Source organism: Biomphalaria glabrata, chromosome 1 (genome assembly GCF_947242115.1).
Source record: "Biomphalaria glabrata chromosome 1, xgBioGlab47.1, whole genome shotgun sequence".
Taxonomy (NCBI): domain Eukaryota; kingdom Metazoa; phylum Mollusca; class Gastropoda; family Planorbidae; genus Biomphalaria; species Biomphalaria glabrata.
This window is the reverse complement of record NC_074711.1, coordinates 59,615,253-59,686,329: the sequence shown is the minus strand read 5'-3', so window position 1 is coordinate 59,686,329 and position 71,077 is coordinate 59,615,253. Positions and strand designations below refer to the sequence as shown.

Here is a 71,077-nt window from a genome sequence, read left to right as displayed (position 1 = left end):
TCCACACTTAAAAAAAAACTTTGCAGCTAAGTTTTAACATTATTTTGGTACACATACATATGTGAACAAGTATTTTTCTTGTGGAAAATAAACAAGTGTAATCACAGGTCGATGGTGAATGATTATAATTTGACAGCAGTCATAAGTATAACAACTAGAAAGCTAGTTCCACAATTCAGGAACATTACGCACGAGTGTAAATAGTTAAATTCCTCACATTAAGTACAACTGTACATTTGTGGAGAAATGTTGTAATATGAAAAGACAATAGCAAATTTTAAAAAAATCGTTAAATTGGTTTCAGAAATTGCTAACTCTAGTAATTCCTCAATTTGGAATGTGAAAAAAGGAGAAGTGAATGTATAATACAGTATAAATATGAATTAAAAGACATTATACAGTTAACTAGCATATTTTTCTAAGTTGTAAGTATACACACACGCACACATATATATATATATATATATATATATATGCGGCCCCCCATTCCCAAAATTTTGTTAATGCGGCCCTCGATACAAAAAGGTTGCCCACCCCTGGTGTAGAACCAAGCACAAAAGGGAGTGGAGACGACTTAGGTCCAGTAACATACGGACATTACAGCGATAAGAAATGCCGGTCGAATGGACAGTGCCCACGTTGGTCTGCCTCTTTATGCGCGGACACAAGGTGCTATCCAGGGGGAAGGGTCACGTGGATATCGGGGTGGCCGGTGTTTCCTGAAAAGGTATCCACTCCACTACATATATATATGCATCTTCCAAATGTAATGGTCCAGCCCACTTTCCTCTTTCTTGTCGGATTCCAATCAAGTGTCTGCATTGCAACATTGGTAGCTGGTTTTCTTAGGGTGTGACCTGTGCAGTTCCACTTTGGCTTTTTGAAATCATGGGCTATGGGCTTTTGTCTAGTTCTCTCCCACTAATTGACAGTAGTTATCTTTTCCGGCCACCTAATTCCTAATATCCGGCGTAGGCATTTGTTAACAAAAGTCTGTGGAGTTTTTTTATATTTGATTTAGTGACTCTCCGTGTATTATTATTGTCCTCTATTATTGTCTAGCGGTCCGTCAATCAATCAATCAATCACCAACACAAATATCAAGGGCGAAACCATTCATCTCAGTTTACTCCTGTTTTTACTTGACAATGGTTGGCCACCTACCATTGTGTAGTACTTGGCATGATGAGACATCGAACAACAGCTTAAAGAAATTGGTGAATTTTGTTGAAATTCCGTAATGATTCAAATTATGTCTCAGTCAATACTATTGGGTACTTAACAGGTGCTGGTATTATCTGAAGATCTAAAATCTAAATATGAAAAAAAAATGTCTTCGTATTTGAGGGGATTTTCGTTTAGGCAAAAAAAAAATAGTTTTAACCTGTATTCTTAGCGGCCCACGAAAGGGGAATAGACGATATTAGTTTTGTGTGTTCTGTCTGTCTGTTTGTCCGTCCATCCGTCCCGTTTAGATCTCGTAAAATAAAAAACAAAGATATGGGAAATACGGCATCTTGATATTTTAGACCTTTCAAAGTTCTGATGCAAAGTCTACTTTTTTCTTTTCTAAATGGGAGTTGAGTCATCTCTGTCCCACAGACCACTGATATTTACAAAAAAAATAAAATGTTTACATTTTTTTAAAAGAAATTTTTTTTTTAGTAATGCATACAAGTGGAACTCAATTTAAAACAACAATTAATAAGCAGTGTTTGATACTATAGACGTGAACTACAGAGTCATACTATATAAACGAAATACTTTACTAAAGGGAAAGGTTTTATTTATTGAGAATTTAAATAAGACAATAATCCTTTACGAAATATCACATCAATTAGATCATCATTCAATAACATCTGTTAGGCCACAGGTTCACATTTAACTTCGCCTTCACCTTCTTCTATTCCCTTTATCTGTTGGACCGTTGGGGCACCACACAAGATCTGTGCACCAACTTTCTCTATTCCTGTCTGTCCTTGGCATTTGATACCTTTTCATTCACTGACAGGCATGTCAATTCTTTGATGTTGTCTTTCCATCGCTTTCTCAGACTTCCTCTTCTTCTTCTTCCTTGTACTGTTCCTTGAAGGAAGGTCTTTGCGAGCCCTGAGGACCTTGTGATGTGGCCATAGAGTTGTTTTTTTAACTGTGGTTAGCAGGTCACGTGGAGTCCAATTGATGCATTAATCCTGTTTCTAATCTCTTGATTCTAGATTCGGTCTTTGTAAATGATACTTAGGATTTAATTAAATCTTCATATCCATCAGTTCATTGAATGCATATGAATATTAACAATACACTAATAATAGCATCAATAAATCTTTGTATTCTGTGATAACAAGTCGTTAGTCGAACAATACATCTGTATCGCTAACACTTTCGACACAAGCACGTCTCTTCTTTTTTGTATCATTTTGTTGTTGTTGATAGTTTGTAGTTCATAGTTCCTGATATTCTTTCTAGTTCAAGTAAAAATCAAGTTTTAAGACTGCTACATTATGTAAATCTATATCATATATTCCTTTTGGCTACTATGGAGAAGAAAAGTTTTCTTTAGAGTTAAACCCCCATATAACCAGACGATTTTACGTTTAAAACCCCACATCCAGAGAGTTTTGAGTTAAAAAAAAAACATCTTCAAAATAAAACTAAAGCAAAATACAGTCCGTAATCTATGAGCGTAGCAAATGGGAGGCGTGGTCGAGAATGCTTGAACTTGGCTTGGCTTGGCTTCCTATGGAGGGGGCTCGAGGTTCGACACCCGACTCGGGCAGAGTTGTGTTTACTGAGCGCCTAAAGGTAGCATGGGAAACTTTCTCCTAGATACCCCTCCCCCCACTGGTCCACAAATGAGACAGGACCATATCGCTCTGAGCATGTTATAAGCATGAAAGTAGCGCTATATAAAAGCTATAATAATAATATATAAAAGCTATAATAATAATTGGTTAGAGATTACAAGCCTCCTACAAAGGGATGGCTGCCTGGTCATGCGGTTTGCGCGTTGGACTGTCGTTCAGATTTATCGATGGTCCCGGGTTCAAACCCTGCCCACTCCCATCCCCCGTCGTCCTTAGGGAGGTTTGGACTAGGAAGTAATTATCTTCAACTCTGAAGGAACATCCGAAACATGTAAAACAAACAAACAAACAATGGTTTTGAGTATAATTTTAACGTTAAAATATAACATTTTTAATAAAACATCTAGTAGAGTTTAAAACACCCTATTAATAAAAACTAATGAAAATTATAGTCTTTAAATTCCATGAATGTAGGTTACAGACCCTTTCAAAAAAATACATGAACAAATTCCAAGAGCCAAGGGAGGGGTTAATCTAAACCCCCTTCTAATAAAAAGAAAAATAATGCTCCAATCACTAAGTTCCATGAGTGTAGCCAAAAGGGAATTAGTACGCTCCTATAATACACTAAAGTAAAATTAAAGTTTCTGTTTTCTATCAGATTCTGTGCTTCGTTAGTAAGGCGCAGTGAATAACTGATTTGATGTTTGACCTAAAACATTTTAATAGAGATTTAGCAGGATAATGAGCTGTAGAAACCTCAAAATATGCGTTTTTTTATTCGAATCCCCCCAAAAATAGGTTTTACACAGGTTTTACATTGACACATGAAAATATAAAATATAGTCATTCATTTCATTAGTTAATAAAAATAACCTTCATATTATGCTCTAAACAATTGTGCTCTAAAATCTAAACTATAATTACTCTATTAGAAATAAAAACTTAAAACTCTTTCCAACAATTTTGTTTTACTTTCTCTAATTACATTCTTGACCAGATTTTACGCTCATGATTTTAATTCTACATATGTACTATTATTTATTTTCAGATCTTTCTTTAGTCGCAAACACCTATTTTGTGCAATCTGGTGAAACCAAAACTTTAACGATTAACTGCACCTGGGAAACTCAATCTGATGAATCGTATAAATTGGCTAAAATCAGCCTAATTCAGACACCCTCTGGTAAAGAAAACACACAAGTCAGATTGGCATCTATTGACAAATCTAACAATAAATTAATCATGCTTACTGACAAAGCTGTTGGACAAGGCTATCTTAATACTGGCATTAAATCTTTCTTAAGTTTGAAGTGGTATTATCCACTCAGTGAAGTAGCTGGTGAGTACACGTGTGAGGCAGTTGGAGAGGACGACTATAGTGTTACCGATAAAAAAACAATTGATGTCACTGGTTTCAGCGAAAGTGCGCTAAGAAATATGCTACTTTCTGTTGAAAAACTTGAAGCGAAAAAAAAAAGAATCTGTCTCGATGCAATCAGACGTCGATACGCTGAAAAATGCTTTACTTAATACCAATGTTTTGCTGAATAGTACTATTCAAGAATTTGAAACTTTGAAATCAAGAATTAATGTATCAAAACACTCTTATTTTAAAATTTCTGATGTTTATAACGGCAAGCGTTATTATTTATCGCAATATGAGCGGATCGCTAACATGGCAGCAAGTATGGCTACCTGTATTCTGTACGGGGGCTATCTGGCAGAAATTGATGATGGAGACGAATTTTCGTTCATTAAAGGTTTCGTCCGAAAATCTAGAGGTATTCGTTTGATCCTTGTCGGTGGCAATGATGAAGAAACTGAAGGAACCTGGATGTTTGAACATAGCAAAAAAAAAGTGGATAACTTTTTTATCCAATCTGATAGAAAATCAAGAGATTACAATTGTCTTTTTTTATTTGATAAACAAAGATGGTATGCAACAGACCATTCCTACTATCTTAATAATGAGGATTGGATAACTAGGTTCCTTTATGAAATTCCCGAAAACAAATGAAACACTAGTAGTAGTAAAACAATCAATGTAATGTACACTGAAAACACTAACAAACATATGTTTTTATACAGCTTTCTCTTTTTCTCTTTCTTTATCTATCTATCTATCTAATTATATATATATATATTATAAAGTAGAATGTGAGGTGTATGTATGTATGTTACTTATAGACATCAAAACCGCTTGACCAATCTTGATAAAACTAGGCAAGAATGTTCCTTGGGTACTAACTTAGACCGCAGTGTATGTATTGTAGCCCTAAAACAAACTTAAGACCCTCAAAAAAAATGTTCTCCGGCTCTATTCAAGCTATAGTATTGTTGTAACCCTGCCCTGCACCAGTGCTTGAGGTGCGCACTAGCGCACTAGTGAACGTAAACAGGAAGACACTAGGAGAGAGATAATAACATTGCATCAGGGATTGTGAAGAGTCTGAATGTTTGGAAACTAAGAAGCCAGCTTTTGGTGCTGCCTGAAGGTTGTAGAAGGGACCTGGAGCGAAGCGGGGAAGGCTGTCGTTGGTCCACATTCGGGTTGCTGTCTAAAGGACTGGTAAATTAGCAGAAAGACTCTGAGGAAGCTGAAGGATGCTATGTGTTTGTCCTAGTGAATAAACACCTGTATTTATTTCCTGTTACACTGTGTTGAGTTGCATGCCTATTCGTTGAGTGCCTAACCTAGAGTTATAGCAGTATTTATGGATCTAGGCTTTGTTTACAATGTTGACATAGAAAAGATCGAAAGGATTTAGACCTAGATCTAATTTTAAGAAAAATACATTTTGCGCAGATGAAAGTACAAAAGAAGATCCATTGATTTATTATAAAATAAAATTAACCTTCAATTTTGTGTTTCAAAAGCTTTTTTTACATAAATTAGTTCCTGATATCTGTGACTACAGATTTCCTGGCGAACATTCTTTCATTAGACAATACCAATTGGTTACACATTAACACATCTCTCTACTGAGTCTATTCCTAGGTCTAGGATAAAACTTCTTTTCGCAAAGATAGTTTTGTGCTTTAACACATAAACATACTAATTATTGTCCATTTATTTGATATTTTAATCAATTTAACATTCAAATTTGTTTTTCTAAAGCATTTTTAATACATTCGTTCACTATTCGCTAAAGTTGCGTAGCAGTGTTGAGATAGGCCTATATTCATTCATCTCAAATTTTAATCAAATATATGTAGGCCTAAAAGCAAAAGTTTTAATTTGATTTCATAGCTTCATTCACACTATTTTTACATTGACACATTCGCTTTACTTAGTACATTATTATTTCGTTTAATTGTTTACAAAACACTCTCAGTGACTATATCAACAGTAATGCGCAAATAAAGACCCGCGGGTCGCGGGTAACATATGTCTAGTATATATATATATATATATTAATATATATATATATATATATATATATATATATATATTGTTACGAATCTCACTATCCAGGCTCTCTGCAAACTGCACCATACACCACCAACTTAAAGAACTTGACAAGTCAGGGCTCCAAAATAACGTAAAGGTTTAATGTCCATAAATAACAGCCAATACTGTACAATTGGCAGCACGTAGAACAGTACAAATAGCTCTGCGATAACAAATATCTCTCCGATAACACCGTTCCGCCGTATCAAGTCTTGCACTGGCCTCTCCGTCTCGTTCCGGGCTTGCACTGGGTTCAACAGTTCAGGACTGACTTCACACACTTGGGCTCGTTGTGTCGGACTCGATCACAGACCAAGATCAAGACGCCGTTCGTCTCAACTGTACTTGACAGTACTCCGCACTGAACCGTCGCAATGTTCCGTACAGAACCACACCGTTGAACTGTGCTGTAGTCGACCGTGCTCTGAACTCCTGTCGTAAACCCGCTTTCTGAACCCGTCTTGACTGCGTCACCTCCGCTCTTATATAGGGTCCCTACTGGCCTTCTAAAACCGGACAGAACGCCGCTTGACGTTTCTAGGTGGTCAGATGACTACAACTCTCGTGACGCTCCTGAGCTCTGTTCACGACGTCGATCCTTCCCGGACCGCCGTCGATCCTTCCCGAACCGCCGTGTTGACACTCGTCTCGGCTGACAGTCGTAACTCGTCACGGTTGACCGCTCGTCTAGCGCTGGCCTGGGGCGATTTGCGTCGGCTGACTACACTCACACCACTACCCTCTCTGTGCCACCCCCAAGTTTATAACACTGCCCCTCCTTAGATCTGTCCGTTCCGGACAGAATCAACATCATGGCATTGGCTGTGAAGTTTCATCGCTGTAGGTGGGGGTCGATCGGTGGCAGTTGGCTTGCCTCTTGAGCTTGATGGAGCCATCCATGTTGCAGTCAGCTTCCTTCTTCTCCTCCAGTTGGCCTTCACCTGTTTGCCTCGCCGTCGTGCTTTCATCGCCATCCACGTTGAATTCAGAAAACGTTTCTTCTTCTCCTCCAGTTAGCCTTCATCTGGTTGCATCGACGTCGTTGTCGCATCGTCATCCATGTTGCACTCAACAAAAGTAGCCTTCTTCTTCTTCTTCTCCGCCAGTTGGTCTTCATGTGGCTGCAGTTATTTCTTGGTAGCATCACCCTGCCCGTTGGACTAAGCAAACGCCGCCTTCTTCTTTTCCTCCAGTTGATCGTCCTCTTGTTGCAGTGACGTTGTAGTTGCATCGCTCTCTTGTCGTTTGGTACTGAGGGCAGCCACTCGACACATGGAGAGGTATAGGATGTAAGGGCAGGGATTACCAAGATTGTTGGCAAAAGAGGTGGCTTCATAGGGCTTTGCGAAGAAGGACTGTTATGGGCTTCAAATCCACAGGACAGGGAATTGTGGAACATGTCATCATCTTCAGCCTTGTCTGGAGGGCATGCTCGTGGGGCAGGTTGGCAACACTCCTCGTGCAAAGGTCCCTCGTCTTCGGCTTCAGGCTCCATTCGGCTTTCCTCACCACCATCAGGACCTCTCTCTCTCGTCTCAGTATCGGGCCCATCACTTGTTGGTTTCAGACCTTGTCGATGACTTTCGTCTCTCAAATGTCCATCAATGTCAACGTCAGACTGCCTTGGATTCTCTTTACCACCATCAGGACTTTCCTCTCCAGTCTTGGCAGCTGGACCAACGTCTGTTAGGTTCGGACCTGGCTGGTATCTCTCGGCTTGCATATGTCTCTCAACGGCTTCGTCAGGTTTCAATGGGTCCTCATTATCACCACCAAGGCTTCTCTCGCTGAGCTTAGCATCTGGACGAACGTCTGTAGGGTCCAAGCCTCGCTGGTAGCTTTCATCATGTAAACGTCCCTCAGCAACAGGCTTGTAGGCAGAATCAGCGTTCTCTTGATCTGTTTTGCTGTTTAAGATGCTTATATCAGGTAAAGCGTCAGCACAAGATTCGTTCGAACTATGTGCAGCTTCCATTGTCTCTTCATCTGTCTCTTTCGGCTCCACAGGTCTGTACTCCCTGTTTTCGGATTGACAGGCAGCACCACATTCATCAGCATTGCCGTTGTCACTGCATATTTCTTCAAAGCTTTGTTCATTGTTTAACGATGGCGCAGCTCCTTTATCTTTCATTTCTCCTTGGTCGTACGGGGTTTCTTCCAACACGTCCATCGTCTTCACCACGGGGCTCGTGATTTCCTTCACCGAAATATACATCTTTTCAAGCTTGGTACAGGTCTCTTCGTTGGACTTCATCCATGTCGTATTCATAGCCCGCAACTCTTCCTTCCAGTCATCTAGCTGTTTGTGCAAGAGCTCTCCTAAAGTTGGTTTAATTTCAAACAGATATGTGTCCGGATCTTCCCTTTCTTCCACAATGTCTTCTCGGAGGCGTGCTTGTAAGGTTTCCTTCTTTCCGCCATTCTTCAGCCCTCGTTCACGCAGTTCTCGCCTCAGTTCTATAACTTCAAGTTCGTACAGCAGTTTCAGACGAGCCATAGTAGATCCGATCCAATCCGATTCCGATCCGATCCCACTTCTGACACCAGTTGTTACGAATCTAACTATCCAGGCTCTCTGCAAACTGCACCATACACCACCAACTTAAAGAACTTGACAAGTCAGGTGGAGTGATCGTTAAATGAACTTGTGTGTTACCCTTGCTTGTAATCGTGCTAGTATTTGTAATCGTGTTCGCATTATCGTAGTCTGTGAATCGTGACCAGTCTATACTGTGTTATTGTGTGTATGATCCATGGGCGTAGCCAGGGGGGGGTTCTTGGGGTTCAAACCCCCCCCGAAATGAAATCCCCCCCCCTGGGGGGGGGGGAGTCGGAATTTAGTGACTGATTTTTTGCTTTGATTTTGTTTATTTTAGGTGAGATTTTAATACTAAACCATCACTTGCCCTAGCACAACGAAAGGGGTTTTGAGTTTAAAAACCCCTACCAGGGGGGTTCGAGTTTAAAACCCCTACCAGAGCGGTTCGAGTTTAAAAACCCCTACTAGGGGTTTTGAGTTTAAAACCCCCTACCAGGGGTTTTGAGTTTTAAACCCCCTACCTGGGGTTTTTGCAGTTAACTCCCCCTCTTCTATAAAACAAAACAAAAAAAAAATGCAAAAGAAAATCCCCTAATTCCAAGAGCACAGTTAAGGAAGATTTTGATTTTAAAACCCCGTCTAAAATTTACGATAAACCCCTTCTTTAATATAAAAAAAAAGCTAATTACGCACTTAAAATGTTATGAGCGTAGCTAAATGGGTTTTGACTCAGTTTTGAGTTTAAACCCCTCTTCAGTGGGGTTTGAAGGTAAAAAATACCTCTTTAATAATAAAAAAAAAGCAAATTATACACTAAAAATGTTATGAGTGTAGTCTATGGGGTTTTGAGTTTAAACTCCCCTCCAGTAGAGTTTGAAGCTAAAAAGTACCTACCTCTTCAATATAAATAAAAGAAAATTACTCACTCTAAAATCTATGAGTGTAGTCAAAGGGGTTTTTGAGTTAAACCCCCCGCCATCTTCAGTGTAAGAAAAAAAGCAAATTACGCACTCAAAATGCTATGAGCGTTGCCAATTGGGGTTTTGAGTTTAAACCCCCATTCAGAGGGGTTTGGTGCTAAAAATACATCTTCAATATAAAAAAAAAGCAAATTACACACTAAAATTATTTGAGCGCAGCCAAGCCAATCGGGGGTTTTGAGTTTCTTCTGCAGATGGCTTTTTTTTTTTTAAGTTTAAAACCCCTCCAGATGGTTTTGAGTCTAAGATCCCCTTACAGAGCATTTTGAGGTGGAAAACCCCCAACAGAAGATTTTGACGATAAAACTTCTCTTTTCGATATAAAATCTAAAGCAAACTACAGTCACTTAATTCCAAGAGCGTATTCAAGAGAGGTTACACATTTTTACCAGTGGCAGGGCTCCATTAATAAACTGCAGTGAATAGTCATCTACCGAAATCGAAAAACACTAAATGTAGCTCAACAAAGATGGCTAAGACAGATTTTAGGAGTCAGTTATAGAGATCGGGTCTAAATCAAGGAAATCCTATGCCGAACTGGGAGTCGACCCCTTAGTAAGATTGTGAGAGAACGACGCATGAGGTTTGCAGGACATGTTCTCCGACAAAATGAAGAGAAAAGTTGCAATGATATCCTATTACAACTTGACGCCACTCATTCATGGAGGTCCTCATGGTAGGTGGGAAGAGGCTTCAAACATTACCAGTGACAGATTTTTATGGAAACTGCTTGATGGCAAATGCTCCGAACGGCGTGGGAGGGTCTAAGTCAGTAAGAATAGCACATTAGGTTTTTGAAATAAAACTTTTTAATAGCATTAAAATGGACTGTAGATACCTCAGAATATGCATTTTGTTGGCTTTCAATACCAGAAATAGTGCTTGGCGGCGGGGCTTCGCCCCGCGCTGGGGAGCTACTGGCGCTCCCCCAGACCCCCTTGCTATTAATGGAGGGGAGTCCACAATTTTATGGAAACAGCTAGATGGCCAATGCACCGAACGACGAGGGAGGGTCTAAGTCAGTAAGAATAACACATTAGGTTTTTGAAATAGAACTTTTTAATAGCAGGAAAATGCACTGTAGATACCTCAGAATATGCATTTTGTTGGTTTTAAATATCAGAAATAGTGCTTGGCGGCGGGGCTTCGCCCCGCGCTGGGGAGCTCCTAGCGCTCCCCCAGACCCCTTTGCTGGTAATGTCGGGGAATCTACAATTTTTTCACTAACTCATGGAAGAACCTATTCTAGGGCACAATAAACGTCTTCCGAAAGAATGAAGGGTCAGAATGTAATAAAGATTATGTACACACACACACACACATAAATACATATAATTTGTTTTTCGCGGGGGGGGGGGGGGGGGGGGGTCGGGGGGGGGGGAGAAAAAAATTCACCCCCCCAAACCCCCCCCCCGAAAAAAAATCCTGGCTACGCCCATGTGTGTATCAGTCGTGTTTTATTGAAATAAAGCCTTGTTTCTAAGGTTATGAATTGACTTAGTATATTACAATTTATTTCAATATAACCATTCTTAAATGGACAAGTTTTTGCGTCCCAATAGACTGGATGCTGATCCTAGTTCAACTAATGCTTCAGTTACATGGAAACATTGGATTTCTTGTTTTGACAGATTCGCAACGAAGGTAGGGGCTAGTGAAAGCGAACAGTTTGACCTGCTATGCAACTTTGTGTCTCCATCCTTATATCAGTATATTTCTACCTGTTCTAAATACTCAGAAGCAAAATCTATTCTTGAGAATTTATTTGTGAAGGCCCCTAATGAAACATTGGCCAGACATTTGCTTGCAACTTGCAAACAAGAAGTCGATCAAAGTCTTGATCAATTTGTACACAAGCTGAGAGTGATGGCCAGAGAGTGTCAGTTCCGAGCTGTCAGTGCTGACAAAAATGAAGAGGACGCCATTCGCGATGCCTTTGTTAGCGGCATGCGTTCGAGTGTAATTAGACAGAGGCTACTTGAGAAAAGATCCCTTGACTTGAAAATGGCTTTAGATATTGCCAAGACTCTCGACATGGCCCAAAAAGAATCCAGTTCGTTTAGTACTCCGTCTCAATTGGTAGGGTCATCTCTTTCGTCATCGGCAATCTCAACCGAAGAAATGGTGGACTCAGAAACAATCGCAACAGTGAATACTAAATGTTTCTTTTGCGGAGGTAGTCGACATCTCAGAGCGAAATGCCCTGCCAAAGACTGCATGTGTCATTCGTGCGGGAAAAATGGACATTTTTCGAAGGTTTGCAGGTCTCGCAACACTCCTATAACCAAAACAAAAGTCAAAACATCTCCTAGCCACGAGATTAAAAGACAATCTTGTAAAGATTGTAGCTGCATTAAGGACTCTACACATCTAACATCACTAATTGCTACTTCGTCTGTACCTGGCTTAACTAAATCAACAGTACACATCTCTGTAAATGGCGTGAACCTAAAAGCCCTAATTGATACAGGTAGCGGGGAAAGCTACATTTCTTCAAACATACCAAGAGAGTACGATTGGTCAGTGACACGTTCAAAGCACAAAATTTCTATGGCGTCATCTGAACTGTCAAGCGTCACAAGAGGCCACACGTTTGCATCGCTAAAATACAAAGGGGAAGTTTACAATCAATTCAAACTTTCGTTACTAGATGAACTTTGCACTGATGTAGTGCTTGGGTTAGATTTCCTCGCATTACACAAAGAACTGATAATTCCATTCAACGGTGGTCGACCTGCATTTCATGTCTGCTCGCTCAATGCTGTTAAGGTAGAGGCACCACAATTGTTTGCAAATGTATCCCCTGATTGCAGACCTATTGCTACTAAATCTCGTCGTTACTCCTTCCAAGACACACAATTTATTAAAGCTGAAGTTGAGAAATTGATACGAAACGGTATCATGGAACCTTCCAAATCACCTTGGAGAGCTCAAGTCCTTGTCACGACCAATGAGCGGCACAAAAAGCGAATGGTCGTTGATTATAGCCAAACTATAAATAGATTTACTTACCTGGACGCTTACCCCATGCCTAGAGTGGATGAAGTGGTGGAGAAAATTTCCAGGTATGAAATCTTTAGCACATTGGATCTGGAGAGTGCTTATCACCAAATACCTATCCAACAGAGCGAAAAGAAATACACAGCCTTCGAAGCTTGTGGTAAACTCTACCAGTTTTGCAGAATACCCTTTGGGGTCACTAACGGTGTAGCTTGCTTCCAGAAAACCATAGACACTATTATAGAAAAAGAAAAGTTGTCTGACACGTTTGCCTATGTCGACAATGTAACAATATGTGGTACAGATGTAGACTCCCATAACAAAAATCTGTTGCATTTTCAGAAGGTAGCTCTGGAATACGGAATAACTTTCAACGAAAGTAAAAGTGTATTTGCTACTAAGAAGGTAAAGCTGCTTGGATATGAAATATCCAAAGGGCATTTGAAGCCGGACCCTGATAGATTTCAAGCTCTGCGAGATTTGCCACCTCCAAAAGATCTGAAGTCTCAGAAAAGGATTGTAGGACTTTTGGCATATTATGCTCACTGGATACCAAATTTCTCCGACAAAATGTATCCTATAATGAAAAATCAAATTTTTCCTGTACCTACAGAAGTAAAAACAGCGTTGGAAGACTTGAAAGAAGAATTGCAGAAAGCAGCAATTTTCACCATAAAGTATGATCATCCTCTAATTGTGGAAACTGACGCTTCTGACATCGCAGTAGCTGCCACTTTAAATCAGGAGGGAAGACCTATTGCATTCTTCTCTAGAACTCTTTCACCTACTGAAAGGCATCAATCTGCCATAGAGAAAGAAGCCACTGCAATAATTGAAGCCATACGCAAATGGAAGCATTATTTGTGTGGCAATCATTTTACCCTTATTACGGACCAGCGGTCTATTTCATACATATTTAAAGACACTCATGACAAGAAAATTAAAAACGATAAGATACAAAGGTGGAAATTGGAACTAGCAAGCTTCAAGTTTGATATACAGTATAGACCTGGGAACGCCAACACAGCAGCAGACACCTTGTCTAGAAAGCACTGTGCAACCATGACGAAACAAAGTAGCCTGAAGACGTACCATGACTACCTGTGTCATCCAGGTGTCACTAGACTTCTACATTATGTCAGGTCAAAGAACTTACCCTTCTCGGTTGAAGAGGTCAGACAGACCATTCAACAATGCAGAACCTGCAATAGAATTAAACCGCAATTCTATAAGGAATTTGCAGGTACGCTCATCAAGGCCACACAGCCGTTTGAAAGAATAAGTGTTGACTTTAAAGGTCCTTTGCCATCAGCTACTCGCAACAAGTATTTGTTAACAATGATTGACGAATATTCGCGGTTTCCATTCGCTTTTCCCTGTCCTGATATGACATCTAAGACAGTAATAAAGTGCTTCGACCAGTTATTTTTCCTCTTTGGAACACCCAGTTACATCCACTCTGATCGTGGCACATCATTTATGTCCACAGAAACTACAGAATATCTACATTCTAAGGGCATAGCCACTAGCAGGACAACGCCCTATAATGCCAAAGGAAATGGGCAAATAGAAAAGCTGAATAAAACATTGTGGCAGGCTATTTTATTAGCATTGGACTCAGGGAAGTTGGAACTATCACAGTGGGAATCTGTGTTGCCCCAGGCACTTCACTCAATTCGATCATTACTGTGTACTTCTACTAATGAAACTCCACACGAACGGATCTTCAAATTCAACAGAAGATCGCCAACGGGAACATCCTTGCCTACTTGGCTACAGAACCCAGGCAAAGTATTACTAAAATCCCCTGTAAGATCTTCAAAATTTGACCCATTGGTACAATAGGTTGAACTTATTAGCTGCAACTCACAGTACGCCCATATACGATTTCCAAACGGCCGGGAGGAGACAGTGTCGCTTAGGCACCTGGCGCCAAAGGAAAGTTCCACGAACGACTATTTCGAACCAGAGAACGGTATTCTGCCTCAAGAGGTCGGTGACTCTTTGGATCTCTCACCAGGGAGTCGCTACGTGCCTGAAACTATCAGTAATTCACAGAGTCCCACCCCAATGATGTACAACCAGCCAGACGTCATCAGTGACTCACAGGGGAGCCACCCAATGCCAGAGGCCAATATTGACTCGAGTCCCGTACAGGACAGTTACGACTTGCAAGAAGAAAAGTCTACGCCAGAGATACCTCCGGATCCTTCCCTTCATACGCATGGTTATAACCTAAGACCCAGAAAGAAATAAAGGAGGGGTGAATGGAGTGATCGTTAAATGAACTTGTGTGTTACCCGTGCTTGTAATCGTGCTAGTATTTGTAATCGTGTTCGCATTATCGTAGTCTGTGAATCGTGACCAGTCTGTACTGTGTTATTGTGTGTATCAGTCGTGTTTTATTGAAATAAAGCCTTGTTTCTAAGGTTATGAATTGACTTAGTATATTACATCAGGGCTCCAAAATAACGTAAAGGTTTAATGTCCATAAATAACAGCCAATACTGTACAATTGGCAGCACGTAGAACAGTACAAATAGCTCTGCGATAACAAATATCTCTCCGATAACACCGTTCCGCCGTATCAAGTCTTGCACTGGCCTCTCCGTCTCGTTCCGGGCTTGCACTGGGTTCAACAGTTCAGGACTGACTTCACACACTTGGGCTCGTTGTGTCGGACTCATCACAGACCAAGATCAAGACGCCGTTCGTCTCAACTGTACTTGACAGTACTCCGCACTGAACCGTCGCAATGCTCCGTACAGAACCACACCGTTGAACTGTGCTGTAGTCGACCGTGTTCTGAACTCCTGTCGTGAACCCGCTTTCTGAACCCGTCTTGACTGCGTCACCTCCGCTCTTATATAGGGTCCCTACTGGCCTTCTCGAACCGGACAGAACGCCGCTCGACGTTTCTAGGTGGTCAGATGACTACAACTCTCGTGACGCTCCTGAGCTCTGTTCACGACGTCGATCCTTCCCGGACCGCCGTCGATCCTTCCCGAACCGCCGTGTTGACACTCGTCTCGGCTGACAGTCGTAACTCGTCACGGTTGACCACTCGTCTAGCGCTGGCCTGGGGCGATTTGCGTCGGCTGACTACACTCATACCACTACCCCTCTCTGTGCCACCACCAAGATTATAACACTATATATATATATATATATATATATATATATATATATATACAGCTTTCTCTTTTTCTCTTTCTTTATATATATGTATATCTATCTATCTATCCAGGGGCGGACTGGCTATACGGGCAAACGGGCAAATGCCCGGTGGGCCGGTACAAAATGGGCCGGTCTGATCGCGACCAAATATTTTTTTTTCCAATGTAGACAACTTTAAAAAAAAAATGACAGCAGCAAGACACGGATGCCCGAACACGTTTTTTTTTACAATTATTATTATTATTACACTTAATTTTGTTTGATATTCAATAAAAATATTTTTTAAACTGTACACTATACTCTGTACGTATTATCATTTGCAAAACGTTAGACAGTACTTTTTCCTAAGCACGAGCGGCATGGACTTCAACACTGCTTGGATGTCTTCGAGGTTGTGTTTGGCCTAATCATTTTGCTGATCAGCATGAACATTTGATTACACTCCCATTTGTTTTTTGCTCCTTCCCTTCCCCGTCTTTTGGTGGTTTAATTGATAATGTTAACGAAAAAGAGGGATGAGAGAGGTTAAGTTATAAAACATTGATATAACGCAGAAAAAAAATAGGGGCGACAATTAGCTTTTTAAAAGATACAATGGATACCAGCACATATAGAACTAGAAGGAAATGAGAAGGTGACTCACTTGCCAACAGTGGGAGAACAAACTCACAATTAAATATTGTACTGTATCCAGAAGAAATGAAGAAACTAATAGTGAATAAAATAAACGAAAAATGGACAATCTTTCACCCTAATCATTAGGAAGAAGATCCTTTTTATAAGTTGTCCCGACAAGATCAACGTTTAATCTTTCAGCTCAAGACAAGACACAACAGAATGAGACAACATATATACCGGAAGCTCAAAATGAGATCCAGTGAAATCTGCCCATGTGGAGTGTCACCATAGAATGCTGACCATGCCCTTCAAAACTATTCTCTTTACAGTGACCCACGTACAAGACACTGGCCTCAAAACACCCGCAATAGAAAGAAAACTATACGGAGAGTTACCTGATTTGGAAACCACTGCGCAGTTTATCTCATGTATTGGTCTAGTCATCTGAACACTCCAACATAACAATGAGAATGAGGAAAACGAAGAAGCTCTTTAACAATACTTAATTGGAATGGACGTTAGCACACAACCGTGAAATTGCAAACCACCCAACTTATTCACAGCTCAATATGGGTCTAGAGATCTACCTTCTGCGCTTTATACTGAAAAAGCAAGTTTTATTTTTGTTTATTTTTAGTACCATGGATCTAAAAATACTACACTTAAGGTGAATTATGTGATGCTTAGGTTACAGTTGGAGGGACAAATGTCTATAATGTCATTGGAATTTGGTGATGCTTAGGTTACAGTTGGAGTGACAAATGTCTATAATGTCATTGGAATGAGGTGATGCTTAGGTTACAGTTGGAGTGACAAATGTCTATAATGTCATTGGAATGAGGTGATGCTTAGGTTACAGTTGGAAGAACAAATGTCTATAATGTCATTGGATATTGGTGATGCTTAGGTTACAGTCGGAGTGACAAATGTCTATAATGTCATTGGAATGAGGTGATGCTTAGGTTACAGTTGGAAGAACAAATGTTTATAATGTCATTGGGGTTAGGTGATGCTTAGGTTACAGTTGGAGGGACAGATGTCTATAATGTCATTGGAATTAGGTAATGCTTAGGTCACAGTAGGAAGAACTAATGTTTATAATGTCATTGGGATTAGGTGATGCATAGGTTACACTTGGAGGGACAGATGTCTATAATGTCATTGGAGTTAGGTGATGCTTAGGTTACAGTTGGTGAACAAATGTCTATAATGTCATTGGAATTAGGTGATGCCTATGTTACAGTTGGTAGAACAAATTTCTATAATGTCATTGGAATTAGGTGATGCTTAGGTTACAGTTGGAGGGACAAATGTCTGCCTCTCAACATGTTGTTGTAGAGACATGCTGATGGATGTTTCGTTCTGTCTACCTCTGTTTCTCTCTATCCTTCCCCGTCCGTCTCTATTGTAAAACTTAACAATCAAAAACATATGGAATCCTTATTTCATTTGTTATAATGTGTAGTACACACCAAGCCTAATGTATTCTTTGTTAAGTGTTGGATTGATTAGCACTTGACCATAAAAATTATAGTAAACTGTTTTGTATCTCTGAGTTTTCTTTTTTTTTTTCGTCTATGAAATATCGAAGACTCTTTGAAATTCAGACACATGATATCTTCCTTTCGATTGGCCTTTCTACACTGTTCATTCTTAAAAGGTATTTAATCATTTTTAGCGGCCCCCGTAAGGGGAAAAAGCCGCTATTAGGTTTATGCAAAATGTCCGTCTGTCCGTCTGTCCGTCTGTCCGTCTGTCACACTCAGATCTCGAAAACTAGAAGAGATATGAAAAATATTATTTCATCATTAAATCCGGCTTGAAAAGTTTAGGTGCAACGGCTACTTTTGGTTTTCTAAAAGCAAACCGTTTAATTTATAAAATTAATTATGCAAGCGATTTTTTCATAAAAATACACCAATTCTAAAACAATTACGTAAAACAATTACGTAAATGTAAGGGAGGCAATGTTACAATATGCTAACAAAGATGGACAATTTTTGTGTATTTTCAGTATCACTAAGTCAAATATATTTTTAAAATGTACAGGAAATGTTTACAACAAATACAAATAATAGAAATAATAGTTAAAGACGTTTTTTCTGGTCAACTAGCTGCTAAAATTAAAAGAAAACATTTCTGTTTGTTTATAAAGGCTAATAATGCACTTTGTATGTAAATATCACGCACATTTTTTTAAATGGACTTTTTATGCAGCGATTTTCGTGCAGTAGCGTAACGTCGCAACATGATCAGGTGCTATATTTCATTAAGTGTAAAAATGTTCCGGATATTGTTTTATAAAACATGAATTATGCCTAATGATTGTTTGAAATGGCATAAGGCTTTTAAAAAAAGTAATTTACTAGAATCGATTACTGAAAATTACTTTTTAGACATTTAATTTTCTTGTAAAACATAACACAGAAGTTTTGTAATCGATAAAGAAAGTTCCGGATTTTGTTTCTTACAAATCGTCGCCAGAAATTTCCGAATTTATTTAAAAATCTACTAACGCCAAATAATTGTTTGAACTCCCTCTTCTAATTAATAAACAAATAATCTTCTCATTTACGAAATAATGTTTTTACGGATTTTTATGAAAAATATTTTAACTCACTACTCTCTTACAGTACATTTAACTTTCTACCTAAAACATTAAAAAATCTAATTATCGTTAATATTATGTTCCGATTTAAAAGAAAAAATTTCTTTTTGTTTATAAAGGCTAATAATGCATTTTGTATGTAAATATCACGCACATTTTTTTTTATGGACTTTTTATGCAGCGATTTTCGTGCAGTAGCGTAACGTCGCTACATGATTAGGTGCTAAACCAATTCCTTAAACTTTTTTAAAAAATCAGATTTTATTTATTTTTTGTTTAGTGCCCCCATCCAAATAAAAGAAGATTATTTTTTGTGCGTTTTGTCTGTTGTACGGTCTGTCCGTCACGATTAGATTAAAAAAACTAGAACTCTAAAAGCTATTGAAAATCTGATTTACACTTTAATGTTCCTCCCGTAACATCTCAATAGTTTTAAGTATCTAAAAATTAATTGTTCCGGATTTTTTTGTGAAAAACTAATCAACCCCAAGAAATGTTTGTTTGATCTAATTTATATTACATTCAATTTCCATGCTTAAACGATGCAAAAACACATTATCAATAATATTTAGTTCCGTTTTTTATGTAAATAGCATATTAATGCTAAATCAAAATCTCTATACTGATTTATATTTCATTAAGTGTAAAAATGTTCCGGATATTGTTTTATAAAACATGAATTATGCCTAATTATTGTTTGAAATCGCATAATTTACTAATATTACACTTATATTATTTGACAATGCGTCACTATAATTTGGTTATCAATATCAAATTGTTCCGTATTTTCATCTTTAAACAAATTTTTAAAATATCGACAATAGGTTGTTCAGGGCTTTAAAAAAAAGTAATTTACTAGAATTGATTACTGAAAATTACTTTTTAGACATTTAATTTTCTTGCTGAAACATAACATAGAAGTTTTGTAATCGATAAAGAATGTTCCGGATTTTGTTTCTTACAAATCGTCGCCAGAAATTTCCGAATTTATTTAAAAATTTACTAACGCAAACTTCCTCTTCTAATTAATAAACAAATAATCTTCTCATTTACGAAAAAATATTTTTACGGATTTTTATGAAAAATATTTTAAGTCACTACTCTCTTACAGTACATTTAACTTTCTACCTAAAACATTTAAAAATCTAATTATCGTTAATATTATGTTCCGATTTTTAAGGAAAACAGAATCCAAACACCAAAGTAAGGTATGAAAATCTCTCCACATGGCTGTAGTACATCTAATTTTTATACGAGACCATCCAAAAAATTTAATTAACGGTATTACATTTATCTGAAATTCTCTTTTTCTTTTACTATTTATACAAACATCCGGAACAATCTATTATATAAACTTTTCAATTGTGTTCATACCTACAATTATTGCGATGTTTTGAAACGTAAAATAAAGGTTAATCAATTTTTAATAACTTTTAGTTGTTGTTTTTTTATATCAAGATGACGGTCAGACCGACTGACAGACAAAATGCAAAAACAATGCGGATTTGATCCGTTTTAAATAAATTCTATTAGAACTCAGTGCACCAATATCTATGAACCCTCGTTAAATATCTCGTGTAAATAATGACATTTTTTTTTATGGTACCGGTACTAGCCTATTGAGAGGTAATGGAATTTTTTTTCTTAGACGTCATATGAATGGACTCTTTAAATGTAATGTTAAAAGAACGCACTCGGTGCACCAATGTCTATTAACCCTCAAAAAATTGCTTGTATTAATGAAAACATATTTTAGTCTAACTAAGCCGTGTGACGTAGTGTTTTTTTTTTCCTTTGACGTCATATGGAAGGAATTCTTTAAAAGAAATGCTAAAAGAACGCACTCGGTGCACCAATGTCTATGAACACTCGATAAATGGCTCGTAATGATGAAGGCGATTTTTATTCTGGCTAGGCCGTTTGACGTAGTGTTTTTTTTCCTTTGACGTCATATGGAATGAATTCTTTAAATAAAATGCTTTAAGAACGCAATCGGTGCACCAAAGTCTATGAACACTCGATAAACGGCTCGTATTGATGAAGGCGATTTTTAGTCAAGCTAAGCCGTGTGACTTAGTGTTTTTTTTTCCCTCTGACGTTATATGGAATCAATTCTTCAAATGAAATGAAAAAAGAACTCGGTATAGTAATGTTTATTAAGCCTCGTTATGTGACTCGCGTTTAATAAAGGAATGATATCTTGATTTAGATCTAATCTAGATTTTTAAAACTAGATCTAGATTTTTATTACAGTATATCTAGATCTGGATTTATATTCTAATTAAAATTATTTTAGAGTCTAGATCTAGAATTTCTAGATCTAGTTTAGACTTAAATAGACTAGATTAAGATGTAGAATTTCAATTTCTAAACTTAATGTGTAAAAAAAAAAAGTGTAGATTTTTATTTCTAAACGTTTTGATCAATATTTTTTATTTAATTTAAATTTAAATTTACGGCAAATGAATCTTTGAAACATTATTACTTTTGACCATCAAAATTAAATCACTTCTTGAATATTATTTGCGAATATGCAGATCCGACTGGGATCCGACTTCGACGGGGGCCGCCTCTGAGTTTGTGTAACACAAACTCTCTTTGTAATCTTGTTTTACTATTGTAATTAAGGGCAAACTTAATGCTTAGTATGATGTCATTAATGATGGAAATTCTTATAATTATAATAATTTTTATAGCGCTGTCACATCCGATATTTAAAGAAAGGAGATTTATATTTTTTTTAAAATAATGGTTCATGATATATTCATATACAATTCGAGTTTTTGAGAAAGCACTAACCGTTCTGCATTATCTTATCTTTTAATGGAATGGGTTTGCCTGAGTCAGCCAGGAAAACCAATGACTTAGCATAATTTAAGTCACAGATGAACATGCATGACTAGATTGACACATGAAATGCGTCGGTCGTACGTCGTAGCTGTCTTATTTTTTTTGAAAAAAGATCTATAATACCAAAAAAGTTTCAAACTCATTGAGGCTACTATTTTATTGTTTATAGTTTTCAGACTAAATACATGTATCAATAAAATACATTATATAATCCTACGCAAGTATACATCCAGTTTTCGATGCGTTATCCAACTGTATATATTATATTATATTACACCTATAATATGACACATGGGCGTAGCCGGGAGGAGGGGGGTTCCAACCTTCTCTAGCCTCAGACCTCATTTTCTGAAAGGGAAACTTTACTAAAAGCCCCAATGCAGCCAATTTAAGCAAACTACAGTTACTAAATTTCATAAGCGTAGCCAAAATAAGTTTTGTGGTTACCCTCCCCCTCCAAATACAAAAACTAAAGCAAAACTATAGTCACCCATTTTTAATCAGTCGCTGGACTCCATTAATTAAATGCTGTGGTTGGTAGATTGCATTTTTAATTTTTTTTAGCGTAAGATACATACAGTGCTTTTTTTTGTAGAGAAATAGGTGCCGGTACTCGGTGATAAATTGCCTAACTTTGAACTGCTAGAAATTAATAAGAAACGTTAAAATACAAGAAAAGTCATATTTGTTCCCCACATTGAAAAAAGGTGCAGTGCGATGTAGCGGTGCGTACCGTCACAAAAAAGCACTGTATATATATTTCTATCTATCTATCTATCTATCTATCTATCTATCTATCTATCTATCTATCTATCTATCTATCTATCTATCTATCTATCTATCTATCTATCTATCTATCTATCTATCTATCTATCTATCTAATCTATCTATCTATCTATCTATCTATCTATCAATCAATCTATCAATCTATCAATCTATCTATCTATCTATCTATCTTAAGACTCCGAAGATTAGTGAGGAATGCAGTATTTCCCATGGCTGCGCAGTCCCAGCTGTGACCTACATATTTTGCCACTTCCAGGCCAAGCATAACCATTTTCCGCAGCTGGGCATAAAGAAGGACGGAAGAAAGTAAAGGCGCAATGAAACAAAACAAACAAGGTTACAAAGACAGTTTGTGTGGAAACATTAACTCAAAATCAGCCCACGAATTGGTCTAACCAGGCAGGTAAAAAGGCAAGTTTTAATATTTTCAGAAAGAATATCAGAATGAAATTCCATCTAAGGCATAAGACAGAGAAGAATGGAGAAAGAATGTTGACCGATCTTGTGTGTTCCCCAACAGTGCAGCAGACCAAATGATAGGTAAAAGTGAAGGAGTGGTTCGATTTGAACTTGTAATATAATGATCATCTAATTGATCTAATTGTTCTGTAAATAGTCAATCTCTTATTCGAAGCCTCAAGAAAAAATATCCTTAAAAAAAAAATTCTCCCTTTCCTTTAATTACGTGTTTCATGGTTATTCACGCGATAGGGTTATATCTGTGCACCGTTATTCACGCGATAGGGTTATATCTGTGCACCGTTATTCACGCGATAGGGTTATATCTGTGCACCGTTATTCACGCGATAGGGTTATATCTGTGCACCGTTATTCACGCAAAAGGGTTATATCTGTGCACCGTTATTCACGCGATAGGGTTATATCTGTGCACCGTTATTCACGCAAAAGGGTTATATCTGTGCACCGTTATTCACGCGATAGGGTTATATCTGTGCACCGTTATTCACGCGATAGGGTTATATCTGTGCACCGTTATTCACGCGATAGGGTTATATCTGTGCACCGTTATTCACGCGATAGGGTTATATCTGTGCACCGTTATTCACGCGATAGGGTTATATCTGTGCACCGTTATTCACGAGATAGGGTTATATCTGTGCACCGTTATTCACGCGATAGGGTTATATCTGTGCACCGTTATTCACGCGATAAGGTTATATCTGTGCACCGTTATTCACGCGATAGGGTTATATCTGTGCACCGTTATTCACGCGATAAGGTTTTATCTGTGCACCGTTATTCACGCGATAGGGTTATATCTGTGCACCGTTATTCACGCGATAAGGTTATATCTGTGCACCGTTATTCACGCGATAGGGTTATATCTGTGCACCGTTATTCACGCGATAGGGTTATATCTGTGCACCGTTATTCACGCGATAGGGTTATATCTGTGCACCGTTATTCACGCGATAGGGTTATATCTGTGCACCGTTATTCACGCGATAGGGTTATATCTGTGCACCGTTATTCACGCGATAGGGTTATATCTGTGCACCGTTATTCACGCGATAGGGTTATATCTGTGCACCGTTATTCACGCGATAGGGTTATATCTGTGCACCGTTATTCACGCGATAGGGTTATATCTGTGCACCGTTATTCACGCGATAGGGTTATATCTGTGCACCGTTATTCACGCGATAGGGTTATATCTGTGCACCGTTATTCACGCGATAAGGTTATATCTGTGCACCGTTATTCACGCGATAGGGTTATATCTGTGCACCGTTATTCACGCGATAGGGTTATATCTGTGCACCGTTATTCACGCGATAGGGTTATATCTGTGCACCGTTATTCACGCGATAGGGTTATATCTGTGCACCGTTATTCACGCGATAGGGTTATATCTGTGCACCGTTATTCACGCGAAAAGGTTATATCTGTGCACCGTTATTCACGCAATAGGGTTATATCTGTGCACCGTTATTCACGCGATAAGGTTATATCTGTGCACCGTTATTCACGCGATAGGGTTATATCTGTGCACCGTTATTCACGCGATAGGGTTATATCTGTGCACCGTTATTCACGCGATAGGGTTATATCTGTGCACCGTTATTCACGCGATAGGGTTATATCTATGCACCGTTATTCACGCGATAGGGTTATATCTGTGCACCGTTATTCACGCGATAGGGTTATATCTGTGCACCGTTATTCACGCGATAGGGTTATATCTGTGCACCGTTATTCACGCGATAGGGTTATATCTGTGCACCGTTATTCACGCGATAAGGTTATATCTGTGCACCGTTATTCACGCGATAGGGTTATATCTGTGCACCGTTATTCACGCAATAGGGTTATATCTGTGCACCGTTATTCACGAGATAGGGTTATATCTGTGCGCCGTTATTCACGCGATAAGGTTATATCTGTGCACCGTTATTCACGCGATAGGGTTATATCTGTTCACCGTTATTCAGGAGATAGGGTTATATCTGTTCACCGTTATTCACGAGATAGGGTTATATCTGTGCACCGTTATTCACGCGATAGGGTTATATCTGTGCACCGTTATTCACGCGATAGGGTTATATCTGTGCACCGTTATTCACGCGATAGGGTTATATCTATGCACCGTTATTCACGCGATAGGGTTATATCTGTGCACCGTTATTCACTTGATAGTATTGTTATGACTCTACATTGCGCACTGTCATTTAGCGGGATATTGTGTACTATAGGACATGGTGGAGAAACAGGGGAAGTCAAAGATGGCCGATGTTGTGAACAAGTGTTGTCATTACCAAGAAGTGTCGTTATTACTCTAATTCATATTTGTGATCCGACTATTATTCTATTCTTAAACTGTTGTTTTGATCTACCCCTTTCGTTGAAATTATCTAGACTTACCACAGATGAAAAACTACTACTATTAATTGTTGTTTTAAATTATGTTACACTTATATGCCTTCTAAATAGATTTTTCTTTAAAAATAAAAGGAGTTCTTTTTTTCAATATAGTAGTTAGTATGACAGAACTTACATAACTTAGCAATACATTTGTAAAAAAAAAAATATTATTTTTTTAAAATCTGATTTAATGTATCAATAGGCTTAGTTAAAATTAAATATGAGGTTAAAGAGGTGTAGGGTAGGTATCGCCAAGCGTACTTTTCCTCGATCTGATTTTCCCCTAGTTGGTAAGCTCGATCTGGGCTGATGGAAGGTTCAAACAGATCAAAGAAAATATATATAAAACATGTTTTATTCTTAATTTTCACTATGAAGTCAGTTTCTTTTTACTCCTGCGCAGCAACAGAATCCATTGCCACCTTTCCCCACGCTCCACAACTTCCAATAATCTCTTTAAGCTGATGAACTATCAGACTTAAAAATAGCCTTAAGCCCATGACCCATTTCCTTTACTACCGGGAAGTAAAAAAAAAAAAATAATTCCACACCTCTTGAGTTTGACCCCATCATGAACGTAGCCTTTACAAGGAAATAGATCTAGCATGTGTTGGAAGTGAAGAAAAAAAGATGCATGCGCAGTAGCAATAAAGAAAAATTCAAATTAAAAGCTTTGCCAATAAATAGTAAACCGATCGAACCTCTATACGAATCGTGGCTGTTCGAGCTTCATACTTTACTATAGTTCTTAAAATTAGATATACTCTTTCAGTCTTGTCGCATGTAAACATAGATCCATGAAATAGCAAAACTTTCATGGAGTGGGCAACTTTTTTTAAGGGTTTCGAGAGTTTTTGTGCTACTTTACATACATTACTGTTCCATTGAGTACTCAAGGAACATATATGCCAAGTTTTATCAAGTTTTGTCAAGATTGGTCAAACTGTTTTGATTTCTAATCTGGACATACATACATACATAGGTCTATATACATTACATACATACATATATACGCCTTACTTTCCGAGTTTTAGTATATTCACATAAACACAATGTTAACATTAATTACAATTTCTTTTTTTTTCTTTCTTTCATTCTTTCGTTTTTTCATTCATTCATTTCTTACATAACTTAGCAATACATTTGTAAAAAAAAAATATTATTTTTTTAAAATCTGATTTAATGTATCAATAGGCTTAGTTAAAATTAAATATGAGGTTAAAGAGGTGTAGGGTAGGTACCCCACCCTCTCAAAAATATATTTATATGTATGCATGTGTGTGTGTGTGCATTATCTTTATTACATTCTGACCCTTCATTCTTTCGGAAGACGCTTATTGTGCCCTAGAAATTCTTCCTGGAGTTAGTGGAAACATTATAGACCTTCCGTCATTGGCAACAAGGGGTCTGGCGGAGCGCTAGGAGCTCCCTCAGCGCGGGGCGGAGCCCCGCCGCCAAGCACTATTTTTGGTACTGAAAGCCAACAAAATGCATATTCTGAGGTAACTACAGTGCATTTTCCTGCTATTAAATTTTTTTTTTTCAAAAACCTAATATGCTATTCTTACTGAATTAGATCCTATTGCGCCGTTCGGCGCATTTGCCGTCAAGCTGTTTCCACAAAAATCTGTCACTGGTAATGTCTGAAGCCTCTTCCCACCTGCTCTGAGGACCTCCGTGAATGTGTGGCGTCAAGTTGTACTAGGATGTCATTGCAACTCTTATGCGTAATTCATTTTGTCGGAGAACATGTCCCGAAAACGTCTTGGAATTAGGTAGCTCTTGGAATTAGGTGACTGTAGTTTTCTTTAGATTTTATATCGAAAAGGGAAATTTTATCGTCAAAATCATCTGTTGGAGGTTTTAAACTAAAAAATCTCTGGAGTTTTTTGTTTTTTTTTTTATTTCAAAAACCCCATTTAGCTACGGTCATAGAATTTGGTAACTGTAGTTTGCTTTAGAATAATATTGAAGATAGAGGTTTTCTACCTCAAAAAGCTCTGTAAGGGGATTTTAAACTCAAAACCACCTTGAGGGTTTTAAGCTTTAAAAAAAAGCCATCTATAGGAGAGGGGTTTAAAATCAAAAACCCCAATCGGCTTGGCTACGCTCAAATAATTTGGGAATTGTCGTTAAACTCAAAACCCCCTGGTAGGAGTTTTAAACTCAAAAACACTTGGCTGTGCTGGTACAAGTGATGGTTTATTATTAAAATCTCACCTAAAATAAACAAAATCAAAGCAAAAAATCAGTCACTAAATTGTGATTTCGTAGGGGGGTTTGAACCCCAAACCCCCCCCCCCACCTGGCTACGCCCATGCCCTTTTTTTTTCCAAACAGACAGAGAGGGTTGATATAAGTTTAGCAAAAAGGTTAAAAAGTTAATTTACACGCCTAATGAAATTTATTTGAGTCAAAGAAAAACTGGTTATGGTTCCTCTTTATTTTCCCTTAACGGAGTTCTAATATGAATGAATAAACATACCGATTAAAAACTAACGGAGATCTAATAGTAATGAATAAACATACTGATTAAAAACTAACGGAGCTCTGATTTGATTTGTGTTACAAGACACCTACACACCGAAAGGGTGATCAATAGGAAGAAAGCCTTGGAAAGGAGGACAGACACACACAAAAAGAGACAAATAAAACATGGACTTATATTTCATTCCAGTAAAAAAAAACTTTAGTTATTGCACTTTGATGACATCCTTTAGTTTTCAGAATGTTAGTAAAATGGTTTTCATGTTTCGGATCTTCCATCAGAGCTAAAGATAAATTACTTCCTAGTCCAAATTTCTCGCAGGACGACGAGGGATGGCAGCCGGCAAGGAATGAACCCGAGACCATCGAGAAGTCACAACGACAGTCCATCGCGCATACCACACGACCACGCATCCACCCAGAAGAAAGGACTTATCACGGTAGTTCATAATTCGCGCTAATGTAGACGTCGAACTTCAGCGCATGACCATAGGACCTTTTCTTCAAATTGCACATTTTGTGAAAAGAATTCCTCTCATGGCATTCTTTCGTTTGTCCACTGTGTACTTATCATCAAAACACTCTCTCAAGGTGGATTTTATGTCCGGGATGCGAAAAAAAGAAAAATTACAAATTTTCAGGAGCTCTGAATAACCAGTTTCATTAGAACAGCTTTGTCTATACGTACATCACTGTCCATGAAGTAGGGTTAACAAAACAAAACATCTTTCTGACCTGATTTCAAATATAGTCAAACGATTTAACATCGTTGAAAGCAATAACTCAGTAAATCATCGAATATAGCACTGGGATTCCTCAATGTGCGCCATTCGTTTTTTTTACAAAGTTTTCATCAGCTCATTCTGTCTGTCTGTCCGTATGTCTGGTCAAAAGTTTGTAAACGATTTTTCTCCCACACCAAATCTCGGATCAAGCTGAAATTTCCCACGCTTTTTTCTTACTACTAGCAACATAAGAATCAATTATTACAAAATAGCTAATTAACTATGAGACAAAATGTTTTATGTTTTACATGTTTCGGATGTTCCTTCAGAGTTGAAGATTGTTTACTTCCTAGTCCTAACCTCCCGCAGGACGACGGGGGATGGAAGAGGGCTGGGTTTGAACCCTGGAACATTGATAAATCCAAACGACAGTCCAGCGCGCAAACCGCACGATCAGGCAGCCATCCACAAACAATGGATAACTATACAATCTTCAATTCAATAAATCTTAACTATAGTATCGTTATTGAAATAAACAAGTCACAGAATATACATTTAAACCTATTATCCACACCATTCTAACAGCCTATTACTCTCATCAATCCTTTAGTAATCTCTTAGAATGAGCTGAATCCCGAAATTGACTCTATTCGAAAACGAGGTAATCTGAAAGCTCCTAAATAGACCACAATCTGTGAGACCTTTTAGAAAAATGTACTGAATAAAAGAACAACAAATCTGATTTAGTATAGAATAGATTTACCGAGTCTGTAAACTTTATTAAGTGGTAATTAGAAATGTAAATTACTTTTTTTTCCCTTAAACTACACACTGAGTTACTAAAACTGCGTTTTTCTGTTTGATACGTAATCAAGGGGTGGTACAGGTCAGTCGTGTTCGATATGTTTTATTTTAGTTATCTTAACTAGGTTTTCATTTTAGTGTGGATGTTATTTCTTTGCTAAACAGTCAAGTTAAACTTCGCTAAACAGTCAAGTTAAACTTTGCTAAACAGTCAAGTTAAACTTCGCTAAACAGTCAAGTTAAACTTTGCTAAACAGTCAAGTTAAGCGCCGGCGGTTCAGCATTTGACAAATACATTTATTTAAATTTGTTGTATTTCAAAAGTTTGATGCAGATCTCAGTGGAATGTAAATATTTCTGTTAAACTTGTTTATCTAATAATTTTGTAGAAAAGCTGCTTTTTTCCTCTTTATATATATATATATATATATGGTGACCGGTCATTTCATCCCCGTCACTTCATCCCTGGTCATTTAATCCCCGGTCATTTCATCCCCAGTCATTTCACCCCCCGGTCACTTCATCCCCGGTCACTTCATCCCCGGTCATTTCATCTCTTGGTCATTTCATCTCTTGGTCATTTCATCCCCCGGTCACTTCATCCCCGGTCATTTCATTCTCAATTAAATATTTTTCTTTTTTCATTGTTTAATTGTGCTGTTAAGGCTTTGACTTTAAGCCCTCATTTTATCTAATATAAATATGATTATGTAGAATGTTTTTTAATATTTTTGACATGTTACTAAAGCGTTTATAGTGTATGACGTAATGATCAAAGGCCAAGGTTTGGTGCAAGTAGTAAAAATCATTTGAGAGATGGAAGTGCGATTAGAATAATTATGACCGTGCCGCTGATAACTTATCATCAAAGGCCAAGCTGTGGTGCACGTACGACCATGTTTCACGTTATTTTATTTTTCAATCGCTCTTTCTTGAAAATGGGTGCGTCATTCTTTGCCTTGAAATAAGGTTATATTTTTTTTTAAATAATGACAGACTTTACCCATATCAGGATAACACTTTTGTTTACATTATCTCTATACATAATAAATTTTTATGGTCTGGCATTTAATTATAATTTTATTCTTATCTATTGTGTTACACATTTTGTCATTTAAATAAAAATGAATATATTAAATATTGCTCATTTCATAATTTTTACAACTATTTGTTAGATAAAATGATAAGAAGATGAAAATAACGGGGATAAAATGACCGGGGATGAAATGACCGGGGATGAAGTGACCGGGGATGAAATGACCGGGAACCATATATATATATATATATATATATATATATATATATCATGGGCGTAGCCAGGATTTTTTTTCGGGGGGGGGGGGGGGGTTTTGGGGGGGGTGAATTTTTTATGTGTGTGTGTGTGTGTGTGCGTACAAAATCTTTATTACATTCTGACCCTTCATTCTTTCGGAAGACGTTTATTGTGCCCTAGGAAAGGTTCTTCCATGAGTTAGTGGAAAAATTGTAGATTCTCCGCCATTACTAGCAAAGGGGTCTGTGGGAGCGCCAGGAGCTCCCCCAGCGCGGGGCGAAGCCCCGCCGCCAAGCACTATTTCTTATATTGAAAACCAACAAAATGCATATTCTGAGGTATCTACAGTTCATTTTCCTGCTATTAAAAGTTCTATTTCAAAAACCTAATGTGTTATTCTTACTGACTTAGACCCTCCCTCGTCGTTCGGCGCATTTGCCATCAAGCTGTTTTTATAAAATTGTTGACTCCCCGCCATTACTAGCAAGGGGGTCTGGGGGAGCGCTAGGAGCTCCCCATCGCGGGGCGAAGCCCCGCCGCCAAGCACTATTTCTGGTATTGAAAGCCAACAAAATGCATATTCTGAGGTATCTACACTGCATTTTCCTGCTATTAAAAAGTTTTATTTCAAAAACCTAATGTGATATTCTTACTGACTTAGACCCTCCTACGCCGTTTGGAGCATTTGACGTCAAGATGTTTCCATAAAAATCTGTCACTGGTAATGTCTGAAGCCTCTTCCCACCTACTATGAGGACTCCATGAATGAGTGGCGTCAAGTTGTACTAGGATATCATTGCAACTCTTCTTATGCTTAATTCATTTTGTCGGAGAACATGTCCCGCAAACCTCATGCGTCGTTCTCTCACAATCTTACTAAGGGGTCGACTCCCAGTTCGGCATAGGATTTCCTTGATTTAGACCCGATCTCTATAACTGACTCCTAAAATCTGTCTTAGCCATTTTTGTTGAGCTACATTTAGTGTTTTTCGATTTCGGTAGATGACTATTCACTGCAGTTTATTAATGGAGCCCTGCCACTGGTAAAAATGTGTAACCTCTCTTGAATACGCTCTTGGAATTAAGTGACTGTAGTTTGCTTTAGATTTTATATCGAAAAGAGAAGTTTTAACGTCAAAATCTTCTGTTGGGGGTTTTCCACCTCAAAATGCTCTGTAGGGGGATCTTAAACTCAAAACCATCTGGAGGGGTTTTAAACTTTAAAAAAAAGCTATCTGTAGAAGAAGAGTTTAAACTCAAAACCTCCGATTGGCTTGGCTACGCACAAATAATTTTAGTTTTTAATTTGCTTTTTTTTTATATTGAAGATGTATTTTTAGCACCAAACCCCTCTGAATGGGGGTTTAAACTCAAAACCCCTTTTGGCAACGTTCATAGCATTTTGAGTGCGTAATTTGCTTTTTTTCTTACACTGAAGATGTATTTAAATTTATCCTCAAACCCCACTGGAGGGGAGTTTAAACTCAAAACCCCTTTGACTACACTCATAACATTTTTAGTGTATAATTTGCTTTGTTTTTATTATTAAAGAGATATTTTTTACCTTCAAACCCCGCTGAAGTGGGATTTAAACTCAAAACTGAGTCAAAACAATTTAACCACGCTCATAACATTTTGATTGAGTAATTAGCTGTTTTTTTTTTTATTAAAGAGGGGGTTTATCGTAAATTTTAGACGGGGTTTTAAAATCAAAATCTTCCTTAACTGTGCTCTTGGAATTAGGGGATATTCGTTTGCATTTTTTTTTGTTTTGTTTTATAGAAGAGGGGAGTTAACTGCAAAAACCCCTGGTAGGGGGTTTTAAACTCAAAACCCCTAGTAGGTTTTTTTTAAACTCGAACCCCTCTGGTAGGGGTTTTAAACTCGAACCCCCCCCCCCAGTAGGGGTTTTTAAACTCGAACCCCCTGGTAGGGGGTTTTAAACTCAAAACCCCCTGGTAGGGGGTTTTAAACTCAAAACCCCTTTGGTTGTGCTGGGGCAAGTGATGGTTTAGTATTAAAATCTCACCTAAAATAAACAAAATCAAAGCAAAAAATCAGTCACTAAATTCCGACTCCCCCCCTTCGGGGGGGGGGGGATTTCATTTCGGGGGGGTTTGAACCCCAAACCCCCCCCCCCCTGGCTACGCCCATGATATATATATATATATATAAGTTACAGCCTAGAAAAAGAGAGAGACTATGATTCATACGTCAAAAGTAGTAATTGTGTTAGTTTATGATCATAGTGCGGGCCGTTCCTTTGGCGGAGGCAAAAAATAATTATCTTGCAAAAAAACAAAAAAAAACAACCTATAACCTAGTTGATTATGTGACATCTTGGAATCTGATAACAAAAAAAAATTTAAAAATTTATCACGGAATTAATTCATAAATTTATAAATCCCAGAACAACTTAACCGACGAAGACATTTGGTATGAGCCCTATATTTAAATATCTTCTATTGTTTTCCTTTTTTTTTTTGTGATACAGAAGCGACAATAAATGAAGTTACTTAATAATTTATTGAAGCGTATCAATTCTCATAGACAGTAACGTAACATCAATGGCGCGAAGGTTTTCACTAAACCCGGACCCACGACCACTAGGGGCTTACTTTGGCAGAGGGGGTTAACAAATCGCCATTGGGCTCATGACTCATGACCAGTTGGCGCCCAAACGAGTCCTTGGGGGATGACACCAAAGTGGAAAAAAAAAACAGTATCACTTTTAAAAAAGCCGATTTAAAAAAAAAAGTTCACTGAAATTATCGTAAACTTAATATTAACTTGAAAATGTTAACCCGTTTTGAGCTAGAATCTGTGTATTATGCTTTCATCAAGTTCACTGTTATGATGGCTAGCCCATATCACTGTTTGCTGCTGGTGACTACCTTGCTAAACACACGAACATGAACGGCTGAGAGTGGTGAATGAAGTAGACAAGTAGCACCTTGATCACTAGAATGAATGGAGTAACTAAAGTAGCCCCCTCTTGTTGTGTTCATCCAGTTTTTAAAATAACTAAAGCTTGGCTAAGGGAAAGAGCTCCGCATTTACAACTACATCTACATCTCTCAATAATGTGGAAATTATTTCTCTTATTGGATATGAAACAAAATACTTAATCAACTGATTGTTTTATTTATTTTTTTTTTCACGTTTTGTTAAGTAAAATAAATAATTGTTTAAAGTTTCAACTTGATCCAGGAATGGATGTGCGAGAAGTAACATGCTAATTTATCTAATAGGACGAAACCCCACATATTTATATATTAATACTGAAGGATTATTTTCCCTTGTTTATATCAAACAAAGTAATTATTACCAGTAATAAATCGATTAATGGGTTCATTTGATTCATGCCTTGTCTACGCCAATGAATAATTCTGCAAAGTCTCAACTTGATCCAAGGATGGGTGTGAGAGAAATAAAGTGCACAGACTTTTACCAGACAGACAGATAGACAGACAAATTAAGTTGATATACACTTTGTAAAAAAAATAATCAAATACTACAATTGTTACCACGTTATTTTGGGTGGGCATTGGTGACATTGGGTTCATATAATTTTATAATGTAGACGTTGTCAGGATGAATATATTATTGTAATGTAGGCATAATCAGGTTGAGGGCTTGTACGTTCCGACATTTCTCATAAATAATACTTGATAAAGCAGACACAAATAACGATACGCTTAATACATACAATATCTTAAATTATCACATAGGAAATGAGATACACAGTATAATCCAAGAATGATAAGTAATAATCCTTCATAGAAGTATAGTCCATCCATCCCAGTGGCGCTAGAGCCCATGGGGGTCCCTGGCTTGCTTTAGCATATCTCTCCATTCTGATCCGTCCTGAACTTTACGTCTCCATGCCCGGACTCTTAGCTGTTGTAGATCTGTCTCTACGTCATCAAGCCATCAAGCTCGTGGTCTGCCTTTTGGGTTTTGCCTGTGAACAATCTTTACACCTCTGTTCTCTGGCATTCTTTCCAGGTGTTCCTTTTTATTTCTGTTACTATGGAGGGGTCTTCATGTAGTTGGTTTATTTCTTGGTTAGTGTGAATCATCCATCCGGTTTCCTCATGTATGGCACCAGACATTTTTCTGAGGATTTGTTTGTCAGCGTCCATGTTTCTATTGCATATATATGACTACAGGCGTGATGACAGTTTTGTAAATGTTTTTGTTTTCTTTTCTTTGATATAAGTTTGTTTTGAAGTATGTGTTGTGTGTTATAGAAAGCACTGTTGTCGGTCGTTTCTTCCTGTTGAAATGTATCCCAGGCTGCCTAAATATTGAAACGATTCTACTTTTCAAACTTGGGGTTGTTCATTTTGGTATAATGTTTTTATGCCTGTTTTTATCTCTTGTCAAATATTAGACTGATATAATAATAACATGGTAACTGTAACATAACACGTCTCTACTAACTCTTTATAATAACTCTATATAGTGACTGCTTACAATCACTGCCTTTCAGTAACTGCTTAAAGTGACTGTTTTCTACTAACTCCTTATAATGACTACCATCATTGACTGCCCTCTACTAACTTTCACGAGAGACTCGTGTGTCTACAATGTCTGATTTTAATGATTGACCTCTATAGACTGCTATCAAGTATCGGGATAGCTCAAGGTTAAAAGTATTCACTTAAATGAGTGTTGTGAATTACTCTCATACTATCAGAATACTGTGTTCTACTGCATGGCACCAACTTTGAGGTGGTGAAAAAAAAGAACAATTTTAAAATTGGGTAAATCAAAATGAATCAATCTTGACTATTATGCTCCACAGATGTGTGACATCATGGACCCAGCACCAAAAGTCAGATTAGCTTACTTGAACGTTTGTTTCGCCTGGTTCATTGTGTCAACAGTTCAAGGACAAGCACGGATAAACGATGCTAGAGCCATTGAAGATTTCCTCAAAAATTACCACAACCAAGCCAGCAAATTATATTACAATTACAAAGAGAATTCCTGGAATTACCAATTTGACCCAACGTCGCAAAATAAAAACCTTATGGTTAGAAAATCATTACTCTTAGATTAAGGCGAAGATTAATGCTAAAGAAAGTACTGTACATTTTTTAAAGCTTATATTAACTCCCTTTGTTTGTCTTGTATTTACACGTTTCTTCTCTCACTTTATATTCACGGAGGAAGTTGAACATTTAAGAAATAAATCTTACAGTATTATGATATGGTAGTAATTTTGCGGTGCCTCTCCTTAGATAAGCTTTGCTTTTTTAAAATGTATATAATGCTTGTTTTTACTCATTTTGAGGAGTCACAATGCAACGAAAGCATTTATTTCTTTTTGTTATTTAAAATTGGTAGGCGTATCTCTTAAACAAACTCGTTTATAGCGACTTCTAATCTAGAATGCTCCTGAACCTTACACTCAAAAGACGAATTATTTCTATCTCTGCTGTAAAATAAATGTTCCAACCTTCCAACCCTAATTTTTAGATTGTTATTTTTGGTTGAGAAGGCCTGTGAGTTTATTGTAAGTTGTTAACACATTTATTTGACTCTTCTTATAAATGAACTTTGTGTATATATGTTTACCTAGGATTTAGTTAAATTTATGTTACATTCATTAGTTTAATAATATACCTAGATGTTGTAATTAATAAGGTAGGAAATCTAACAAGAGACCAGTATACCACTGGAACGAACGTGCCAAACATTGTATTGTAATGGCCTCAATCTAGCTTCAAGTCAAGTGGCAACTCGTTGCTATCAAAAGGTCGAACGGGGTCTTTTATTGACCATACAACGCATTGATGCAATGTGGTTAAGCGCTTGGCTTACGCACCTGGAGTCCTGGGTTCGAATCTAGTTGAAGACTGGAATTTTGATTTTCGGAATTTTAAGGGTGCCACAGCTCTCCAACTTTCGATCGGGTAAGTGAAGACAGTTGATCTTTGTGCTGGCCACATGACACCCTGCTCGTTAATTGTTGGCCAAATAAAAAGATGGCCTTAAGAGCATCTGCCCTGAAGATCGCAGGTTTAAAAAGTTCTCTTTGATTATATTTTAGGTATACGCGCTAACAGGTCACATGAATAGATCACAATGGATATTAACGGGGATGTTTTTTCCAAACAATTACATCTCTGTAAAAAAAAATAATTGCGAAACTAGAAGTATACTTCAATTTTAACCTACAACTAAATTTAAACAAAATAGTTCTTACAAAAATAGTCCTATGCAAGTGAAACACAAGTAGGAGGGCTTGAAAAATGCTGACCTAAAAAATATTATAATGTTTCTATTTTCAGGATGCATCCAAAGAAACATGGGACAAGTTTTTAGCAGAGGGTACGATCAACGCTTCTCGGTACGACACTTCTGTAATGTCCGAAAGAGACCAGAGAATATTTAAATTACTCTTAGACATTGATTTTGCGGCACAGAAGAATGAAGTCAAACTAAAGCGAGTAGGTCACAACCTTGAACTTTTTTCAGCGGATGTATTTGTCGAGACTTTCTTAGTGCCGAATCTAAACTTTGCTTTATAAATTCTTTTAGTCCTTAGGTCACACAAACTTTGCTTTATAAATTCTTATAGTCCTTAGGTCACACAAACTTACTGTTCACTTATTTTGAGTACTTTTATTGTTATTTACCGAAAAACTGGATAGTTATTATTAAACAAATAATGGCTTAAAACGAAATTCCATCCAGTTTATTGTTGTTGTTTTTTAATAATCACAGTTTAAAATATATTTTAACACTTACCTCTAGACCTGTTTTTTTTTTAATGATCCACATAAAGTAATGAAGCGCTCCACGAAAATAAGAGCAACAATTATGTAATAAATAATATGTTTGATTTTAGTTGTCTAACGGAAAATGATCAGTAACCAACAGGTTTTAAAAGGGACAGCATTATTGGAGGCGAATAGTAGGCAACTGTCTGTTGTTTTAAATATCTGGGAGCTATTGTTTCGGATCAAAGAAGCAAACCTGAAATACTAGACAGAAATGCACATTTTAGAGCAGCACTTTGCGAAACTATCGACAATGTCATTGACACGAAAACCAGACTGATGCGCTACTTGTTCATGGCCACATTCTTTTATGATGTGCATAACTTAAGAGTAGGATCCTTCAAATGAAATTGAGATGCTATAGAAGGATGCTAGGTATCACCGGTGAATTTTTTTTTATATGTATTTATGTGTGTGTGTGTGTGTGTGTAAATAATCTTTATTGCATTCTGACCCTTCATTCTTTCGGAAGACGTTTATTGTGCCCTAGAATATGTTCTTCCATGAGTTAGTGGAAAAATTGTAGATTCCCCGCTAATACTAGCAAGGGGGTCTAGGGGAGCGCTAGGAGCTCCCCCAGCGAGGGGCGAAGCCCCGCCGCCAAGCACTATTTCTGATATTGAAAGCCAACAAAATGCATATTCTGAGGTATCTACACTGCATTTTCCTGCTATTAAAAAGTTTAATTCAAAAACCTAATGTGCTATTCTTACTGACTTAGACCCTACCGCGCCGTTCGGAGCATTTGACGTCAAGCTGTTTCCATAAAAATCTGTCACTGGCAATGTCTGAAGCCTCTTCCCACCTGCCATGAGGACCTTAATGAATTAGTGGCGTCAAGTTGTACTAGGATATCATTGCAACTCTTCTTATGCGTAATTCATTTTGTCGGAGAACATGTCCCGCAAACCTCATGCGTCGCTCTCTAACAATCTTACTAAAGGGTCGACTCCCAGTTCGGCATAGGATTTCCTTGATTTAAACCCGATCTCTATAACTGACTACTAAAATCTGTCTTAGCCATCTTTTTTGAGCCACATTTAGTGTTTTTACAGTTTATTAAGGGAGCCCTGCCACTGGTAAAATGTGTAACCACTCATGAATACGCTCTTGGAATTAAGTGACTGTAGTTTGCTTTAGATTTTATATCGAAAAGAGAAGTTTTATCGTCAAAATCATCTGTTGGGGGTTTTCCACCTCAAAATGCTCTGTAGGGGGATCTTAAACTCAAAACCATCTGGAGGGGTTTTAAACTTTAAACAAACGCCATCTGTAGAAGAGGGGTTTAAACTCAAAACCCCCTATTGAATTGGCTACGCTCAAATAATTTTAGTGTGTAATTTGCTTTTTTTTATATTGAAGAGGTATTTTTAGCATTAAACCCCTCTGAATGGGGGTTTAATCTCAAAACCCCTTTTGGCAACGCTCCTAGCATTTTGAGTGCGTAATTTGCTTTTTTTCTTACACTGAAGATGTATTTTTTAGCCTCAAACACCCCTGGCTGGGGGTTTAAACTCAAAACCCCTTTGGCTGCGTTCATAGATTTTAGTGTGAGTAATTTGCTTTTATTTATATTGAAGAGGTACTTTTTAGCTTCAAACTCCACTGGAGGGGAGTTTAAACTCAAAACCCCTTTGACTACACTCAAAACATTTTGAGTGTATAATTTGCTTTGTTTTTATTATTAAAGAGGTATTTTTTACCTTCAAACCCCGCTGAAGTGGGGTTTAAACTAAAAACTAAGTCAAAACCAATTTAGCTACGCTCATAACATTTTGAGTGCGTAATTAACTTTTTTTTATATTGAAGAGGGGGTTTATCGTAAATTTAGGAGGGGGTTTAAAAATCAAAATCTCCCTTAACTGTGCTCTTGGAATTAGGGGATTTTCGTTTGCATTTTTGTTTTGTTTTGTTTTATAGAAGAGGGGGGGGGTTAACTGCAAAAACCCCAAGTAGGGGGTTTAAAACTCAAAACCCCTAGTAGGGGGTTTTAAACACAAAACCCCTGATAGGGGTTTTCAAACTCGAACCCCCCTGGTAGGGAGTTTTAAACTCAAAACCCCCTGGTAAGGGGTTTTTAACTCAAAACCCCATTGGTTGTGCTGGGGCAATTGATGGTTTAGTATTAAAATCTCAACTTAAATAAACAAAATCAAAGCAAAAAATCATTCACTAAATTCCGATCCCCCACCCAAGGGGGGGGGGGGGATTTCATTTCGGGAGGGGGGGGTTGAACCCCAAACCCCCCCCCCCCCCCTGGCTACGCCCATGCATATATATATATATATATATATATCAATATATATATATATATATATATATATATATATATATATATATATATATATATATATAATTTAATCACCTAATATTAATATTTTATATAATTAACATAAAATATTATTATAACCAACATTAAAAAAGTTACAATAAATAGTATTCCACAGCTACGGATATATTCTCAAGGCTCATAAACCACGCGCCTAATATTGTAGTAATTTAATGTCCTAGATGTTCATATATATTTATTCCCACCACAAAAAGACACTGCCGTGTTAAAAGAGATAGCTCTTGGGAATGTCTGCTGATATTTATAAGACTGATAAATGTGTAACGTTTTCACATCTAAAGGCCTTTGTATAGCATATCCATTATGTTGCTTTAGCACCTACGCAGTCATTGTATTTTGTAAATGTATGTAAAATGTTAACAATGATTTGAATAACGCATTTTTTTTGTTAATTTCCCACTGTATATAGTGTTATAGTTTCCATACTCTAGACCAGTAATATAATTTAAACCAAAATCAGTTACAAATGAATGTTAAAACAATATAGTAAGTACATTCAAATCTTATTTGTCAATATGCCTGCCTAGGCTTCACTACATTTCAAGGGGGCTGCAGATGTGTTTACTGAGCTTCCAAAGCCAACACGAAAAAACCCAGATACCCCCTCAGACTTTAAGTAAAGTTCCCTTTCAGACCTTGCGATTTATAGGGCAGATGATAAAAAGGTCATCTGTTTCTGTAGCACACGGTTAACAAGGATGTCATGTGGCCAGCACAACGACCAACCGCCTTTACTTTCCCCAACTAATGGTACATATTAGAGACTCAAAGGCACCCAAGGAAAGAAATTGAAGTCTTCACCAGGATTCGAACCCAGTACCTCGGTTTGGAAGCCAAGCGCTTTAGCACCACAGCGCCTCCCCCTAATGGTCCTTAAATGATATTGGAGCATAACGCACACGGCATGAACTATTTAGGCAACTTTTGTGTAATAAAATTAAAAACAACAACAACAACAAATGAATCTATCCATTTAGCTAAAGGGCATATAAAACTATAAGCCAAAGTTTAGCTTAAAACAAATGGGTCTATTTTCTACTTCTGGCTTCTTACTCTAGACCAGGGGTGGGCAACCTTTTTGTGTCGAGGGCCGCATTAAAAAAAGTTTGAGAATGGCGGGTCGCATATATATATATCTTAGAAAGATACGCTAGCTAACTGTGTAGAATGTCTTTTAATTCATATTTACACTGTATTATAGTCACGTTTCTTTCTTTTTTTTTTTCACACTCCGCGTTGAAAAGTTACAAGAGTTAGCAATTTTTTTGAAACCAATTTTACGATTTTTTTAAATTGCTGTTGTCTTTTTATATCACAATATCCCCACAAATATACAGTTGTACTTGATAAGCAGTATTTTACTTTTTACACTCGTGCAAAATGTTTCGGAACTGTGAAACTATCTTACTAGTTGTTACCACTGTGACTGCTGTCAAATTACAGTCAGTCAACATTGACCAGTGATTATACTTGTTTAGTTTCCACAAAAAAAATGTTTGCTCACTGAATGAGACAAAAATATATGTTCCGGAAGTTTAATGCCTGGACGAGCGAAACCTTCCCTTGTAGAGCATCACCAGAGAATGCTGACCATATCCCTTCAAAAGTGCATACTAAATCAAGAGACCTGAAAAAGACTCTCCAAAGACTATTCGGAGAACTGCCTGATCCGGAAACCACAGCGCGCTTCATCTCAGATGTAGAATTACTGATCTGAACTCTCTAAAATATAAAATGAGAACGAAGAAGAATAACTGATGTATGTATACCCAAATAGTGTGAACAGCAGCTACATTTTTTTAAGTGTGGAAATACAGCTTCTGGCACACATGCGATTCCCGTGGAACTTCTCTTTGCTTAGAGTTATGTCCTCTGGAGCTGAATCAGCTTCTGCGATAATTGGTGAGCTGATATTATTGAAGACTGGTTTTTGACGTCTTAAAGTTTGCTTTTATAAATTGCACAATTAAGGAATCGTAATAAATGTTGTACTTTTTATTATTTCACTAAAAATAGTTTCACCTTTCAGCAAATAAAAATGACAAAAACTATTTTCTTTTGCTTGCCTGTAGAGATGGGAAATCTTGTTTGAAAAGATTTAACATGCATTTATATTTCATATGTAAACAATCAATTTCAATAGTAATTATAAAAAAACATGAAATCTGTCTTCCACTCATCATTAGAAATATTAGTAACAAAGTCACAGTCAATATTCTTCGATAATATAACAATTTCTTCCTTGAGATTTTATACCTTATTTGCCTTGCGCATGCTAAGAAAGCGGATAAATTATTTTGTTCATAAATCGTAACTACCCGTGGTTAACGTACCCAACTCTACTAAGTTTCATTACTATTGTGTTTATCTTCATCTAATGTCGAAATTTTATGCAGCTTTTTGCAAACTTTCCTGTTTAAAGTTTATGGTTAGGATATTTTTTATTTAAAAAAAAATTGTCTCAGTCAAAGATCGCGCTCAATCAGTTGTTACACTTGCCATCTTGTTCCAAGTCTACCTAACACTCAGAGATTGTGTCTTGAATTGAGTGTATTGATGTATAGCCAATAAGCATAATCTTTGTTTACTTAAAACATTTATAATGAGACAGTTTAAATAATTTATATGGATATTATTTTTAATATTTGCATTTTTATATGTATATACTATGGGCACACGTGATTTCTATAGGTGTCGGCGGGCCGCATATAACACTTAGGCGGGCCGCATGTGGCCCGCGGGTCGTAATTTGCCCACCCCTGCTCTAGACTAGTCTGAGTCCATTGTAGGAATAGGAGATAGTCTCTAGTATTTGTTTTTGTACACGCTTGCTTATACAAATAGTAGAATTTAATTTAATCTAAAAATCTAATCTAAAAATCTAATCCAAAAATCTAATATAAAAATCTAATCTAAAAATCTAATCTAAAAATAAAACACAAATCTTATTCTCCACGTGTTCCATTAAAACTACATTTGTCTAGACCTGTGTCATCTGTTGGTATTTTGTTTCTGAAAAAAAATATTTTTTCTTCTTTCCGAAATTCATCTAGATAAATGAACTGAAAGAGAAAATGAAATCAGAATCCAGTAAAGCTAAAACAGGTACAGATCTTTGTTTCAGCTAAATTTCTTACTTAAATTATACGTTTAAAGCTATGAACTGAGGTAGTATTACAGCTGCATAAATATTTCATTTTGAGATAGAATGTGAATCCGTTTCTAGGTTGTGAAATCTTGCCACCGACTGGCCATACCAATGAAAAGAATATCAAAAATTCTTATGGCACCCTAGTGTGGACAAATGTCCTCACAAATACCAGATGCTAAATTTCAATTAACATGATAGATTTTATATCAGTTGCTCTATAGCATAACAGATTATACAGATTGTATATACCACAGAATAAATTATATCAGTTGCTAGATAGATTAATTTCAAGATACGAAAATTGTTCATAAGTTTCAAAATTGTATTTCTTTTAGTCAATACGTCTCTAGATCGTATTACAAAGACTATTTTGATTACAACTTGCATACATTGTAAACATAAAAGGAAGAAAGAAAGACACATGTTAAATCTATTTCTATGAAATTATTGCATAAATAAATGCAATGTGTGTTTTTATAATTGCATTATTATGCGTGTGTTTGTATAGGTGACATGAAAAGTTCTCGTGATTATCTGGGGCTTCTGCAGGTTTGGAAAGACTATAGAGACGCCATTGGTACGAAATTGAAACCTCTCTATCCTGAATTCGTTGAATTAGGAAATGAAGCGATCCGAATTTTGGGTAGGTTTATATAGTCACGATTATGTTTATGTATATATATATATATATATATATAAAATACATGGGTTCCGCAAGGTTGTCATTGCCGGAAGTGGTAATGGATGTAAGCACTCCACTATTTATCAAATGCTTCCTAATGGCATGCGTCTCAAATAGCCTCAGAAAACCAGTCCAACTCCTGGCCTTTACGTGTGGCTCAGATATTTAGTCCGGCGGAACTGTTCTCACTAAAAGTAGAAGGGGCAAAGGCGAGTAAATGGCGCCTTCAACAGCAAGCTCCGGGCAGAAGGGGCTCTTTAGCCATGGCTGGCTACCCACAAAGGAGAATGAAAACTCTGAATTCAAACCTCTGTTGCCTTGCAGCTATATCCAATCAAGGGAAAGGCTTCGGGAGTCAACCCCGAGGACACATCAGGAGTTGGTGACCCTAAGGCAGTTTTGCAGCACCCAGTGCTACATCCCACCAGAACCTTCGACGCCGCTGACCCCAAACTGTATCGGCACTGCCATTCCTTTGGATACATCAGCTGCTTGGAGAGCGGGGGAACTAATGTGTGGGCGATTTCGTTTCGACCACAGCTAATGCTCAGGCATTCATCTCATTGCCATGAGATGATCCATAGTAAGGAGCCCATAGATACAAATAAATACATTGCAGAGGTGTTCCCGAAATTAAAAATCCCAGTCTTTCCAGTCTTCACCAGGATTCGAAACCGTGACCCCTCAGTTGAGAAGCCAAGCACTATGCCAGTTACTGCGCAGAGAATTCAAGCTTTTGAGAGTAAATGTTTCAAAAATTCCTGTCAGCAAGCCCTAAGACAGATACGTATACATGCTCGAACTAGGTCAAACTCTGCCGCTCCAGTCACTCCAGATTCTGCCCTGTCTCAAAGTCAGTGACCGTCTGAGCGCATCCATTTTCTTCCGAGACAGAAGGAGCCATATATATATATATATATATATATATATATATATATATTGTAGCATTTATATATTAATCTTTAATTTTGTTTTCTGCTTATTGAAGGCTATGACGACATGGGTGCCTATATGCGATCGCACTATGTGTCAGACAAACCTGTAGATGAAATGTACACACTTTACGAAGGTATACGTCCTCTCTATGAGCAGCTCCACGCCTACGTCCGGGGTAAACTGAAACGTCTTTACGGAGAGGACAAATTCCCAGCGTCTGGTCATATCCCAGCTCATATTCTCGGTAATTTACTTGTTTAACTGTTTCTCTCGTAATTATTTGTCACGTTCCTATGGACTTATTCATTTCATGCTCACTTGTGTTTCATTACCCTGTTATAATTAAACTTTAATAACTTTTTTTGTATGTAATCAGAAAATGTTATATTAGGTATATAATTATAGAAGAGTGTATGCTTTTTTTATATACAAAAATTAAAGTTTATAAAACCAAGAATTAATTTAATTTCATGGGGTCGAATCAACGTTGGTATCGTTAGTTAGGAGGGAAAGATTGAAATTGTTTTATTAGGTTGTTATGAGGTTGGTATGACATTGTTATAATCGTTTGTGTTTTTTAGCGGCCTCCTAAAGTGGAAAAGACGCTATTAGTTTTGTGTGAAATGTCTGTCCGTCTGTCCGTCTGTCCCGTTTAGATCTCGTAAACTAGAAAAGATATTGAAAATCCGACATCACAATATTTTAGACCATTCAAAGTTCTGATGCAACGGCTACTTTTTTTTTTTCTGAAAGCAAAAAATCTAATTTTTAAAATCAGTTATGCAAGCAGTTTTTTAAAGAGAAAAAGCTAATTAGAACTAATTTAAAACGAATAGTAATTCTCTTAATTACTTCAAGAGATCAATTCGTCTGATAAATATGATAAGTGTGCTAAGTTCTCTACATGTAATTTACTATTCAGTTAAATTGTAGGTCTAGTTAGTTCCCCTTTTATTTGGATGGGTGCCTGGTCGTGCGGATTGCGCGTTGGACTGTTGTTGAGATTTATCGATGGTCAAGGGTTAAAACCCTGCTCCCTCCCATCCCCCGTCGTCCTGCGGGAGGTTTGGACTAGGAAGTAATTATCTTCAACTTTGAAGGAACATCCGAAATATGTAAAACATTTTACAACAAAACATTTACAAACATTTACAAACATTTTATTTGGCCCTTTTCGTCTTTCCTACTATATGCGGCAAGATGTCTATTAGCGGGCCTATTTAGTTCAATCAAAAGATTGTCAAGAGAGCTATGGTAGCTTATTGCGGAGAACTTTCTCTCTCTCTCTCTCTTAATATTCATATATAGTACTTTTTGATAAAGAGCACATAGGTCTCAAAGCCATTGAAAAGGTCAGAACTGCTGCTTTATCAATTCGATTTTTATTTTACATTCCAAAATTATATACCTAATATCCTATCATCATTTTGAATATTTTCATCTAGGAAAACTCTTCTCTTTCCAAATCCCATAAATCCTTTTCCTTTGAGCTCATGGCAAATGCATATCAAACATCTCTCGTTTAAGTCCAAACTACAAGTTATTAAAAACAAGGTTACAAAAGACAGTTTGTGTGGAAACACAAACTCAAAATCGGCCCCCGAAGTGGTCAAACCAAGGCAGGCTTCAATATTTTCAGAAAGAACATCCGAATGAAATTATATCAATAATTTAGGGTTAGGGTTAGGGTTCTAATCTTTAATATCACCCTCTAAGTTACCACAAAAACTTTAACTGTAAAAAAGAAATTTCTAGACACCGAAACAAAATGGCATTAGATTGTGGACAATTTGCAACTCTAGAGACTAAAGCAGCGACTCGCATCAATAGAACTTGTAATAACTTGTTTGGTGAAGGGAAAAAAAACTGAATTTCTGTTAAAGAATTTGAATAACTTATTTAATTCGAAAACAAAATTATTCTTTAACAATAAATAGGGTTTGTTGCTGAACATAAAAATTATATATGTGTCAGACGCGAATAGCCCAATTTTCAGTAAAAGAAATTACAAAAGTCATTTCTCTATAGAAGAAGTTACGAAGGCTATATAAAATACAACCACAGACCTATATAAACTACAATAAATATAGGTTTTTGATTGCTAGTTACGATTTATTTAGGTAGGTGCTGTTTTACTATTACATACCAAGTATTAGAGTTTAGAAAAACCTAGGTTTGTTTCTTGTGCAACGCTATTAGCTAACACCGCATATCATCTCTCCATTAATATATTTAGATCTATAATCTAATTCTAGTCTAGATCTATATATAACAAGATTACAAAGAGAGTTTGTGTTACACAAACTCAGAGGCGGCCCCCGTCGAAGTCGGATCCCTGTCGGATCTGCATATTCGCAAATAATATTCAAGAGGTGATTTAATTTTGATATAAAATGTTTTACACGTTTCGGATGTTCCTTCAGAGTTGAAGATAATTACTTCCTAGTCCAAACCTCCCGCAGGACGACGGGGGATGGGAGCGGGCAGGGTTTGAACCCTGGGCCATCCATAAATCTGAACGACAGTCCAGCGCGCAAACCGCACGACCAGGCAGCCATCCGATGGTCAAAAGTAATAATGTTTCAAAGATTCATTTGCCGTAAATTTAAATTTAAATTTAATAAAAAAATAGTAGATTAGTTTTAGTATATTAAAACATTACAATATTGATCAAAACGTTTGGAAATGAAAATCTACACTTTTTTTTACACTTTAAGTTTAGAAATTGAAATTCTACATCTTAATCTAGTCTATTTTAGTCTAAACTAGATCTAGAAATTCTAGATCTAGACTCTAAAATAATTTTAATTAGAATATAAATCCAGATCTAGATATACTGTAATAAAAATCTAGATCTAGTTTAAAAAATCTAGATTAGATCTAAATCAAGATATCATTCCTTTTTTAAACGCGAGTCACATAACGAGGCTTAATAAACATTACTATACCGAGTTCTTTTTTCATTTCATTTGAAGAATTAATTCCATATAACGTCAGAGGGAAAAAAAAACACTACGTCACACGGCCTAGCTAGACTAAAAATCGCCTTTATCTATAAGAGCCATTTATCGAGTGTTCATATACTTTGGTGCACCGAGTGCGTTCTTTAAGCATTTCATTTAAAGAATTCATTCCATATGACGTCAAAGAAAAAAAAAACACTACGTCACAAGGCCTAGCTAGACTAAAAATCACCTTTATCAACACGAGCCATTTCTCGAGTGTTCATAGACATTGGTGCACCGAGTGCGTTCTTTTAGCATTTCATTTAAAGAATTCATTCCATGTGACGTCAAAGGAAAAAAAAACACTACGTCACACGGCTTAGTTAGACTAAAATATGTTTTCATTAATACAAGCAATTTTTTCGAGGGTTAATAGACATTGGTGCACCGAGTGCGTTCTTTTAACATTACATTTAAAGAGTCCATTCATATGACGTCAAAGAAAAAAAATTCCATTACCTCACAATAGGCTAGTACCGGTACCATAAAAAAAAATGTCTTTATTTACACGAGATATTTAACGAGGGTTCATAGACATTGGTGCACTGAGTTCTAATAGATATTATTTAAAAAGGATCAAAGCCACATTGTTTTTGCGTTTTGTCTGTCAGTCGGTCTGTCCGTTATCTTGATATAAAAAAAACAACTAAAAGTTATTAAAAATTGATTAACCTTTATTTTACGTTTCAAAACATCGCAATAATTTTTAGGTATGAACACAATTGAAAAGTTTATATAATAGATTGTTCCGGATGTTTGTATAAATAGTAAAAGAAAAAGAGAATTTCAGATAAATGTAATACCGTTAATTAAATTTTTTGGATGGTCTCGTATAAAAATTAGATGTACTACAGCCACGTGGAGAGATTTTCATACCTTACTTTGGTGTTTGGATTCTGTTTTCCTTAAAAATCGGAACATAATATTAACGATAATTAGATTTTTTAATGTTTTATGTAGAAAGTTAAATGTACTGTAAGAGAGTAGTGAGTTAAAATATTTTTCATAAAAATCCGTAAAAACATTATTTCGTAAATGAGAAGATTATTTGTTTATTAATTAGAAGAGGGAGTTCAAACAATTATTTGGCGTTAGTAGATTTTTAAATAAATTCGGAAATTTCTGGCGACGATTTGTAAGAAACAAAATCCGGAACTTTCTTTATCGATTACAAAACTTCTATGTTATGTTTTACAAGAAAATTAAATGTCTAAAAAGTAATTTTCAGTAATCAATTCTAGTAAATTACTTTTTTAAAAAGCCTTATGCGATTTCAAACAATCATTAGGCATAATTCATATTTTATAAAACAATATCCGGAACATTTTTACACTTAATGAAATATAAGTCAGTATAGAGATTATGATTTAGCATTAATATGCTATTTACATAAAAAACGGAACAACATATTATTGATAATGTGTTTTTGCAACGTTTAAGCATGGAAATTAAATGTAATATAAGTTAGAAGAGCAAACAAACATTTGTTGGCGTTGATTAGTTTTGCACAAAAAAATCCGGAACAATCAATTTTAGATACTTAAAACTATTGAGATGTTATGGGAGGAACATTAAAGGGTAAATCAGATTTTCAATAGCTTTTAGAGTTCTAGTTTTTTAAATCTAATCGTGACGGACAGACCGACCAACAGACAAAACGCACAAAAATAAGCTTCTTTTATTCGGATGGGGGCACTAAACAAAAAATAAATAAAATCTGATTTTTAAAAAAAGTTTAAGGAATTGGTTTAGCACCTGATCATGTTGCGACGTTACGCTACTGCACGAAAATCGCTGCATAAAAAGTCCATTTAAAAAAATGTGCGTGATATTTACATACAAAGTGCATTATTAGCCTTTATAAACAAACAGAAATGTTTTCTTTTAATTTTAGCAGCTAGTTGACCAGAAAAAACGTCTTTAACTATTATTTCTATTATTTGTATTTGTTGTAAACATTTCCTGTACATTTTAAAAATATATTTGACTTAGTGATACTGAAAATACACAAAAATTGTCCATCTTTGTTAGCATATTGTAACATTGCCTCCCTTACATTTACGTAATTGTTTTAGAATTGGTGTATTTTTATGAAAAAATCGCTTGCATAATTAATTTTATAAATTAAACGGTTTGCTTTTAGAAAACCAAAAGTAGCCGTTGCACCTAAACTTTTCAAGCCGGATTTAATGATGAAATAATATTTTTCATATCTCTTCTAGTTTTCGAGATCTGAGTGTGACAGACGGACAGACGGACAGACGGACAGACGGACAGACGGACAGACGGACATTTTGCACAAACCTAATAGCGGCTTTTTCCCCTTACGGGGGCCGCTAAAAATCGAATAGATCTAGTAATAGTATAGATTCTATCTTGAGACTAGATTGCCGAGTCTAGCCCATGCTATGCCTATAGTCAGTTTTTATTAGAAAAAAGTCTAGATATTAATAAAGACTAAAGTTTTTTTAATTATTAGATATACTATAGACATAAGACATAGATCTAATAATACTGTAATACGTTTACTATACTCTATACTTAATCTACTAAACTAGAGATCTATCTATAATCTAGTCAATCTAAATATATACAATATTCATTATAATATTTCTACTTATAATGACTTATTTAATAAGTTAGTACTTAGACTTAGATCTATTATAGTTTATTTACTTTATTAATAGATTTACTTTTCAATGCCTAGACCTAATAATAAAATTGCGAATGATGTCTATAATGACTGATTTTTTTTTTTTTTTTTCATAATAATAGGCCTACTAAATCTAGGTCTAGACTCTACTTAAATCTAGTCTAAAATAATGACTGTCTGAGACTCTAGATGATTGAGAAGTTCACATAGAGGTGCTTTTAATAATACGGCATGTCGGCTGAAAGTATATAAAGTGCTTTTTTTTTTTTTGTAAAAATAAAAAAGATGCTCTGGTACTCAGTGATAGATTGCCTAACTTTCAACTAATAATAAATTAACAATTAACGTTGAATTACAAGAAAAGTAATCATTTTTCCCGACATTGCAAAAAGGTGCCGGTACCCCATACCGGTGCGTACCGTCACAAAAATATATGTATATCTCAATCTTCTTTCATTTTTTTTTGCGGGGTTATTGCTACTTAATACATTGATACCGGATCGATTTAAATAGGGCCTAAGTATACAAGCAGGATTTCGAGCATTGGATAAATGTATTTTTTAAGTACAAAGTTTTATGGAAGAGGCAATATATTAGTTGTTTGATGTTTGTAACTTCTTAAATTCAGGCTAAAAATATCGAAGCCTACATTTTTACACTCATTTCTAAACAATTAGAAGAGATGGACTGACTCATAGTGTAGCTTGTGTACATCTGCAAAAACACAAATTCAGTTAGACTTTCAAAACTATTTTTAAAAAACTTAGTGATTATTTTTACTGTATAATTCTATTATTATTCCTTTTTAGAATTAGGATATAAGCAAAATTTTGCCATATGACTTTATCTAACAGAATAAAAAATAAACTTACCTCTATTTATGTGGTAATTTATAGTTACCTAGTAATATAAAATATATTGAACTAACACGTACATTCATCATAATGCAGCCATACGATTTTTCGTTTATAAACATAGCATTATTTAGGACCAATATTTTACTAAGGCTGCTTGGAGAAATCAGGTATACCCATTAGGAGAAAAACGACCCCTTTACTCAAGAAAAATTTAAGAAACTAGAACAGACACAAAATAAACAGTGACATTCATAACAAAATAATATTCAAAATTGATTAGAGTAACACCTTTTTAAGTAATCATTTAAAGTTTAAAATCACTACATTTTTTTTCAACAATTATTTTGTGTATGAAATTGTGTATCGGAAAATAAGGGTACATGAAATAAGCGTCCTAAAAAAACAACACAGATCTTGGGTAAAATACTCATCAAATAAAGTATTGTAAATGTGTAGTTTCACGCGCTAGTTTCAGGTCTTTTCTATTTATAGCATCTATCGGGTTATATCTCAACTACCCGTATTTTTTTGCAGAATTTTTTTCTCTATCAGGTACACTTAAAATTATAGCATAATAATGTCAGTTTAATTTAAAAAGAGAACTTAAAAATACAAAGATATATAGGGAAAAAAGCGACTTCCGGCCCAATACTTTTTAATCAAAGAAACGAAACGGACTAGTCCAACAAACCCTATTCGAGGTGGTAAATTTCACATGAACACCAAACCGTAGATAATCAGTGAAATGATTATTGGACATCGAAATAGACTCGTCTCTGCTCTCTATAACTCTCAAGGAAGATACAAATTACTTATTTTTGTTTTTTTATCATTATGATCAACAGGAGATCAATTGGCTATCAATTGGAATTATTTAGAAAATGAGTTCATTCCTTATCCCAGTTTAACTACGTTGGATCTGACTGATGAAATGGTTAAACAGGTAAATATTACTCTTCTGCTTGTTTCTTTAAACCTAGACGTAAACTGTGTTTGTATAGGCAACATAAGCTATAGCTCGTGATTTTGACACGGCAGCTGCTTGTACAAACGATGTTACCCATTCGGTCAGCGGACTATGCATAATTGTGCAATTATGTATTGGTACTTTCATTATATGGACATCTAGATCTAGAACTAGACTTCTGATTTAGAACTCTAAAAATCTAGTCTTTATCTAGATCAGCTGTTCTCAACCTTTTATGCTCGACGACCCCTTTTACGATCCCCCACTCTGCAGAAACCCCCCCCCCCACGCACACACACATGCAGCAATAGAAGAATAGACAAAAACAATCCATATTACGATGGTCTTAGACCACCCCTGGCAAATCGTCAATCGACCCCTAAAGGGGTCGCGACCCACAGGTTGAGAACCCCTGATCTAAATCTACTTCTAGGTCTAGAATTTAAATGTAATCTAAGATTTAGATAGATATATTAACAAAGCATAAACAAATTATTAATAAACTTTTCGCACCTTTCAATGTAATAAACAACTCAGATAACAACGGCCGGGTACTAGCCGCCATGTTTTTGTTCATGTTTTTCTCTTCATTACGAATAAATGTTAGATTACAAAAAAAAACAACAATGGAACATTTTGTTCCCTGCCCCGTCCCCGTCCCGACCCCCCTCCCCCTCGAAAAAGAATCCTGGTTAAGCGAAGGTATACATCTTCTACACTTTATAATATTCCATTATTGGGCCTTTAGATCGAGACTTAGAAGACATGCGTAACAATTTCCTGAACATTAAATTTTATTGAACTCCTTTTAATTAATAAAGCCTTGCATGCGGAAATTCTCTAACGCGATAGTTCTTTCAAGAACGCGATAGTATTTTCAAAACCTATGTTGGGTCTAGGTCTAGGTCTCTAGCCAAATCTTCATTTATGTACTTTTTACTGAAAAATTATAACAGTCAAATTAGAGTTTCCCCCATGTTGCCCTGGAGCTAGTAATTATTTCTTCAGCATTATACATTAATTTCTAGGAAATTCGTTGGAGCCGTTTTTGAAATAAGGAGCGTCCAGGTTCTCGGTTCCATGAAGTTTTGACTTGAATAGAGGAATTGTAAAAAATAAAAAAGCTAGGGCCTTGTCAAGTCTTAATTATGTCTTGCATGTTAAGCAATTTAGCAAACTGTCAAACTACGTAGAGCTAAGCAACTAAATGAGCCAGTGATTCTTCCTACCTGTGATGTATGTGTATCACTATTATAATAACTAAGATTGTGTTATTAACTGGAAGTTTATTGAAGCCTCTATCCGTGAAGTGTATCTGCTATCAGGCTTTCTTCATCATCTTTCAGATAGAATGTTTATGTTGAGGTTTTTGTTAATAGAAAGTATGTTACTGTGATCGTTCTTCAATGGACTTACTCCTAGACCAAATATGTGTTTTTGTTATTATAGTAAGGATCGCCGGTATGGACAGTATAGAGGGACTTTTTATGGTCGGACAATTACGCTGGGCAGGGCACGTATCTCGTATGGGGGACGAACATATTCCAAAAGTAGTCCTTTTTGGTGAGCTAAAAAAGTGGTCAACGTAATAGAGGCGCCTTACGGAAACGCTTCAAAGACCAGCTTAGGCGCCAACATAGCTGTCAAAGAAGAGAGCTGGTTGCATGCTACTTCAGAACGAGACAGCTGGATGTCACTCACTAAGGCCGCGGGATATACATTAGACGAGACCAAAAGTAAATCCGCTGCCGAGGACAGACGCAGACGGCGAAAAAAAAATCTTTCTCGACCATCGGTGGACAATGATTATGCTTGCCCTGAATGTGGCTAAATATGCAGGTCACAGCAGGGACTGCATAGCCACGGGGAATACTGCATTCCTCATGAATATTAGGGCTTGAAGACAGGCCTTATTATTTTCATTATAGTAAGGATCATTTCTGTGATTATATTTTAACATACACATTTGCAGAACTACACCGTTTTAAAGATGATTCAAACTGCCGACCAATTTTACCAATCACTGGATCTTAAACCAATGCCAAAAGAATTTTGGGAGAAATCGGTGTTTGAAAAGCCGACTGATGTACCCCAATTTAATTGTCGAAATACATACTGGGGCTTTAGAAATGGTAAAGATGTCAGGTAACTTTAACAGTCTTTCTATTTATGTGGCAATCGATTTTAAATTGAAAATATCAAAGGTTGCATAACTTTGATTTTATAATGGTAAAAATGTATGTCCATGTACTATTAAATCTTATATGTATAAGATAGATGTATAAATATATATATATAAGAGAGAGAGAGAGAGAGAGAGAGAGAGAGAGAGAGATCAATCTAAGAAGCTATTTTTACTAAATTTGCGATTTCTAAAAAAAAAAAAATCCCATCATGAGCCTGGGAAGGGGAAATGGATAAGATAAGATAAGATAAGATAATTTTTATTTGTCCAATCGAATGGAAATTCAGATTGAGTACAATTGACCATCTCAGCGTAACACTGTAACAGTAAGAATATAGATGCAAATACAAACAACATTCAAACAAGAAATGCATACACACAACCAGCTTTCTATGAATTTAGACTTCTATCTACTTCTCGATGACGACAAATGATCTTAGTAACACTCTGACCGAAAGTGAGATAAATGAGTTTTTAAATCGTTCTGTTTTAGTCCGAATGGAAAGGAGACGACCACTTCATTCAGATATGATGTAACAGTGGTTTATTGGGTGCAGGTTGGCTTTAAGATTCGTGTGTTTTGGAAAGGCATCTTTCATTAAAAATCCCTTTAAGAGATGGTAGCTGTGTTCGAGTGATACTATTCGTACATCTCTTACTGTTGCCCCTTCTATGCTCTTTCTAAACTGGTGTATATATAATATTCCATTTTGTTTTTTATCCAAACACATAGAATGCAGATGTGCGCTACTGTTAAATTTAGTGACCTCTTAACAGCTTACAAGTTGATGGCTTTTATTCAATACACTCTTCAATTTGCTGATCAACCATTTGTGTTGCAAGAAGACCCTAATCCAAGTAAGTCAATTGAAATAGTCTGCGGTCAATATATGTTAAATGTCTGCCCTGTGCACTGCACGACATGGCGCACCATGTGTTGATAAAGAGAAGTCTATTTCCCGCCCAAACGAATAGGAAATAAAAAAGGAGTCTAGAGAACATCGAATTGGAGGCTTTCTCGATTCTATCTGATGTCGTGTGGACCTAGAGCCACACCTTGAAAGTTTAGCAGAAAAGAAATGTGAACCTCTAAATGAAGTGAACCAAAGGCTTCACTGTGTTTGCAAAGTCAGTAAAAACATCCATGGTCCTTTCCTACGTTTGTAGAGTCCTCTCCCTTGACTTCTTGAAATAATTACGGTTAGGGTTATAGGATTGGTAGATTGGATGAGATCAGAATTAAAAAAATCGACAGTTAAATGCAAGTGTTTATAATTGATTCCTGCTTTTTTGTTTTCATAGGAACAAGCCCAGTAAATGCATCTGAATTAATGGCTAATATAGGTCAACAAAATATCAGAAGGGAACGAGACCTACTAGTCTCCTTTGAGCGTTACACGAGGTTGTCAGAGCAACCTCATTGCACTGTGCGGGAATGTAAAAGAGCTCCTACAGCGATCTGTCAACTTCCAGGCGCCGTCCCTCAAGTGGCCGTTACATAAATAGCGTGTCCCGCACGGTTAGCCTAATAGATCAAAGGAAAATTACTGGGGCGACGAGGTGCGGCCTTCGGCTGCGTCTCTAGTCCGCGAGTCCTGAGTATCCGTGTCCACCGGAAGTGAACGCAAAACCAAACTTTGAGTTCAATCCCGAGTCTCACCCCCTTAAGGAAGAATGCCGAAAGCGAGGTGTGTGCTGTTTATTCTGGCCGGTAGAAAGGAGCTCTTGTTCGCGTTTGCTGGCCTTAGGGTTCCAAATGCTTTTGCACAGCTCTAAATGACAATTTCTAATGAGTGGTACAAAATGGTGGTACCTCCAAGATTAAAAAAAAATAGTGGATGATTGCAGAAGCAAAAGAAAAATCCAGAAGCAGTCTTGAATGCATCATGCCACTACACTAGCTGAGAAAGCTGACATGTCCACCCACAGACATTTTCAACGCCTTCCCCCCTAGTGTACAACGGCCCCAGACATACGCTTAAGGACCCTAACCCTCAACACTTCTGGGAAACCAAAAATTCTAGGCCTGTATGGTGACATGTATGAACTACGCAAAACGCAGTGTTTCTGTCCAGGGCTTTTAAAAATGAGGATTGAGCACTCACTGCAATGGAGTTTGAAGATGCTAATAATTATAAAAATGCTTATTATAACTATTTAAAATGCTTCAGGTTTCGAAATGGCTTTGGGAGAAGCCATGCTATTGTCAGTAAATTCACCTCATTATCTACAAAGTATTGGTTTATTGAAGGAAGTCATTGATAACAAAGGTAAGTATTTAAATTTATCCTCAACATCATTTCGGCGTTCAAGTTAACTTATCTGAATGTCATATTGATAGTCTAGTTTTCAGGAAAAAAATAAAACATTGTTTGATCTCCATATTACTAAACTTATTATAGTTATAGACTCTTTTCTTTTAATTATTAAATTTTGTTTATCAAATTTATGATTTTTAAAACATTTACGTTTCACACGACTGTTAAACATTTAGAATTACAGACTTAATTTGATAAGGCAAGAGGAGCAAAGAAGTATCGTGCCTTATTCAACAGATTTATCACAATGAGAAGGCCCTCTTCACACTTCAAACAAAAGTACTTAGTGTATTTCCCCAATGAAACTTTCTTCTACCCACAAACCAATGTGCCCAGAACCCATCTCCTTCTTGTAATTTCAAGAGTTTAACAAAGCACACATTTCTTTGTACCATCAGTTACAGAACGACATGAATACAAGCAGCAAAGATATTAAAAGTCTTTTAAAAATGTTTTCCAAGGAGAAGAACTCTGCACTTACAACTATATCCTTTAGGAATGTAGAAGTTTTTTCTCAATTTCGATATCAAACAAAATCAATAATCATTTGGTTAATTTTCAAATGGATTTCATGTTTTTTTGTTTAGGTACAATAAATGTTTCATGTGTCTACGTGTTTCAAGTTTCTATTTGATCCGAGAATGGGTGTTTGAGAAATAATGTGTACAAGTAAAACCCCACATCTGTAAATACTGAAGGATTAGTTTGCCGTGATGGTATCAAACAAAATAATTAATAACCAGTAATAAATTGACTTATTGATTAATTTTAATAAAAAAAAATTGATTCATATACAGTCTACGTCAATGAAGACATCAAAGTTTCAACTTGATCCGAGAAGATGTAACTTTTTTAACAGACAGACAGACAGACAGACAGACAAAGTGAGTTGATATAAGTTTGTAAAAAAGTTTGAACCACTGACGGACAGCTTTATAATGCACCGCTCGCCTCAGAATAGCATGACACATTCCTTCAAATTTATTCTGACCGTTCTTTGAGTTCGATTATATTAAAATCAATTACTCCTTTAGAAAGCTGTAGGTGGTCTTTTATTATCTCATTGTATTTGTGTGTGTGTGTGTGTGTGAGAGAGAGAGAGAGAGAGAGAGAGAGAGAGCAGCTTTTCAATTTTGCAAGGAGACTTTTCATTGAGCTTCCCCTAAACAGCTTCTCCATTCCAGTTAATAAGACTGCGCACAAAAATGTTTATGTTTTTGTTTGTTTGTATTTTTATTTAACTCTTTACTGAATACAGCAACGAAGTTAAGTCTCTTACGGAAATACCCCTTGTGTGTAAAAATGCCTAATTAATTTGCAAGATGATTGAGAAGAAACAAGTTCCTTTAATTGTAAGGTGCCTTTAATTGTTAAGTATTTAATTGTAACCTATGTACAATGCTAACATTATATACAAAACAAATCCACTAGATGACATCCTTCTTCTTGTTTTCAACTGTTTACAACACACTAGATGACATCCTTCTTCTTGTTTTGAACTGTTTACAACACACTCGTGACTTCCCGAAAGTCCCTTAACTCCCAGGTACCCAACACTTGACCGTGTGTCACGGTTGACCACACATAGTAACCAATTATAAGAATTGATTTGATTTGTTGATTTGAGGCACATCGGCACAATTTAGGCCATGTCGTGCCTGCAGTCCCTTAAGGACTACTCTCTCTCTAAACAACAAGGGCCAGATTCTATACAGTCATATAATTAAAATTAAGGTCTATTCACAGTTAAAATAGTAAAGGTAGTAAAAATTTAAATATTTGGTAAAAATCTGATGTAAATAGTGCATGTTCACAAATTCAGAAATCAGATCTTCGTAGATAGCCCCACTTCCCGAATAAAGCCCAGTACCTTCCCAGGGTCGACATTATTAAATAGTGTTTTTAGATTAGTGGCTCTAAAATGTTTCGCCCTGACATCCTGGTATCTGGGGCAATCAACGAGGATATGTTCCACGGTGAGGCGAGAGTCACAGTACTCGCAAAGTGGGGGCTCCTCTCTCTTCAGTACAAAAGAGTGCGTGATGTAGGTGTGGCCAATCCTAAGTCTGGACATGGTTGTGCTACCACGCCTTGTCAGACCCTTAGATGTGGGCCGCCACCTGACATCCGCCACAATCTGCCTGAGTTTACTGTGAGTCTCAGCCTCCCATCGGTTCTGCCACTCTCGATAGGTGGCAGAGGCAATACTTTGTCTCAGGTCCGAGTAGGGAATTTGGGTTCCTGACACCGCATGATTTAGGGCTCTCTTTGCTTCTCTGTCTGCGGCTTCGTTTCCCTCAATGCCAACATGGGAGGGGACCCAGATGAAGGTGACATCCCTACGGTCGGCTGTTATTAGGTCCAACAGCTTCAGGCTCTTATGTACCAATGGGATGTCAGTCTTCATCCGCCCCAAAGCTTGCAATGCAGATTTGGAGTCGGAGCAGATTATAAATTTACTCCTTTCTGATGCTTTTACGGCCATAAGTGCAAGCAATATTGCATGCAATTCGGCCGTAAAGATGGAGCAGCCATCGGGGAGTCTACGGGAGATTGTTTTGTTCCGAAAGGAGCAGGCACACGCGACCTTTCCCTCCATTTTGGATCCGTCTGTGTAGATGGTGCCACAATCTCCGTAGCTCTCCTGCAGTTCCCTAAAGTGGACTTGTAGTATGCTTGAGTCTGTATTTTCTTTTTTGAAATTAAGGAGGGATAAATTTAGTTTAGGTTTATTCATTAGCCAAGGAGGATTCTGAGGGGTTTCTATTTTAGAGATTTGGTCAATGGGTGGGGTTAAATTTTGGATGGGTTCTCTCATTCGAAGGCCCAACGGCTGTATGACGTTAGGCCTTCGATTGTATAATTCTACCTCTGTGGGGTTAAATATGGAGTCAAAAGCAGGGTTTGTGGGGTTGGATTTTAGCTTGACTATATACTGCATTGCAAGCTTTTTCATTCTTATATCCATGGGGAGTTCTCCAGCCTCCACATGGAGACTTGGGATAGGTGATGTACGAAACGCGCCGAGACAGAGACGCAGGGCAGCATTTTGTATTGGTTCCAGTATTTTTAGGTACGACTTCCTTGCTGCTCCATATATTATGGATCCGTAGTCTAGCTTGGATCGAATTAGACTCCGATAGAGCAGCAGCAAGGTATCTCTGTCAGCTCCCCAGTCCGTATGGCTGAGTACTCTTAGTATGTTTAATGACTTTTGGCATTTCTTCTTAAGTTCCTTAATGTGGGGGAGAAAATTAAATTTGGAATCTAAGGTGAGGCCTAAAAATTTTGTAGTTTTCAAGACAGGGATCTTCTTTTTGAGTATAAATAGTTCAGGGTCTGGGTGGAGCCCCCTTAGATTACAAAAATGCATACTAACTGTTTTGGAGTCAGAGAATTTGAAACCATTATAGTTTGCCCAACCCTGAATTTTGTTTAAACATAACTGTAATTTCCTTTCTAAGGTGTTCATGTTTTTCCCATAAGTAAGAATGACATACAAAGAGCACTCTATGCCAGGGGACAGCGCATTTATGATGCTATTTATTTTAATGTTGAACAGGGTGACTGACAGAATGCTGCCCTGGGGTACACCCATTTCCTGGTCATGAGTGTCAGAAGCGGAGTTGCCCACTCGGACCTGAAATTTTCGATCTTTCAGGAATTCCTCCACAAAACGGGGGAGGTGTCCCTTAAGCCCCATAAGCGCCAGGTCACGTAGAATGCCATGTTTCCAGGTTGTGTCATAGGCCTTTTCTATATCGAAGAATACAGCTACTAGATGTTCTCTTCTGAGTAATGCATTTCTAATATAAGCTTCCAGCCTTACCAGGTGGTCAGTTGTTGTCCGCCCCTGCCGGAATCCGCACTGGTAGTTTGAGATCACTTTATTCCTTTCCAGGTACCAGACCAGCCTACTGTTAATCATTCTTTCCATGGTTTTGCAGATGCAGCTTGTTAGTGCTATTGGTCGATAGTTAGCTGGGTCAGAGCCGTCTCTTCCCGGTTTAGGTATCGGTATAACTGTGGCTTTCCTCCAGCTGTTTGGGAAAGCGCCTGTTTGCCACACACAGTTATAGACCCCTAGTAGGACTGCCAATGAGGGTTCGGGAAGGTGCTTGAGGAACTGGTAATGGATTTCGTCTTCTCCAGGCGCTGTATCATGTGACTTGTCCAGCGATTCCCTCAGTTCCTCAAGCGAGAACGGTTTGTTGTAGTCTTCATTGTTCTCTGACCTGAAATCAATGGGGTGTCTTTCCTCCCTGGTTTTGACTTTTTGGAACTCTGGCGTGTAGTGTGCAGTGGATGATTTTTCTGCTATTGAGGATGCAAGGCAGTCAGCTATTTCTCTGGGGGACGTGACAGTTCGTCCTTGGTTTTTCAAATGCCCTATTGCATTTGATTCTTTCCCTTTGATTCGCCTTACTGCCTTCCAAACCGCTCTAGCAGAAGTTTTGGCATCGAGACTGCCGACAAAACTTCTCCAGGAATTCCTTTTGGCTGACCGTATGGTTTGTCTAGCCTTAGCTCTAGCTATCCTGAATAGCTTTAGGTTTTCCTGGGAAGGATTCTTTATAAATGCAGCCAGTCGTTCTACCCTCTCATGGGGGATGCTATCCTTCACAAGGATACAGACTCCACCTGATGCTCTCTCTGCATCCTCAACATTCTTGGTGTAAGCACGGTAGCTTCGGAAGCTGATGTAATCTTTTAGAAATGTTTCCTGTAAGCAGACAGCTACAGGAGTCTCAGAGTCCATCAGTAGCTGCATTTCCTCGTAATTGGCCTTGAGGCCTCTACAATTCCACTGTACAATTCTGGAATCCATGGCTTATTCTAGATGACCTACTTGGAGCTATTTGGCCTTGGGAGGCCCCCGGAGGGGTTTCCCTTTATTCCAGTGACCTTGGTATTTTTATTCTTGGATTTGGATGGAGAGGAGGACAACCCCCTTTTGGGGGAAGTCTTTCTCTCTGGAGAGGGGAGATCCCTCTGGTTAGAGCGGAGGTTATTTCCTCCTCTCTCACCTCGGGCATCCTCTCCGCTTTGATTTCTCCCTTTAGGGAGTTGGTCAACCTCTAACTCAGTAGAGGTTGGGGTGTCTGGCTGGGTTCTCTGAGGAGAACCTGTGTCAGACATGATGTCTCCGGGTTCTCCCGGAGTATTGGTTTTGACATGCTGCTCAGTCTCCATGCTCTCATCAGCGAGCACAGAGAACCTGTTCTTTAGCATGACAACAGGGCTTTCTTGTTTCTTCAGAGGTGTGTTCTTTGGCGGTGTTTTCTTCTGAGTTGGGGGAGGAGGAGGGGGTGGTGGGGTCAATGTGTCCGTCTGTGTGGCTATGGATCTTCCTTTCTTAGCAACAGCCTGGGCGTAGGTCTTTGTCAAGCCGAATTGGCCCTTGGGTAGGGCCAGTACAGCCGATTTCGCCTGGCTAAAGGTACATCCGTTTCTTGCCTTGTACTCCTGCACGGCAACCTCCTGTTTCCACACAGGGCAGTCCTTGGAGTAGGCTGAGTGGCCAGCTTGACAGTTTGGGCATTTGAACTGGGCTGTGCAGCCCTTGTCCTCATGACCCTCTCCAGCACATCTGGCACACACAGTGTTCCTCTTACAGACTGCCGCGCCGTGTCCATAACCCTGGCACTTAAAGCACCTCATGGGGTTAGGTATGTAGGGCCTCACTGGAACTCGTAGGTATCCTGCCTTCACATACTCTGGCGGTGTCCTAGTTCCGAATGTGAGGATAATAGTGGCGGTTTTGACCTCCTCACCCTCCCTGCGCCTGGTAATGCGCCAGGCATGGGTGACTCCTTCAATGCCCTCCACTATTTCCTTCTCGGAACATTCCAGTAGGTCCCTAGAGCTGATTACACCTCTGCTGGTGTTCAGACTCTTGTGTGGCATGACTTCCACTTGGAGTTCACAGAGTCTTCTGCATCTTAAAAGCCCATCAGAGTGTGTCTTGCTGTCTACTTCTACAAGGAGTTCCATTGTTTTTGTGTAGCTTAGACACACTCTTGGGCTCTCCCACTACTGACTTGAGTCCCTTATAGATAATAAAAGGGCTCAATTTGGTCAGGCTTTTTCCCTCCTCTGTGCATCTAACCACCAGAAATGATGGCCAGGTGGCACAGCTTTTTGGGACCTCCTCTTTTTTATCGTCAATTCGTCGTTTCTTGCCCAGACATAGGTCTGGGGCAAGTAGTTTTGTGTGTGTTTTTTTGTCCATATATATTTTGGTTAATTCGGCACCTGTGCTCCCCACCCGCCATCGAGTCCAACAAGGGGACGGGCCATTCGGATGTCCAGAATGAGCCCGCCAGGGCTACACAGGTGCTATACTCAGTCAGCTGCTACATCGGACATGTGTCCGATACAGCAGCTCCCTGATTGACCCTCCAGCCACCGCCCTCCAGCATAGGTCGACGACCTATGCTGGTAGCTCGGCATGACCAGCCGGTTGACCCAGAGCGGGCCATCTGGGTCTCAGGTCTAGGGGAACTTGGAGCCAAAGTATTGTGTTGTTGTGGTTTATCCTCAGATAGCCACCACTCAAACACCAGGATCTCTTTATCCCCCCTTACCCGTCGCAGTCCACGGCAAACGGACTGGTCTAGGACGTAGTGAGAATTTAAAGTTAAGGAGACAGTGTGATGATCAATGAAGGCAGACTTAGGAAAAGAGGAGGCAGACACAATGATAGAAAAGAAGTAGGGCACTTTTGAGCTCCAAAAGTGCTAAGGAAAGAGGAGCGCAGTTTAACGTCATGTCTCGGGACGATTATAAGAATTACCACGGTTTTAACTGTATACACAATGAGCTAGTAATTCATATCCCAAAGATGTAATGTACATTGTCACTTTTCTAGGAAAAAAAAGTTGAACCCCTTTTGTTCGTGTCCAGGTTCTACCTATGATGGTGTCCTAATCCCATGAAGAGTTTGTTAGTAATATGGATTGGGCTAAAATAAAACAAGAAAACACTGAAGGTAACAGTGTTGTTTACTAGACCTTACTTTTATTTACTTCGCCGTTTTCTAGACTCTATTGCTTTCTCCATCAGAACTTGAACTAAACAGCTTGATGACTATGGCCCTGAAGATCATTTCCTTTCTTCCATTCGGTTACTTGGCTGAAAAATGGCGTTACCAAGTGTTTCGAGGGGAAACAACTCAAGATAAATACAATAAAGAGTGGTGGAACTTAAGGTAAATGTAATTAATAATAAATGTACTATACTGTGCAGTAGAAATAATCTGTCAAAAAAGTCTTTAACAGATCTTGAGGGAATTGGAGAATTCATTATTTTATATAATTCAGAAAAATGCTAAAATTGGCCTAACGAAATAAAATAAAATCGATTTTAGTTTAGATATTATTTTAAATAAAAGATAGCAAGATAAATACTGAAGAAGTCAGAACTTTTGCCTCTCATCCGAACCATAGAAGTCATACTCCTGAACTACATGGAGTAAGCGAACTAATACGCGTGGCATTTACATTTTCTCACAGACTGGATTTGTTTTAATATTTCGTCATTTAACCTTGCGTTGTAATTTTTTTATTGCATTAAAATAGCTTTAAAATTCTATTTGACGTCAAGTGATATCATTATAATGTCCGTTAGAATAAGCACTGGTAAATATATATATATATATATATATATATATATATATATATATATATATATATATATATATATATATATATATATATATATATACTAGACAGATATTACCCGCTGCCCGCGAGTCTTAACTTGCGTACTGCTGATGTAGTCACTGATATAGTACATTAGAAACAATTAAAGAAAATAATAATGTTATAAGTAAAGCGAATGCATGAATTCATGAATAAAAAAATATTACGAACGGAGCTAAAAATAGCTAATTGACCTGAATTTTAATTTTTTATGAAAACAATGGCGATGGAATGAAGATCTATGTAAAAATGCTTTGGAAAAACAAATTTGAATGTTAACTTGATTAAAATATGAAATGAATGAACTATAATTAATATGTTCATGTGTTTAATTATAAAACTATCTTTTCGAAGAGAAATTCTATCATCTTAGAGTTGAAATAGAGTTTTAGACCTAGAATTAGAGAGAATAACATTTCGCGTAATGTCTAATGAAAGAATGTTCGTCAGCAATTCTAAACTCGCAGATATAAGGAACGAATTAATGTAAAAATGCATTTGAAACCTAAATTTTAAGGTTAATTTTATTAAATAATAAAATCGATGATTATATTTTGTATTTTCATATGTCAAAGTAAAAAACTATCTGCGCAAAGTGTAAATTCTAAAATTAGATCTAGATTCTTTCGATCTTATCATGTAAATATGGTAAACATAGCCTAGATCGATGAAGCTATAATGCTTTCATAGAGTTGGTCAACTTTTTTTTTTGAGGGTCTCAAGTTTGTTTTAGGGCTACAAAACACTACGGTCTAAGTTAGTTAACAAGGAACATTTCTGCCAAGTTTTATCAAGATTGGTCAAACGATTTGATTTCTATTCGTAACATACATACAAACGCCTTACTTTCTACTTTATATATATATGTATAAATGGCAGAGAATAGTAGTTGGTTGTTCTTTTGCTGCCTAATATCTTGCCCCTCTGCCATACCCGACTCCTGAGGAATCTATATCTAGCCCCTTGCCCCTCCCCGACTCCTAACGTAGTTGTGTCTAGCGTCAAGCTCTGTCCTGCTCTTAACGTAGTACTATTCAACCCTTCGGCAATACCAGGCTCCTGTCGTTGTGCTATCCGGCATCCGGACATTATTACCCATATGGCATAATGAGGCTACTGAGGTCAGTTACCTTGAGCTCGAGAATTTTAGGCTGTAATGCAGGTCTGTGACAGACTGAACGACTTTCAACATTACTCTATACATGCGATAGATTTAACAAGTTTTAAATCAATCAAACACAAATCTCATCATCATTCAATTCTTCGTTAACATTCTATAAATTTTTTTTATTTTTTTTAAGATCAAGGCATCATAATACATAATATATATACAGCTCCTCCTTTGTGGTCGAAGATGAGCATTTTCTCATTTCCTATAGACTCGAAGATGACTGTAAAAAGCCGGCCGCATACGTGGCATGGGTGGGTTGGTTCAATTGCAGATAGGCCTGCTTGTTCTCTCAGCTTTTTGTTGGTTCTGCGCTCTTTCGCCCTGGCCACGCTTCTTGCTTCATATCTTGAGACTCCGAGACTCACAGCTTCACGCCATAAGGAGCGATCGAGAGCTAGTGCTTCCCTGGCGTGAATGTCGATATCGCATTCCTTGAAGGAGCTCTTGAGAGTGTCTTTATAGCGCTTGTATTGGCCTCCATGGGAGCGCTTTCCTGCACACAACTCCACACAGAGGTCGTTTGTCTGGCATGCGGACCACATGTGATCTAAGCACCACCAATGGATAAAGGTAACCAAAAGGATATAAGTGGATTTCCGACAAGTCGATCCAGGAACCTTACATAATGCTAATTCTTCTTGTAGATCTACTTGTGATTTGTTGTTCTAAGCTCTTGATAATTAAAAAAACATCTTGTGATGGTTGGGGGAAGATATGAACCATGAAAAATAAAATTCACTTTTTATAATTATATTGGTTAACATAATTATGTTAGCTTTATTGAACATCCACAAGAGGATCTGATAATAATTTAAGAAAAACACACAAAGCATTTAACACGATGGGTCAAGAACACAAATTTTATATTGCGACCCAACAATATTACATCAGTTGTGCTCATCTTCACTACTGTAGCTATTGTATAGTACTTCGGAGTCTTTTATTATGTTCCTAAATTTGTTTATTTTATGTTATTAAACAGGTGTCAGTATCAAGGTATTTATCCTCCTGCAAAAAGATCATCGGATGACTTTGATCCAGGAGCTGCATCTTGGATTTCATCGCATACGTCATACTTAAAGTATGTATGTATGTATGTATGTCCCTCATAGAAATCAATACGGATTGAACAAAGTCTATAAAACTCTGCATATATGTTCCTTAGATCCTGGCGGACACTGTAGTGTATATGTAATGGCCCACCCATAACCGGAGGACCCCAAAATAATATTTTAAAAAAGCCACATTTATCTCTATTAAGGAACGAAACTTTTGAACAAATCGGATAAACCCTTATCAGAGTATTTGATATTTTGTATTAATGTATCGGCTTAACGGAAAAACCCAGTTTCACAATCTACCTTGATTTTCATGGTGAATGAAAAAACAAATTGAAAAGAACATTAGCCAATTTTGACATAGATCCAATCCACTACATAGGAAATAACCCAAACTGGGTAATATCGGCTAGTAATATCTACATCTAAATAAGGTTACAAAGACAGTACGTGTAAACAAAAACTGAAAATCGGCCCTCGAAGTGGTCCACCCAGGTAGGTAAACATAGCAGTGCTCCCATTTTCAGAATGAAATTCTATCAAAGACAAATGACAGAAAATAATGAAGAAAAAAAAGTTGACAGATCTTGTGTGGTACCTCAGCGGCCCAAAGGATAGGTGAAAGTGAATGTGAATTTAGATGTGAACCTGGTCGTACTGATGTCTTATAATTAATATCTAATATCTAATTGTTTTGTAAAGGGTCAATCTCTTATTCCTCAAGAATACAACATTTGCGTTAAGCCATTATCTCCCCTAATAAAGAGCCTCACGTGTTTGTTACTATTAATAGTGAATAATTCTAAAAGTGGTGTATTTTTATGAAAAAACTGCTTGCATAAGTGATTTTAAAAATTAGATTTTTTTACATTCAGAAAAAAAAAATAGCCGTTTCATCAGAACTTTGAATGGTCTAAAATATTATGATGTTGAATTTTCACTATCTTTTCTAGTATACGAGACCCAAACGGGACGGACGGACGGAAAGACATTCCATACAACACTACCAGCGTCTTTTCCCCTTTCGGGGACCGCTAAAAATTAGAAAAGCTGATTGATGATAAGATTTCATGATTTTTAGTAGCTTGCTAAGTTTAGCTGATAAAAACCATCTTACAAGCCTCCTGTAAAGGAACATTTTTTAAAATTATAATTGAAAGACGTTTTGTTTTCATACAAATACACCTTGGTGAAACATCTTCTAAAAAATTCATTTTGCTTTATACATTTAAAACTCTTGTAGTAATTAAAAGCAAAATCACCTTTGTACTTCTGTTGTTGTTTTTTTCAACAGAGTGTTCGTAGGCTATATTTTACAGTTCCAATTTTATAAAGCGTTGTGTGACATATCTGGCTACGAAGGACCTCTACACAGATGTGATATTTCTAAAAGTAATGCCATTGGCAAAAAACTGAGGTTAGTTTGATTCCTTGTATAAATATAATTCATGCATATTGAGGCTAGTTAGGTCATTCATGCCTAATGAGGCTAGTTAGGTGATCCATGCCTATTGAGGCTAGTTAGGTCATTCATGCCTATTGAGGCTAGTTAGGTCATTCATGCCTATTGAGGCTAGTTAGGTCATTCATGCCTATTGAGGCTAGTTAGGTCATTCATGCCTATTGAGGCCAGTTAGGTAGGTAACGAAGTAAGACACCTTTTATTTGGGCACAAGAGTGAGAAATACCGCTATGCCAACTTGAAAATACAAACAATAGCTTAGGGTATTAACACTTCTTAGATCTAACATTCTTAAATTTATTGATAAATCCACATTGGTGTATGGATGTTATTCCTTAAATCTAATACAAATTATTTATCCAAGGAATATTAGTAATGTTTTAATGGTTTACAAATTTATTGCTTAGTTTAAATTTATAGTTGTTGTTATTTAAAATTGTATTACTTTGATCAAAATTGTGTTTTTGATTTATCAAAGTTTTTATCGGACCCAGAAAAAATAGAAGCTAAGTTCTGTGTTGTGTAGTTCATCCGTTCATCCGTCTGTTACGTTAAGATTTCTCAACTACAAAAGGTAGTTAAAATACTATTTCACGAGAGTCAGCATTTTACAAATTTGGCGTGAAAATGCTTTTTTGTGTGTGCATAAAACCATTTGTTTAAATAGTTAAAAATGTCAATAGTTTTACTGTAATAATGGTCTATTAAAATATAAATCATATAAGACGTATATAAAATTGACTTTTAAAGAAATGGGTGAAGTTTTAGTCGGCAATGTAAAGAAAGATAACTAGATATTTACTTTATTCCAAAATATTCAATATACAGATAGTTGGAGTAAAGTTGTTTTTTTAAATACTAAGATATGTATTTTGTATTCCAAAAGTTACTAATGGTTCACATATATTTTAATATATTTTAAAAATCAAAATAAGTATCCAAATTGTCGATATATATATATATATATATATATATATATATATATATATATATTTGCTGAGGAAAAGAGAACAAAGCTGGCAGAAGAAAAAACGCCAGAGAAGAAAAGCATGGCCCACGACACTAGCTCCAGCTGAAATAACCTGCCCAGTGTGCAGCCGAATATTCCGGGCTCACATATGTCTCACCAGCCACACAAGGAGGCATAAAACCCCAGTGCAAAGCCCTTAGCCCCCTGGATGACGAAGGTGGTCATCATCGAACCACCATGGACGAACTATATATTATATATTGTCACGTATTATTGTCAAGCATATTATTTTACTTCATAGTTATTAAGTAATAACTTAGGTCGAGGTTGAAATTTAAATCTAGGTCGCCTGGTTTTTCCAATGACGTAGTGATCACACTTATAACGCTTGACAGAAAATTATCTGATTGGTTGTAGAAATAAGTTGATTGGTTATGCAATTATGTTAATTTAGAGGTCAAGACAGACACGAGGGCAGAACAAAGAAGCGGTATTAAAATCTAATTGATTTAGTTTCAATTTTGTTTTACTTCAATGTAGGCCTATTACTAAAAACCAACAAAGTAGGTTAAGACAATTAAATTTAAGAAATGTGTGTCATACAAAAAAATATAAAACAGACCACATATACATAGTCGAGATACATTCGTTCTTATACATAAAGTGTCAACAAAAAAGCGACAGACACGTGATCCTATTCTATCCTTTACGTAAACACACAAAAAAAGAGTGAAGTTAAAGTTACTTATTAAATGAAATGAGTTATTTACATGAAGGATAAAAGTGTTCGGTAAGCCTACCAAGCAACATTATCACGTCAGTAGCATATTAGCCCTGCAAAGGTTTATTTTGTATAGGTTGAGGTAGAATTGTGTTTGTAGGGTAATTTTTAGCTCAAAGCTTCAGATATTTATTCTTAAATTGTAAAACCTGTTTTGTACTTTGCATTGCTAACCTAAAATATGACATTGGTGGATCTTTCGACAGTGAGCAAAAGATACATACATACACAAACACTCTTTCTGATCTATTGTATTTATTTTATTTTGTATTTGTTGTACTTAGTAAGATGTTAAAGCTTGGAACATCCAAGCCTTGGCCTGAAACTTTGGAAATATTGACTGGTAAGAAGGCATATGACACTCAGCCTCTGATGGATTACTTCAAACCTTTGATGGAGTTCCTAAAAAAAGAAATTGGTCAAGAAAAGGTCGGATGGGAGACGAATTGTCCACTCAATAATAATTAAAATTACAGCAGCCGACACAATTATTGATGAGCAGTACATTAGACTCTACGAGACAAGTAAAGACATATTACTTTGGCATAGACACGATACTTAATCGACCTAGACATGAAACTTAATTGACATAGACACGACACTTACTAGAAAATTGAAATGCAAGTCAAAATAAAGTCAATGAAACCCCATGTTCTTGTGTTGTTATTTACTTTGCTTAACAAATCATAATCATCATCACCATCATCAAACTCCATTTGAGTGAGGGCTTGAGAGGCTTAAATCCTCTCTTGCAAAGCCCTGGACAGAAACCCTGCTGTCTTGCGTGGTGCATAAATGTCACCATACAGGTCGAGAATTTTGGGTTTCCCAGCCCTGTCAAACAGAATATGAGGTACGGTTTCCTCTTCTTCCCCTCAGCGGGGGCACCGTAAATCAAAATTTGGCCATAGCCGCGAGAAATATGAGCCAACAGGACAATGGCCTGTCCTGCACTGTGCTATAATAGCTTGCTCGGGCCTTGACAGCCTCCACCACGGGGAAGTGCGGTCAGGGTGCCTCAGACTCCACGGGCTTTTTGGGACTTG

At 37.2% G+C, this 71,077-nt stretch overlaps 2 protein-coding genes across 3 annotated transcripts; both read left to right on the top strand.

Annotated features, from left to right (window-relative positions):
* Positions 1-4,049: 4,049 nt before the first annotated feature.
* LOC129925311 (uncharacterized) lies at positions 4,050-4,824 on the top strand. Its single transcript, XM_056024969.1, has 2 exons — positions 4,050-4,185; positions 4,241-4,824. Exons 1-2 carry the CDS (start codon positions 4,050-4,052, stop codon positions 4,822-4,824), a joined length of 720 nt encoding a protein of 239 aa, XP_055880944.1.
* Positions 4,825-29,664: 24,840 nt separating this feature from the next.
* Positions 29,665-70,681, top strand: LOC106077798 (angiotensin-converting enzyme-like). 2 transcript variants are annotated; one of them, XM_056005078.1, is made up of 14 exons: positions 29,665-29,797; positions 35,799-36,029; positions 37,291-37,449; positions 43,186-43,237; positions 43,792-43,926; positions 44,954-45,145; positions 52,262-52,359; positions 54,356-54,528; positions 55,302-55,426; positions 56,740-56,838; positions 63,952-64,096; positions 66,743-66,841; positions 68,113-68,235; positions 70,316-70,681. In XM_056005078.1, exons 2-14 carry the CDS (start codon positions 35,799-35,801, stop codon positions 70,497-70,499), a joined length of 1,815 nt encoding a protein of 604 aa, XP_055861053.1. In that variant the 5' UTR covers positions 29,665-29,797; the 3' UTR covers positions 70,500-70,681. The 2 variants fall into 2 exon arrangements, with proteins under 2 accessions (XP_055861053.1, XP_055861054.1); XM_056005079.1 differs by lacking the exon at positions 29,665-29,797 and adding an exon at positions 29,858-30,062.
* The last annotated feature ends 396 nt before the right edge of the window (positions 70,682-71,077 follow it).

What these genes read in the sequence shown, in the direction of transcription:
- LOC129925311 (XM_056024969.1), top strand. Translation starts at nt 4,050, where the DNA reads ATGCTTACTGACAAAGCTGTTGGACAAGGCTATCTTAATACTGGCATT. An exon ending in AGTTGGAGAGGACGACTATA is followed by an intron (nt 4,186 to 4,240) that starts GTGTTACCGATA and finishes AAGTGCGCTAAG; the next exon opens with AAATATGCTACTTTCTGTTG.
- LOC106077798 (XM_056005078.1), top strand. Translation starts at nt 35,799, where the DNA reads ATGTGTGACATCATGGACCCAGCACCAAAAGTCAGATTAGCTTACTTG. An exon ending in ATGAAGTCAAACTAAAGCGA is followed by an intron (nt 37,450 to 43,185) that starts GTAGGTCACAAC and finishes AAATTCATCTAG; the next exon opens with ATAAATGAACTGAAAGAGAA. An exon ending in CTGATGAAATGGTTAAACAG is followed by an intron (nt 52,360 to 54,355) that starts GTAAATATTACT and finishes ACACATTTGCAG; the next exon opens with AACTACACCGTTTTAAAGAT.